The sequence below is a fragment of the Martes martes genome (genome assembly GCF_963455335.1).
Source record: "Martes martes genome assembly, chromosome: 1".
NCBI classification, from domain to species: domain Eukaryota; kingdom Metazoa; phylum Chordata; class Mammalia; order Carnivora; family Mustelidae; genus Martes; species Martes martes.
Genome location: NC_137888.1, coordinates 84,016,997 through 84,088,813, shown reverse-complemented (window position 1 = coordinate 84,088,813; position 71,817 = coordinate 84,016,997). Strand labels below are relative to the sequence as shown.

At 43.9% G+C, this 71,817-nt stretch overlaps 2 protein-coding genes across 2 annotated transcripts in view; one reads left to right on the top strand and one right to left on the bottom strand.

Annotated features, from left to right (window-relative positions):
- Positions 1-28,155: 28,155 nt before the first annotated feature.
- On the top strand, positions 28,156-65,565 carry LOC308342348 (uncharacterized protein; the record flags this gene model as incomplete). The annotated part of the gene is made up of 18 exons (XM_080802727.1): positions 28,156-28,225; positions 31,152-31,581; positions 41,220-41,254; positions 41,375-41,461; positions 43,387-43,428; positions 43,749-43,778; positions 47,003-47,047; positions 47,408-47,455; positions 47,621-47,667; positions 47,768-47,817; positions 48,092-48,309; positions 48,413-48,663; positions 50,701-50,835; positions 53,725-53,863; positions 58,988-59,041; positions 59,529-59,609; positions 62,213-62,482; positions 64,073-65,565. 18 exons carry the CDS (start codon positions 28,156-28,158, stop codon positions 64,090-64,092), a joined length of 2,052 nt encoding a protein of 683 aa, XP_080658853.1. The 3' UTR covers positions 64,093-65,565.
- A 4,917-nt stretch (positions 65,566-70,482) lies between these two features.
- Positions 70,483-71,817, bottom strand: part of IL12A (interleukin 12A) — an 8,221-nt gene continuing 6,886 nt past the window's right edge. The window contains exon 7 of the mRNA XM_080810417.1: positions 70,483-71,817. This exon is cut by the window's right edge and continues 26 nt beyond it. Coding sequence (XP_080666543.1) covers positions 71,688-71,817 — 130 coding nt within the window. The 3' untranslated portion in view covers positions 70,483-71,687.

Below are 71,817 nucleotides of genomic sequence, written 5' to 3'. Positions count from 1 at the left end.
ATGCTTAAGAGGATTCATGCTCCGTGCAAAAATCGTATACAGTGTTAGGAACCGGGGTGTGAAAGGCAAACCTGAACAAGTAGGGTAAGGAAATTGATCTTAGTCAGATTGTTGCTATATAAAGAGCCTTTTAGATGTTAAGATCAGTGTCTCTGCAGAGTGGTTTCCCCTAAGACACTCATAGGGAGGAGTAGGCAAATTATAGGTGGGGTGATCTTATAGTTGGAGTTGTTTCTATCTCAGGGGAAGCCCCAGTCAGTCAGCCAATCAAAAAAATATATTTCTGTGTCTAGTTGGTTTTTGGGGGGAGGGTGGGGGGGGGCAATGGCAGGCTGCGTTAACACAGCCCACTTTGGCATGCAGATTATGCTGCACTGAACACAGTCAAGGCTCAAAAGACTGAGGAAGAAACTTTTTGCTTCCCCACAATTGCTTTGCATTTAGATAGAGAACCTGCTCCAGAAAGACAACTGTCACCATAGATAACTATACTAGGACATGAGCTAGGTATGGGAGACAGGAACAGAGCAAGGCCTGCTTGAGCAAAGTCCTCTATGTCCCGAGGCTTCTGCGTGACCCAGCAGACGCTTGTTTACCAAACATTTACTCTCTTTCATTTTCCTGTGAATAGCATTTCTTTCTTTTGAAGTCCCAGACCCCTGCCCCCTTCTCCTTAGTTCAGAATGACATATACACTCCTTCTGCCTGAGTGTCTTTGGAATTTCCATGTCTGTGTGGATTCCCCATGCATACCGAATTTTCTTCTGTTAATCTGCTTCATGTCAGTTTGATTCTTAGTCCAGCTAGAAGGACCTTGAAGGCAGAGGTAAGTCTTCTTCCCCCATTGGGGAGGGGTCAGTTCATCCAATCATTTTTGAGACGATTGAGCAACAGGCCCAAAATGGAGTCATTGGTATAAGACCGCATCACCAAACCGAAACCTCATACCTAGCCTAACTGCAGTTTCAGCCTTTTCCAGGAATATAATCTTAACCAGACAGTCTGGAATTTCCTGGTCAGCACTAGAGAGGAAATCTGCCTGATAGACCCCTGCCATCCCCCAAAGGAAGGTGACCGTGGCCGAAAGAATCCATTCTTTGCCAGTAACATCCTTGACCCAACCCATTCTGTCTATAAAAATCTCCCAATTTGCACAGCTCCTTGGAGCAATTTTCTATTTCTTAGACGGGATGCTACCCAATTCATGAATCAGTGAATAAAGCCAAACAGATCTTCAAATTTACTCAGTTGAATTTTGTTTTTTAACAAGACAACTGGAATTTGAAGTGTCTGTGTCTGACTTTCACATAGGTAAGCAATGGGGTATTTGCGTGTCTTACCTAAGGGGAAGGGTAGTTTTTTACAGGAGCCCTTTCTAGTAACACAGAAGGGTGGAGGATTTCAGGAAACAAAGGGTTGGGAGGATTAATCCTCCCCATTTTCCAGAAGAACAGGGATCAGGTGAAGTTCAGTGTTGTCAGTGATTATGGATTTATAGATAAATCAAAGGTCTAGCCTTTATGTAAAGAAATGATACATTTTGGGGCGCCTGGGTGGCTCAGTGGGTTAAAGCCTCTGCCTTCAGCCCAGGTCATGGTCTCAGGGTCCTGGGATAGAGCCCTGCATCGGGCTCTCTGCTCAGCAGGGAGCCTGCTTCCCCCTCTCTCTCTGCCTGCCTCTCTGCCTACTTATGATCTCATTCTCTATCAAATAAATAAATAAAATTTTAAAAAATGATACATTATGTCCAGGAAGAAGTTGGAATGTAGATATCCTGACTCCCAATATTGCAACTCACTCTTTTACAGAGGTTAAGAAATTCAAAGCCTCTCTGCATCACCCAAATCTCATTAACAAATGGGGAGAGGCAGGCCCTGATGTAACCTGGAGAGTGCGTACCCCATCAAAAGGGGGGAATGCTCATGGGCTCCCTGTGTGTGGGAATGCGGGGCCCAATGTTGAAAGACGTCGTCGTCTTAATTTCAACAAGGGGTTCTGATTATCTACTTGTTTACATTTCTACAAATACATTTATTTATACAAAGTATCTAGAAATCTGATGGGAAACCAATTTGTTTTTAATTGAAGTGCAGTTGACATACAATCTTATATTAGTTTCAAGTGTACAACATAGTGATTTGACATTTATACACACGAGGAAATGCTCAGCACGGGTAAGCGTTACCATGTGTCACACAAAGTGATCAGAATATTATTGACTGTGTTCCTTCTGCCGCACTTTCCATCCCTGTGACTTGCTTATTTTATAACTGCAAGTTTGTACCTCAGTCCCCTTCACCCATTCACCCATCTTCCCAGCTCCCTGGGAAGGACAAAACCACCCATTTTGTTCTTTGTATTTATGAGTCTGTTTCTGTTTGACGTGTTTGTTTTGTGTGTTGGATTCCACACATGAGTGAAATCATATGGTATTTGTCTCCTTCTGTCTGACTTATTTCACTTAGCGTTATACCCTCTAGGTCCATCCATGTTGCCACAAATGGCAAGGTTTTCAAGAAACATCTCCTAATTTAAGAGTTGAAGCTATTGGGTGCCTGGGTGGCTCAGTGGGTTGAGCCTCTGCCTTCGGCTCAGATCATGATCTCGGGGACCTGGGATGGAGTTCCGCATCGGCTCTCTGCTCAGCAGGGAGCCTGCTTCCTCCTCTCTCTCTGCCTGCCTCTCTGCCTACTTGTAATCTCTGTCAAATAAATAAATAAAATCTTAAAAAAAAAAAAAGAGTTGAAGCTATCATAAATATCAGGAAACATACCAGGAAGATGACAGGCCATCAGTTTGCAGCCTCTCATGTAGAAGTCGCCCAGTTACAAACTTCCCTGATCTTACTCTACTCCTTGCGACCGCCCACAAAAGAGGGCACAGCAGCAGTGACTGCAGGTTCTGCAGAGGGGCGGACTGACGGTTTAGGGTTCCCCAGCTGGTCAGTAGCCTCACTCAAGTGGAAGCCAGCTCTGCATGACTGGGCCTTCTCTTCCTGGGTATGCCACACCCTCCCTTGCAGTCTGGTCCCAAGTCCCCTCTTCTGTTAATTGAAAAATGGGAGGCAGAGGTGGATGCTATGTGGGATAGCCATCATTGTCTCTTCAGTTCTAATACTCAGGGGGCCTTCTCTTATTCTATTTGTAATTCCGCCAAGGAATTCGGCAGGTTTATAAGTTAATCCTAGCTCACTCGTTTCAGAAAATAAATTTTTCGTTATTCACTCCCAAGCTGGATATCTGTTTTTTTCAGAAGCTGCTGTCTTCCCCATGTACAGAATCCGAAATGGCAATCGGAGTCTTAAGAGAGATGAAGGTGAAGAACAGACCAGAAAAGAAATAGTTATTTTATTGGTCAGATGGCCAAGGAGCAGGACAACAATCAGTTATAAATAACAATTGCCTTTAACTCACCGAGTTACCTTTTCTCTTATGATCAAGATAAAACTCAAGATTGACAATGTCCAGGGATGGGATACGTTTTAGTTTCCAGAAAGCCCCCTTCGGCATCACACGAGTAACAGGTTCCCAGCTGCTTATACCATTTCTCTGGTTCTTACAAGTATCAGTTGCAATTAGGGATCCTCAGAAAGTTTCAGAAAAGATGACCCTTTACAAAGTAAATTTCATTAAGTGGGAACTTCTTTTTCTTTTTTTTTTTTTTTAAAGATTTTATCTTTAAGTAATCTCTGCACCCAACAGGGGGCTCGAACTTAACCACCCTGAGAGCAAGGATGCTCCACCGTCCAAGCCAGCTGGGTGCCTTACGTGGGAGCTTCTGGTCTGGTCTTGTAGTCTTGCATTCTCCAGGTCTGTCAAAACTTTAAGAGCTAACTGATGTAACAGGATAATGACACTAGCTCAAAGGATTTCTGTTTCCTCTTTACCTTGCTTTGCAAGGAGAATTTTATTTTTCTGTACTGCGTGAGCAAAGTTTGAGAGATCTGGGAAGATAGCCAAGAAATGTAGTGCTCTGAAAAACAAACTGGGGCAATAAGAAGAATGACATTAACTGACTTCTGTGGAAATAACACGTTTAAATGATGATGGGTAAGTGGGAAGCATTGGACTAGAGCAACGTTTCTCAAAGTGAACTGTAAATAGAAACCTACAAGAGTTTCATGACCAAATAATTTCTGCAAGTTCTGGATTGTGATGTTGAAACACATTCATTTTTGTAGAGTTTCTCAGAACATTTAATGTATTGATGTACATTGTGAACTTTGAGGAGAAGCTATCGTATGTAGTTTTTTCCAAATGTGTTTTACTAAGGAATCATTTTTTAAAGATTTTATTCATTTATTTGAGAAAGAGAGAGAGAACACAAGGGGGAAGGGGACAGGAGAAGGAGAAGCAGGCTCCCCGTGCGGGGCTCCATCCCCGGACTCCAGGATCGTGACCCAAAGGCAGACACTTAACCAACTGAGCCACCCAGGCACCCCTGGAATCACATTTTGTAGACAAATCTACTTTGGCAAGCTCCATACTGGAGTATTTTCTTAATTTCAAAAGGGATTCTGATTTTCTGCTTGCATGTATTTCCATAAATAAGCTTATTTATACAAATAAATACTTGTACAAGTAAGTCTATACACAAGGTGATTTATACAGATGAATTTAAATGTCTCAGTACGTGCTGTACTTACAGTCTGGGGAGGAGAGCTGAAAAGAGAATTGGATAGGAGGTAGAATTTGTGCCAGGCCAGCTGGGTGTTTCTCTGTCATGGGTGGGTACTAGTTTGTGAGGGCCGCTGTCACAAAGTACCACAGCATGGGTGGCTTACACAACAGAAATCAGTTTTTTCCTAGTTCTGGAACCTAGAAGTCCAAGGTCAAGGCATCAGCAGGGTTGGTTCCTTCTTCCTTACCTTGTGGATGGCCTCCTCCTCCCTGTGTCCTCATGTGGTCTTCCCTCTGTGCTTGTTTATGTACCAATCCCCTCCTCTTATAAGAATACCAGTCATATTGGAGGCAGCCCACCCTAACAACTTCCTTTTACCTTACTTACCTCTTTATAGGCCTCACCTCTGAATGTAGTCACACTCTGAGGTACTGAGGGTTAGGACTTAACACATGAGTTTTGAGGGGACACAATTCAGCTCATAACAGTGGACTAGCAACATAAATACCCAGGAGCTGGCTATATATATCACTGAGACCATAACCTTCTTTGGACCCCATCCCAGTCCTTCTTGAGCAGGCTTTTTTTTTTCTTTTAAGATTTTATCTATCTATCTATCTATCTATCTATCTATCATCTATCTATTTGACAGTGAGAGAGGGAACACAAGTGAGGGGAGAGGGAGAAGCAGGCTTCCCGCCAAGCAGGGAGCCTAATGTGGGGCTTGATCCCAGAACACTGGGGTCATGACCTGAGCCGAAGGCAGCCGCTTAATGACTGAGCCACCTAGGCACCCCTTGAGCAGACTTTTGAACCTGAGATGAACCTCAGAGGATGTTCCAGCTGGGAGAAACCAGTCTCACAGTCAGACACAGTCTCTCTGACTATTGTATTTCTCAGGAAACTTAATACATCAGCCTGCTGGTTTGTGAGCTAATCTCTTGAAAGTTTGGTTAAGATGACTTAGTTTCCCTGAAACTGATCACACCTAATTGGATGGATAAAATGTGTTTTTTAAACTAACAAAGCTGGGGGCCAGATATTGCCCCTGCTGTGTCTCTACCAGGAGAGCCAAGAAAAAGGAATGAGCTCTGACTGAGGGTCAAGTATTCAGCAGGGACTGACTACGCATAATAACAGCTCACGTATCCTGAACTGCACTGGGCCTTTCCCATCAGCATCATCTCGTCTGTCGCTTACAACATCATTTTGAGATAAAGGTACTATGATCGTCTCTAGATTAAAGATGAAGAAAATGAATTCTACCTCTGAAACTAATAATACAGTATATGTTAATTAAATTGAACTTAAATAAATTTTTTATAAAAAGTTAAGGAAATAGAATTCTAAAGAAGGTACTTATCAGTCATACAAATAGGAAATAATTTATTGGAAGCTTCCAATGCTCTTACCTACAATCCCACATATAGTTCATTGATCTCAATTTGGGGGGGGGAGCAAAAACTGTTCCTCTATCCCCTTAGGTTCTGGAATGAGGGCCTGTGATTTAAACTGACAAAAGACAGGTTAGCAGGAGAAAAGGCAGACAGATTCTATTAATATGGTTATCTGCATGGGGACTTCACAGGAAGGATGCGAAAACCCAAAGAAGTGGTTAGATTGGGGGCTTATATGTTATTTTAACAAAGAATGATAAAATGTGGAGAAGTGATTAGATAAAGGAAAATGATGTTGGGGCTCTGAAGGATAGTCAAGTGCAGGAAGTTGATGAGGAACTATGTGGTAGACAAGGGTGGTTTAGTATAATTTGCTATGCTGACTTCCAACTCCAGGCGCCCTCTGCAATGATTAAGCTGTTTCTCTTCCTGGTATGGGAGAGAGGAACAGCTTTACAAATGGAAATTTATGTCACTTCTGTGAAGGCGAATTTATGCCCTGCTTTTAGGTAGAGACGGAGAGGGCTCTTCCAATGTCTGCTGTTTCTCAGTTGCCTTTAGCTTAAACCAATAAAAATAATCCTTATGCCAAAGTGACTTTTTTCAGGATGAAGTCTCTGGATCCCCTTCAGTTTCTACAATCTAAATTAGAGACGAGGAAAGAAAATGAAGGCAAGAGTCATCCAGGGTGGTAAGGTTAATAAGGGGAAACTGGACGGTAAGCTGATCTTTCTGACTTCAGAAGCGCCAATAGATGTACTATATAAATAGAATTTTTAAAATAAACGTTTTGTTTCAGAACCGTTTTAGATTTACAAAAACATCACAAAAATAGTGTCGTGTTCTCATACACTCTGCACCCAGGTTCCCCTATTACGAATGTCTTACATTAGTGTGGTACATTTGTTACAAATAGCAAATCAATATTGATACATTATTATTAACCAAAGTCCATACTTCATTCAGATTTCTTTAGTGTTTATCTAATGTCTCCCTCCTGTCCCGTGATCCCAACCAGGAAGCCACATTGCAATTGGCCGGGACTCCTCAGACTCCTGTTGTCTGTGTCAGTGTCTCCGACTTGAGTTTTTGATGGCCTTGACAGTTCTGAGGAGTACGGGTCAAGTACTTTGTAGATACTTGGGATTTGTCTCATCTTTTTCTCATGATTAGACTGGGGTTCCGCCTTTTGGGAAAAGGCCACAGAGGCAGAGGGCCGTTTTCATCACATATCAACAGTACGCCCTATCGACAGGACTTATCACTGTGGATGTACGTCAGGTTTCTCCACTGCACATAAAGTGAATTTTTTAACTGCCTTTTCCACCTGGGTAGTACTTCATTCTCACATTTCTATGCAGCAGCGGTCTCCAGTCCCGTGCTTTTACAATAACTCCATTGTGTTGATGTTCCCTGTAGTTCCTGCTTGTCATTCTGCTATTTAGGTGAGGAATTCGTTTTTGCTTTTGTCCTTTGTGAGTGAGTTTCTGCGCCTGTGTGGGTATGTGCCCCCACGTGTGTGCTCACGCATGAGCCCGTGTGTGCGTGTGCGTGTGTGTGTGCCAGTGTGTGTGAAAGAGAGTAAGTGGCTTGGTGGTTTGTTAGTTCATCTAAGGACTCTAATGCCCAGAATCTAAGAGTTCTGAGAGGGCTGCAGACCAGTCTTGGAGCAGTAACAAGCCGACGGGACTGAGCAAGTGACCACACAGGGCATTGAGGGGAGGTGAGAAGATTAGAAAAAACTCCCCTCAGGCCTCCGTTTTCTCAGTGATGAAATAAGGTGCAAGAGATGGAGTCTCTGGCTTCCAAGGTGACTTCGCTCTCTGAAGTTAGGGATCTGCAGTCGGAGGGCAGGAAAATAAGGTGGGTTCTCTCTTCCTGTATCAACTTTGTTTCTTTAGTAGTTCATTACGAACAAAAGCATTAAAAGAATCCCGATTCCTAGTCCCTGGAGGTATTTCTTTGGCTGGGTCCCTGGTTTAATGAAGATGTAAACATTCTTGTGGGAACAGATCCCAGCTCGTTGCTTCGCCCACACTTGCTTCCACAGAGAAGCTCTGTCCCGTTCATTCTCAGCCTCTGCTGTGTTTTTTACATCTTTCTTGCTCCTTAGTGTCCAGCTGTGGTGAGAGAGACTTAAAAGGTTTATCGTTCATCCTCCAGGAGCATTTTTCCAAATCAAGGTGGGAACACACCCAGTACATAATCAGCCCCCTTTCTGGCCAAAGCTGTCCCCAGTTCTGCATTTATTTTAAGGGAAAAGTCAAAGTCCGAAAACCTTCATTTTTGCTTTGTGAACCTGAGAAAAGTCACAGTTCATTTTTTATGTCCTTGGTCATCTGCCACAAAATAAAACCTTGTGGAATGTATGCTTTTTGTTTTTTAAAGTTTCTTTAATTAAATCCTATATGCTAACTCAGTTACACTAAATAGTGTGCGCTGTTGCAGTATTTCCTTTTTTGACAAAATACCTTAACAATTATAACAGTTAATTTTGTAAGTTAACAACTTACCCATTTTAACAGGCACTGAATATGCTACATTTTGAGTTCTGGTAGAAAAGGAAAAAGGCTATGAAAATGTTATCATACCCCAGTTTGTCTTGCACTCATTTCTCTTCCTGAGTGGAGAATTAAGGTTAAATGGAGAATTAAGGTTATTCTTCTATCAATTTTTCCTTGTTTTTCTGTAGCCCCATTTAAGAAAAAAACCTTTCATTTTGTGTTGTCAGTTCCTTTGGGTTCACTTACATCAGCTTTGGCTGGGTTGATGTTTAAAACATTTCAGAGGGGTAAATAATTTATTTGAAAGCCAGTGGAGAAAGGCACTTAGAAAAATTAAACCAAGTGAGTGAATTTGAAAGAAAAGATGTTACTGGGAACCAAATAGCTTAAAGGCGAGGGAGGATCTCCATTTCAAAAGCAAAAGTAAATGTCATTTAAGTGTTAACCTTCATACATATCCTTTCATGAATCTTGTTTGAATGTATCAACACAGATGAAAGTTACATGCCTGAACAAGTAAATATGTCTTTAGATGTTGGCTTAAAGAAATTCTTCTAAGCTTTGATACTGTCTTGTGACATGTTTATATCATATTACCATTGTGAATAGATTCACTAGTTCTTTAAATCATTAAATACCTTTCATGTTCAATTTGTACAAGGTCTCTGGGATTTTTATAAACCTATCCTGGACTTTTTCTAATTTATTTTTATTCTAAACTTCCCATATCTTACTCTATTATAATCATGTCTAGAACTGATTCTGTTATATTTAATAGATTTTCAACTTTGTAGCAATTTTGGGGGGGAAGGGGGAACCTGTCCTCAAAGTTTTTCAAGAAACGTTCTTGTTGATTTGCCAGAAAAAGTCTGAGGTCCTGATTGAATGATTTGTCCCAGTGCACTCAAAAGGAGGAGCTGAAGTAAAAACCAGGGGCTTGTTGGATTTTTAGTGAGCAACGGACCTTCATGGGATAGCCACCAGGCCCTTGGTAGGCATGGCTGAAACTGGAAAAGACCTCAAGCCTGGCCCTTGCCTTTAGTAGCATATGGTTTGGTATGTTCTGCTTCTCATTTTAATGTCATAACTTTTGCATATATTATTTACTTGAAAATAGTCCCAAAGAAAACAATTGAAAGACAACTGAGTTTACTCTGTTTTATAACCTGAAAGTCTGAAAAGGTAAAAGATGCAGTCAAAATATATTCAGTGAAAGGTTTTGGCTAGAACCTAGCCAAACTTTGGGGTGGGAGAATTGGTCTGTGGATGTCCTTTTTTCTCAGCACCTCCCAAATGTAGTGCCCCCTCTTACAAACCCTCTTCTTCTTCATTCCTCTGACCTACTATGGCCCAATCTATCCTGCATCCTCATACTCTTAAGCTATCAGTAACTGAGGGGTGCCTGGGTGGCTCAGTGGGTTAAACCTCTGCCTTTGGCTCAGGTCGTGGTCTCCTCAACCTGGGATTGAACCCCACATAGGGCTCTCTGCTCAGTGGGGAGCCTGCTTCCCCCTCTCTCTACCTGCCTCTCTGCTTACTTGTGATCTCTCTGTCAAATAAATAAATAAAACCTTAAAAAAAAAAAAGTTAACAGTGATTGATAGGGAACTATTTAATTTGCCCCCCACCCGCAACCCAAGGTGGCAGATTCTAAACATGACAGAGCTCCCCGGGGAGCCTTTTAAAAATGCAGCTTTTTGATGTCACTTTGTATATATATTTTTTTAAACTCTATACTCTTTTTTTTCTTCTTCTTTTTTTAAAGATTTTATTTATTTATTTGGCAGAGACACAGGGAGAGAGGGAACACAAGCAGGGGGAGTGGGAGAGGGAGAAGCAGGCTTTCTGCAGAGTAGGGAGCCAGATAAGGGGCTCAATTCCAGGACCCTGGGATCACAACCTGAGCCAAAGGCAGACGCCTAAGGACTGAGCTACCTGGGCGCCCCCCACCCTATATGTTATGAATAAGATCTCCCTGGGACGGGGCCTGGAAGTCTTTAAGTTTGAAAACCTTCTGAGGTGATTCTGATGCTCAGCCTTGTTTGAGGACCAATTTGAAAGGGGTATTACATTTACATGTCAAAGGGATAGAACTAGAAAGCATCTATCAGCTGTTCGGGAGAAGCAGAGAATGGAGATATTTATGGGACCTGTAGAAGAACACATTTCAATGTTTATGTGATTGTGAATCATATATATATATGATTGCAAATAAACTGTTTTTTAAAGATTTTATTTATTTATTTGAGAGATAGAGAGTGAGCACAAGGAGGGGGAGAGGCAGAAGGAGAGAGAAAGGGAGAAGCAGACTCTGCTGAGCAGAGAGCCTGATGTGGGGCTCCATCCCAGGACCCTGGGATCATGTCCTGAGCTAAAGAAAGATGCTTAACCGACTGAGCCACCCAGGCGCCCCCAAATTAAACTGTTTATACTATTTATCATTATAAACATATCTACATGCTAAAAAAAAAAAGTCAAAACATATATTTGGATATAAATGAAAAGTAACTTCTCCCTGTTTCCTGCAGGAACTTGTCTGTTCTCATTCCTAACTATTGTCTATGGAGACCTGAGAAAATACAGCCGTCTGGCCGCTTCCCCAGAGCTACCGAATCACAATGCTTAGGAATCTGAGCAGCTGTATTTTTAAAATTCTATAGCTGATTCTGATGTGCAGCTAGATTTGAAATCCCGTGGTTCTTGAGCTCTTTTATCACCTATTTATAAGGTCATCAGGTATTTGGTTTGGCTGGGAGTCTTTATTTTTATCCTAAGATCCCTCAGCTTGGGCTCTAAGGAGAATCCACATAATTCTGGTCAAGAACCTACTTGCCCCACAGTGTTTTTGTGTAACACTGGATCTTTTTGGCTGTAGACAAAGCATCATGCAGGAAACATTGTGAAATCATGGTAAGAGTAGCAACATTAACATAAATCAGAGGAAAAGAAAAAAAAATTACCCATAAACCTTCCATCCACTGCAATAAATCAAACTACTTTCATTTTTGCTCATGGATTTTTCTGTCTGTGTAAGCATGGACACATAAACAATGGAAAAGTTAGTGGGCTTTCCAATGTATGTTTGCATCTCTCTGAGGTCAGACCAAAGTCATGGAAGAGTTGTTATGGTTGGTATTTCCAGATGCTCAAGCAATTACCCCAAATTATTTGGCTTGAAATTTTCTAAAGAGATTTTTCTCATCCTCTACCAGAAGCTAAACGGTACAGTGTTTTATTCTCAACGCAGCTACTTAATATCCCCCGAGAATGTATTTTAAAGTTCTTTCAAAGTACGTTTTCCAAAAATTTCAAATCTATCTTTTTTCTTTCTTTTATTAGAAGATGATGTGTGTCTAAAAAATGATAGCATATTAGAGGCTTTGTCTTCCAGTGTACAGCTCTGAGTTTGGATTTTTTTGGCATTTATTTTCAAATCTAAATATTTCTTCAGTTGATTTGCCTGTAAGTCTGAGAGATGGAGGTGACAATAAATATCTTAAAATCCAGAATTTAATTTTTCTTTATTGTTTGAAAGACTTGATCATCCCCATAGTTAAAGTTTGTGCAACGTATTTGTGCTTTTTTATGCTTAGACACATGGCTAAGCAATTTTATCAAACCCACAAGGCTTTTGAGTAATGTGAGCCTCTGTGATTCCCTCAGGTTCTTTTTGACACCATCAATATTTCATTGTTTACCATTTGCTTCATGGTTTGGCATTCTTCCTATCCTCCTCCCAACCCAGTAAAACTGTAGTGAGAGCAGCAGTTGCAGGGAATGAGGCCAGTGAGGCTGGTTGGGGCCTTCTAAAACAGAGGCCCAGGAACAGACGTCTAAACGTAGTTTAAAATGAGTCCTTTGGACTCTGTGGCCCATGAAAGAGAGCTGTGGGAGCTGGAGTTGAAATACGGGACACCACGCAGTTTATGCAAAGAATCGTCTCTGATTTACTTGGAACTTCATTGTTTCTGACATAAAACGGTGACCCTTAGAAAATCGAACTGCATGGAAATCTGTTTAAGGATTTATAAGAATGTTCTCGACACAGACTCTAAAAACAATAAGTGAGTTGAGTTGGAAACTGGTTTTACAAATTTACAGGGTACATTTCTTTGATGGCTACCCCAATAAAAAGTGGGATTTTTATTCTGAAGTTGCCTTGGGCATCCAATAAAATTGTCTTTAATTATCCCTGACTTGGATGGCTTTTGTCCCTGCGTGCTGCACAATAGGTCTTTATTGTGTATTACTGGCTACCTTTCATGCCCGTAATAAGAAAACTCTATTGTCATCCTCTGAATATGGCTCCTCAGAAAGAGCAAATTCAGCTTGTCCTTTGATGCCTAAACTGGTACCTATCTCCCCTAAGGCCCTTTTCTGTCCTGGGGGTCAATGCGGTTGAGTCTTCCATGCATTGTGTACTAATGGCCTGAGCGCAGAGTGGATACATGTTCTGTACTCAGGAATGCTCCCACCCTGGGGCGAGACGGGTGGTAGTCCCATGTAGATGTAATATAGTCTGAATATGCCATCGGGCCTACCGTAGTCTTCTTCAATGGGGTGAGGCCATTCCCAGTGGAACTCGGCTCTACCATGTGATGCCCACTGCTTTATTCCCCCAGAAAGTCATCGTCTTTTCCTGTTCTGCTTAATACCTTGCCATCCACCAAAACAAGGGTAGTGTGTATGTGTGCTCAGGACACTGTGGCATCCTGGGTATATGCCTGCTATTTTTGAATCCTTATGACTGGAGACCTTCATAGGCATTTGATCTTCAAGGTTTACACGGTAATCAGTTGGCCAGAAGCAGTCCATACCCAATTCAATGGCCCAGTAGGAGTATTTTCTGGACATTGCTAACTTAATGATATTATTTGTAGTAGATGTAACCTGGAAAATAAGAGCCAAAAGACACGGGAACATAACTAGAGTTCTGTTTGCTCCTTAATAATTGGTTCAGTTCATTATATTAGGTGACTAAAATGTCACCCAGAGCAATGCTACTCAGGTCTGCAGATTTCTACTTGTCCTTGTCAGACTCCAAAAGTGGAGATGGTCTTGGCAAACATATGGCTTTACCCTTTCAGGCACCTGACAGAACTGTTCTAGGAGATAAGTTTCGTCTGTAGCTTCGAGCCTCACTAAAGGCACCAGTGCAATAATTGGATTTCTCCTGTTGCATAAACCCACTTGTTTATTCCTTTACCCCCAGCTACTATTTCTCCTCTCCATGTGTCATTTGTTTTTACCCAAACTTTTCCACCATTTGAAGGGATGTGAGATTCAGCCACTGTGCTGGTCCAGAGTGTTTCCCCCTCAATCCACTCCTCTACAAGTAGGCTTTGTAGAGCACTGAGCAACACAGCTGCATTCCTGCTCAGTCTGAAGTTTTGCCAGATGGAGTGAAGGCACAATGCAGCCCAGAGGTCCTTCGGAATTCTGGCATGCAGATTTAAAGGTAGAGTTAGAGTTCCTTGGTCAGGAGCATCTCTTCTTCCTCCTGCTTTTTTTTCTGGGTCCAGTCCTGGACCCAGAATGATCACTACCAGTTAGGAAAAAAGAAAGTTGAGGTGATGTGGGAATAATCATATAGTCATACTGACACCCTTCTCATCCCCTGTCCCCCCAAATCCTCCAGAGAAGCAGAGGAGTCTAATGCGTGGGGAGCCCTCCTTGGCTCCCCACATGCTGAGTGTGAACACACAGGCCTTTCACGCCTTTATGTCCCCAGTTTTAGGCAATAAATGTTCAATTGTCCCCGCCAACTCTCTATCAAACCACTACTCCAAGAACGACAAGCAACATGCTATGTCCATCTGTGTGAGATCTCTTTGCCCACTCTTGGGCACTATGGGCTGCAAAGTGCATTCTTGCTCTGAAGAAATGTAACCCAGCAGTCCAAATTGTACAGTATCTTCTGCTCTGGTCCTTTGACAGTGTTGTGAGCGTTTGCATTACCACTGGGTATGCAAGGCCCAGTCCAAATTAAGTGTCTGTTCCATCAGGACCAATTTATAGGCTCCTAGCACTCCTAGAAATGGCCCAATATAGTCCGCTTGCCAGCTGTGCCCAGGAGTCTTCTCCCTGGGAACGTGCCCCACAGCTGCCTGTCGTTTCTGTCTTCCTAGCTGGCAGACAGGACCGTTCTGGCTGGCATTTTGTGCCTCTGGGGATGCAAGAGGAATATGGTGATGATCAGCTCGTCTCTGTGTTGCTGCAGCTCCCCCCCTTGGACCCAGTTGAACAGGTGAATGCACCGAGATAACCACTTGCTGATTCCAATCACCTTCCAATCTGGGAAAGAAATTCTAATAGGGCATTGACATGTCCTATGTAATGCACCCCTTAAATTCCCATAGGGCTATGTCTCATATGGACATCCCCTTAGTAATCCGATTTTTTCATTGTCCATCTGCCTGACTGTATGGCCAAGCCATGGGCCACTGCCCATGAGCCAGACAGACACACTCTGACTTACGGGTTCTCACTGTTGTTCCATCAACGCAAGGGAAATAGATGTAATCCAGCCACTTGTGCTGATTGACTCTCACCTTCTTCAGTTATAGTTTTTCACCAGCTTGTCATTGTCCGCAGCCTTCCAAATAGGATGCTGCTTGTACTGTAAACTGCCGTCCATAAACCACATAGCTTTTTGTTGGTCAGTCAAGAGTCATTTGTATGACACCACCAATGTGTCAGTAGCATCTGGAGGCTCCCAAAGTTGGCCCTGTAGAAACGAGGCCACCCACTCCTGAATACAATGAGAACCTCCTTTCGTTCCTCCAGAAGCATGTTCCTGAGGAGGCCATTTCCATTTTATTAAGAAACTCTTCACTGTACTGATTTCCTTATTGGAATGTTTCTGTGACATCATCCAAGATATTATGCATATTTCAGGTTTCAAGATTATTTTGGGTCCTTCAGTTACAGACTCAGTTTCAATTAATGCCCAGAAATAACAAGCCAATGATTGTCTCTCATATGACATGTACCATACTGCTGCATCTGGAAATTTTCTGTCCCCAAATCCCAGCAGTCACTGTTGGGCAGTATTCATGGGCTATGGCCATAAGCTCTCGTCTGTGGTAAGTGTGAGTTTGCAGATACTTTCAAGATCATCTCTGAGTGTGAATTATGAGAGCCCAATATTGATCGGACTATCACTTTTTGCTACTGTGAAGTCTCCCACTCAAACACGGACTTCTTTCAGGTAGTTTTATGAAGGGAGCGAGTGGTGCTCCCAGGTGCGGAATCCATGCCCTCCACACCCACGCACCGCCACAGGCACTGGGCTCCTTACTCAGTTCCAGGGCTAGGCAATGTCGACTGCTGCCTTTGAGTTGTCTGTAGAATGTCAAAGGTGGCTCTTGCCCATGCTACTCCTAATAATTTTACTGTTTGGATGGGCTCTGGGATCTTTGCTGGATTTGTCAACCAGCCTGTGTTAGTTATGTGTGTCACCATTTCATTTAAGTAGTCTTGGCTCGTTCCTCAGTATCTGACACTGTCATGATATCATCAGTGTAGTATATTATCAAACCAAATTGTGGCAGTAAACTGGTGACTCAAATAACCCTGTGGCAGTGCAGTCACTGTAACCTGGGATCCTTCTATGAAGGCAAATGGTGGTTGGCTCATTTCTGAGACCATGATCAAGAAAAAAGCATTTGCAAGATCTAGCACCAAGTACCGGTATCTTTGGCTTATATTTTTTGCAGTGTTGAAACCATACCAGGGACTGCTAATGTCGTAGGTAATAGTACTTTATTCAGGCCTTGATAATCTGCTGTTTGTCTCTTTGAGTCATTTCTCTTTTTCATGGGCCACAGAGGGCAAACCTACAGAGATGTCATTAAATAAAGTAGAAATCTCTTTTGTCTACCAGGCATCCAATAGTTGGGTCATATTAACAACCTGTGTGGGCACCAGCAAATCTATAGATTATGTCCAATTAATAATAGCCAAAGGGTAACTTAATTGCCTTCACTTTCATAACACAATATATAGGAAGTGTTCCCCAGTCAGACGTAATATCCATCCCCATCATGCATCCAGGTAAAGGAAACACAACTATCTCACACAGTCTGTTCAGACAATCCAATTTTTACCCAAACTTTGGACTGTTGCATCCTCCTATGCTCCCAAGCTAACTGTGGTCCCCTTTAGGACCTCACCAATAGGTTTTGAAATTTCACATTGGGATCCTGCACTAAGGGAGTCCCAGAAAAAGTTGTGTCCAGCCCCTGGCCATTTTGGCCACACATGTGCACATGCCCTTGGGTCCCCAAGCCACGGATCAGGCCAAGACACGCTGGTACTTTTATCAACCTTCATCCTGACTAATTTGCCTAACCGTTGCCACCAGTGATACAATATCATGTTTTTTATGTTGTCTTGGCCTTCCAGCTTTTAAATTTCCTCCAAACCAGGGTAAATAGAGTGGATTTGTTTAGAGCCCTTCAGTGTCAGGGCACCAGCAGGAGCTGCTATCTGTCCACTCAGTCTCCCATAGTGCAGCATGAAGATCAGTGTTTCAGCCTCATCAGGGTCCTCCATGTTCATTCCATTTCCTAATAACCATTTAAAGACTATCCTGCTGGGACTCGTTCCTTGACTATCCTCCTTTTCCCCCATTCTTTAGTGAATGGGCCTAATTTTCTTAGACTACAGGTAAGCTGAGAAAACAATTCTGACATGGTTTCTTGGACTGTTGCTTGCCTTTGCAATGGTATGTCTATATGGGGTATCTATGCACAAGGGGCTCCCTTAGTCACAGCGTTTGCTATGACCTGGCTGGGGTATGTGAAGTGGATGGACATCCGGATCGTCATTAAACCAAGCCAGCGTGGATTACATATGCAGTCTTTGAGCTGGCTCATCTGGGCAGTTCAAGTCAGCATTTCAGGATCGGGACCACCAAGGTACTAACTTATCTTGTAGATTGATTCCATCAGTTCCTTCACACCATGTCCTCTGGTTCAGTAGTCTTGGTTTTGCACCCCCTCTCCACCCCCTGCCCTCTACCGTTCAGACTGCTTTCTTGCTGTCCACAGGTTGTAGAGGTGTTATCTGTTGTTCAAGCATAATTTTCCCTTTGGTAGTGGTCATGAGGCTAGCAGCTGTAGCTCTGAAGAGCCAGATAGCCCGGGGCCAGGATTATTACAGGTTAAAACAACCAAGGGATTGTGTATTAAACTTCTTTCCCATCCTTTTGCATTTTTTTTCTGTACCCAGTAAAGCCTCCCTTTGGGAATTTGGTCTATCACTTCTAAATTCCGTTGGTAACCCTTATATCCAGTAACTGAGGGCCGTGTAGCTGCCGTCTCCCGTCCATCCTGAGAGATGAGACAGCTAATGTGCCGAGAGACAACTAACATGCCTAAGGTCATACAGCAAAGAATGACAGAGCCAGTATTTGAAACTGGCTTATCCCACGCCAAGGCCTTGCCCTTAACCTTTAGCAAAACTCCCTCCTGTGAATAGATTCTAAACCTTAGAAGCTAGAAGCTTCTCCTATTCCATCGGGCATTTCTTACATGATTCTATAGGGATTCCCTCTTTCCAACCATTCCCTTCTTCTCCTCTTTTTGTGACTCAATCTTGCTCAGCTTCAGATACACATTGGGAAACAGGATCTTTGTCTGGGCTCTCTTTGCGCCTTTGCTGTTTCCACCCCAAGGCCTCCGCTGGGCAGGAAGTGGCCGTTCAAATAGATCAGTAATTCTTAAACTTGGCTGCAAGTTGGTATTACTTTGGGAAACTTAAAAAAATACTAATACCCAGGGGCACCTGGGTGACTCAGTCAGTGGAATGTCTGCCTTTGGCTTGGGTCATGATCCCAGGGCGCTGGGATGGATCCCCACCCCGAGCTCCCTGTTTTGCGGGAAGTCTGCTTCTCCCTCTGCCCGCTCCGCCCCGTCCCCCCTCCCCTCCCCTCATGCTCTCAATCTCTCTCTCAAAAAAAAAGAAAAGGAAGGAAAAGAAAATTGCTAATGCCCAGTTCCACCCTTAAAGGTCTGATTTAGTTGGTTGATTTCTGTCTTAGTTTATTCAGGCTGCTAAACAGACTGCTGTAGACAGGGTGGCTTATAAAGAATGGAAGTTTATTTCTTATCATTCTGGAGGCCGGGGAGTCCAAGACCAAGGCACCAGCAGATTCAGTGTGCGGTGAGATCCTGCTTCCGGATTTATAGACGGCTGTGTTTTTGCTCTGTCCTCACATGGTAGGAAGGGTGAAGTAGTTCTCTGGGACCCTCTTTTAGTAAGGGCACTAATCCCATTTAAGAGGGCTCCACCTTCCTGACCTAATCACCTCCCAAAGACCCCACTTCCAAATAACATAACACTGGGGGCGAGGCTTCAACATAGGAATTTGGGGAGCACACGGACATTCATTCTCTAGCAGCGTTTTGTGGGTGGAATGGGTGCTCCCAAAAAGGTGTGTTTTACCCCCAGAACCTGTGAATGTCAACTCATTTGGAAAAAGGTCTTTGCAGAGGTAATTAAGCCGAGGATACTGAGAGGAAATCATCCTGGATTATCCCAGTTGGCCCTAAATCCAAAGACAAGTGCCCTTAGAGAGACACCAGGGAAGAGACAGAAGGAGAAGAGGAGGCTGCGTGAAGATCGAGTGGAGATCGCAACCGTGCGGACACGAGCCCGGGAACATCTCAAGACCCCAGAGATGAAGAAGTCTCCTTCAGAGGAAGCACAGCCGTGCTCAGACCTTGACTTCAAACCTCCAGCCTCTAGAACTGTGAGAGAATAAATTTCTGTTGCATAAGGTACCATGCCTGTGGTAATTTGTTTGCCAGTCCCGGGGAACAAACACAGTTGGGGTATGGCCTGGGGCACTGCATGTTTCCGAGAGTTCCCCCAGGGGTTCTAGTGTGCAGCCAGGCCTGGGAACCACTGGACGAGGGCATTTTGAAAGTGTCTCCCCTGGCAGTTTCCCTCAGCTCAGGGCTTAAATGCTTTCAGGAATATCATGATGTCTTCTTAACTACATTTGTGTTAACTGCGAGTGGAGTAAATACTTGACGCAGTGTGGGAGCAGCCAGGGCATATAAAATCTATAGTGAGGAAATCAAAAGCTTTACGTACAGGTGTTTCGGTATCTGTACCTAATTCCGTATGCCCAGAATTTTTTTCTCAAAGGCTCTTTGGGCTGTATCCACAGCGTTGTTTGCTGCTGCTTTGTTGGGTTTCTGAGTTATCCTGTCCGCTTCTTCTCCTGCCTTCCTGTCCTCCTGCTGCTTGTCTCTGGGCGGTTTACTCAGGGCTCCTCGGCACCCCTGGAAACCTGGCCTGAGGAAGGAGAGAGACCATGCCAGGTGCTCTGTCTGCGGGGCTGAGGAAATGTTGTGTAGAGTGAGGAGGAAATGGCCACTGTGAGGTTTCTGGGATTTTGCCCCTTCTCCACATCCCTGCACGGGGAGATAATGTTTCCGATGTATATACACTTTTCCATATAAACCTTGAGAAAGAAGATGTTGAGGAATGATAGCGATGCTTGTATTCAAGTGCAGACTTTGTTACTCCTTTAGGGGCCTGGGGATCAGTTAATTAATTGAACTGACAGTTTGAGAGCTTCCAGGGGTTGGAATTCAACACAAGTTTAATAGTCTCTGAAGCCTATGATTTCTTCACCATACCCTGCCTCTTCAAAAACATACACAGCTATGCAAAAATATATATATGGATACTGATGTTTGTGTTTCTATTACTGCATTCCACAATATGGATGACCCTTGCAAACATGATGTCAACTGAAAGAAGACACAAAAAACTACATAATGTATGATTCCATTTATATAAAATGTCCAGGGACGCCTGGGTGACTCAGTTGTTTAGGCGTCTGCTTTCAGCTCGGGTCATGATCCCAGAGTCCTGGAATTGAGTCTCACATCTGGCTCTCTGCTCAGAGGGGAGTCTGCTCCCTCTCCCTCTGCAGCTTCCCCTGCTTGTGCTCTCTCTTGCTCACTCTCTCAAATAAATAAATAAAATCTAAAAAAAAAAAAAAAAAAAAAAGTCCAGAAAAGACAAATCTGGAAAGATAGAAAGTAGATTAATGGTTGTCTAGAGTTGGATGTGGTAATGGATATTAACTGTGATTGGGCAAGAGGGATCTTTTTGGGGTGATGGAAATGTTCTAATGGGTGAAAATGTGATGGTTGTACAACCTGGCCGAGTTTACGACAAATCATGGAATTTTATATACTATGAAATAATTGTAAATTATCTTATCGTATATAAATGATACCTCCATAAACTTGCTTAAATATATATATAGGAAATATATATATTTATATATAATCTAATTTAACCCTGTTACTATGAGAGCACATGTTAAATTTTGTAATCTGTAGTGTAGACTTGTGGCAGAGCCTCATTTTCTCTGAAGGGCTGGGCATCATGAACCTGTCTAATCCTGTGAGGTCAAGAGGGTGGCACCTGCTCGAGTAATCCCAAGCCCAGAGAGTTTTTCTCACTAGGTCTTCAGGTGAGTCTATAGCCTTTCTCCTGCCAGAGAGTTTGGAAAAGTGACACTGGTTTTCTCCCCTTTCAGCATCCTATCAGGATATGTACAACAGTTTTATTGTAGTAATAATATAGAAGATTTTTCACAAGAAAGTCATTGAAACCATACTACTTCTGTAGACTCTAAGTAGGGTCTTGGCTTTACTTTCTGTATTAGTCAGGATGCACTGGGTTATGCTGCAGTAACAAAAGTTATCCAAATTGTAGTGGCTTAAAAGAATAATAGTTTATTCCATACTCTGCATGACTTTGAGTGGCGGTGGGGGGCTTTGCTCTGTGTCGTCTTTACTCAGGGACTCAGGTGGACAGTCTCCACCATCTAAGACATTGCCAGTGTCATAGTATGAGGAAGAAAATACGGAGAAATACACATGCTAGTTCTTAAATGTTTCTACCCAGAAGTCACAAACATCTTTTCCACTCATGTTTCATTGGACAGAGCAAGTCACAAGACATCACCCAACTTCAAAAGGGCAGAGAAATGTACACCTCCTTCCTGTTGGGAAGTAAAAGGGAAGGGAAAGTGGGTGAACAGTAATAATGCTTGTTACATCCACTTTCACCAGAAGAGACGTCCCAGTGGTAAGGACTCACAAGCTGCCCTCTGCTGGATGAGGGTGACCATATGTCCCCTTTTGCCTGAGGGGTTTCCTCAGGATGAGGCACTTTTAGTGCTAAAACTGGGAGAGTTTCAAGCCAGTTGAGATGGTTGGTCACACTAGTTGAGTTTTGCCTTGAGTTGCACATCATGGGTATGAAGGATGGAGGGATCTCTTTGCCCATGAATACTGCTTTCAAAAAATCTGAAAGTTATAGTCCAGGCCCTAGAATAATCCAGCAAACCCTTTTGAGTTTTTTTTTTTTTAAGATTATTTATTAATTTTTTGAGAGAGAGGGGGAAGCAAACTCTCCACTGAGCAGAGAGCCCAACATGGGACTCGATCCCAGGACCCTGAGATCACGATCTGAGCCAAAGGCAGATGGTTAACCAACTGAGCTTCCCAGGTACCCCATCCTTTTGGGTCTTTTAATTAAAAATTGAGGTTACTATAGAGACTGCTTTAAAAGTTCTCACTGGTCCCTAGCTCTAACAGGGAATCTGAGTACTTGTCTCCCTGGGCGGGGTCTGGAAACTTCCCTTGTTCATTCAAAAGCCATCAAGTTAGTCTACCCCATCTTGAAAGGCTGATGAAGCTTGAGCCTCAGAGCTGCTCACTGACATGGAGCCCTTAATGTGTTTGCATGGTCTATGTGTTTTTATAAAGTTTCCAAAGTAAGATATGTTTGTATTCCTTTTCTAAAAGAGGGCTTCCCAAATTATATACTCTTTAGGTGCCACAGAAACCTGGACTGATTCCAGATTGCATGAGAACATATCCACTATGCTCCTCATGGAGCATAGTGGAAAAAGGGCATAGATGGAAAAAGGGCATGACTTTCCTCAGGAAAACCTTCCCCATCTTCCTGTGTAGCCTTTCCCCCTATTGTATATTTTCAGAGCACCATGTACTTCCTATTCATAATGTTTGGGCAATTATGTGATTAAAGTCTATCTCCCTTAAGAGATTGCCCACTCCACTAAGGCAGAGCCCATCTCTACTTTCACTTGGCACTGTATCTCCAGTACCTACGAGGGTGCTTGGTAACTCGCCAGAGCTCAGTAAATGTTGCATAAAATAATATCAGAACACAGTGTATACAGCATGCATAAAAATTTATTTTAGTTGAGTTTATTTTGAAGAATTTGTTGTATGCTTACAAATATCTGGAGACAACCTGAAGTTTTGTCAAATGAGGCTAGTGTCAGTGTTCTAGGCTACTATCTAGATATTGTATCTAGATAATGCATGTTAACACACATCTGACACTAGTGTGGTCGCCATTTCTACCTAGGGAAATGAAACCTCAGTTGTCCAAGAATCTGAAATTATCTTATTTTAATATTCCATTTAGCTCCCAGAATTCCTTGAAATAGCGGTAGGAGAATGCTCGGCGATAATATAATACCCAGCAAAATAATCCTTGTTATATGCTGACACTCTAATTCAAGTTTTATCACCATCATACAGTCCTGTTCGTTGTAGCTCCAATCTAGTGCTTCAGTCATACAGTCCTTTTCAGGATTAGCAGTAGTTAACATTTATCAAGCACTCACTTTGTGCTGGGCACTAAACTAGTGACTTTACATGCACTAGCTAAATCCTACCAATATGCTTATGATCCTACTATCCTCATTGTACAAAGAACAGAACTGAGGCTCAGAGAGGACAAGTAACTTGTCTAAAGTCATAGTCACAGAGAAGTTCAAGGAGGAGAAGGCTCCTGGTTGTTCTAATATTCATTTTTCTTCTCTTTCTTAGTAAAAGCTCTCAATTTTAGGCAAATAAGTTAATGTGAATAAAACTATTTCAGTTTAGAGAGGATGGTAATCACATTTATTATCATATATTTGCATAGCCAGGACTTCATAATAGAAAAAAAAAGTAATAATCTTTCCTCCACTACTTTAGCTGAAAACTTATTTCCTTGGGCAGGCTTTGCCAAAGATATTTGACCTTGAGACCTCACCCAGTTAAAAACCCTGTTGAAAGGTCTTTCACTTGATGTAACATCAATAACAAAGAACTGGAGTTAGTGGAATTCATAACAGATGATGAAGGCACCATAGGGTGTGGCCTACTGTTAAAAGAGATAAAAGGAAACTACTGTGTCTTTCTAGAAAAAAAAATAGAAAAGACTCATTATTTAGATACTCAAAATAAACACGGATTTTGAGAACAGAAAACCTGAATTCTGGTCTAATCATTGTCCTGGTCCCTTGGCTAGCTGCCTTTTTACCTCCTAGAATTGGACATGGGAACTTACAGAAGAATTTATAAAGTATGAGGACAAAGAACAAATCATTGAATTGGTGGCCTAAAATTGTAGTTCTTCAAAAATAGTTCAGAAGAAATGCTTAACATTTTCTCAGACCCTTTCTGCAGGTGACTGTAAACATTGAAAGAATTTTAGTTTACTTAGTTCTTCCATCTGGGTTCCTGTGGTATTTTTTATTGCTCATTAGTATTCACACCAGCATTGATACTAATTATTAACTTTTCCTGGCAGTAGTTTTACCGTATCACAAGGAGAGAAAGGGGATTGCTGATTCTGGGACCCACAGAATCATGGTGGTGATTCAGTCCCACCAGGAAGTGTATTTGTCAAACAATACCGGATTGATAAGGAACACCTTTTCCTGGAATAACACATTACACTTTCAACTTACTTTCACAGGCATTAACTCACGTGACTGTGGTTATGGGTGACAGTAGCTTGAAGATTCGTGGTCTCAGCACTCGCAGACGGGTCACTTTGTGCTTCTCTTTTCAGACCTATAAAGTGGACATAACACTACCTTCCTTCTCTATTACACGAGTTGTTCTGTGGCTCCGATGAGAACATGCATAGGAATGCTTTGCAAACTGTAGAGCTCTGTGTAAATAAAAAGGCATCATACTAAAATAAAATGAAAGACGAGGAAACAGATGTTCCTGAATTTGCTAAAGGTAACTCGGTAGGTAATGGCAGAGCTGGGCTCCAGCGTTCCTCCAAAAAGAAATACGTAGGGAGTGGAGATCTGCAGTTTTTTATGGCCAGCCAGCAGCTGCCCTTGCCTATGTTTTGAAGATTCCCTCCCCTTCTGGGGCACACCCCTCCTGTCACTACTTAAACTGAAAGTACCGCTCCGTTTCCTGGCCTCCCCTAAGGTGGGGGGCCCTAGCAAACTTCTGCATCTGCCTTATGCCTTGTCTGGGAAGCTAGAGGGATGAAGAAGGGGCTGGACCCACACGGGCTCCAATGGTTAATGGAGTCTGCTGCCCAGTAGTGTCTGCCCAGGCTCCTGTCCTCACTGAGCCCGTCTGTGGGATGATTGGGGTGTTGTTCTAGACAGCAATACCCCAAATCTGGCTCTCTGGCCCTATAGAGTCTGTGAACTACCCAGTGTCTTTAGATCAGTGCTTCTCATAGCTGTGCAGTGCTTACAGATCACCAGGAGGTTGTATTAAAATGTTGATAGGGACTCAGTAGGTATGGGTGGGCCTGGGATTCTGCATTTCTAACAAGTCTCCAGGTGATGCTGATGCTGCTGGCCTGCGGATCTCACTTTGTGTGGCAAGGACTTTACTAAATTTGTTCTCAGCGCAAGCTAACACCCTGACCTTACTTACGGATTCTGTCATCAGAAATGGGGAGGTAGGATTTATATATAAAATGATACTAAAACATACTAAAAGGAACATTTCTAATTTTTCTGGAATTACAATTATCCTGTTGTCTCCTAAAAAAAAAAAAAACCCAGATGATATTTACTTTTAAAAAATAAAGGTGAGTTAAAATTGTGTTGAGCAATATTTTGTTGTTCTGTACCAGCCCTAGAAATCATCGGAGACACGATGATGTGTCATGAAACTAGATCTGGAAATCACTCTTGGAGTAGTTACACTTCAGGTGCACTATTAGAATGCAGAAGTCAGGGTTTGTAGGAGGGAAGAATGAAAACTTCCTAGCTGAAGTTAATTCCCTTGAATTCCTTCTCACACACTTTCTGTCTCTAAGTAAATGAAGCCAAGAGATAAAGTCTAGCTGGATAAAGGCAGAAACAGAATAGTCCACCCCAAAATATAGTAACATTTGTTGACAACAGGCTAAAGACAAGTGTCCGAGTCAGCTTGGGCTGCCACAACAAAATGTCACAGCCCAAGTGCTTAAACAACAGGCATTTATTTCTCACGATTCTGGAAGCTGGGCAAGTCTGAGGTGCTGGTAGATTTGGTTTTTGGTGAGAGTTCTCTTCCTGGCTTGCAGGTGGCCACTTTTGTGCTATTTCCTCACAAGATGAAAGGGAGCTCTGGTGTCTTCCTCTTTCCATAAAGACGCTTACCTCGTTTTGGAGGGTGGGGTCCCACCATCCTGACCTCATGTAAACCTAAGTACCTCCTAAAGGCTCCACATCCAGTATCACCACATCAGAGTGTAGGGTTTCAACATCTAAATTATTTGGGCAGGGGACATAAACATTCAGTCCATTACAACGAGATAAAGATTCTTCTAGATAAATGATTTAACTTCAACGCTGGCAGTCTGGCAGTTCTGGGCAAAGGGCCGTGCTGTCAGTTGTGGTGTGTTTCACTGGAAGAAAGGTGTACCACTGTGAGCTCTGACTGACAGTGGAGCAGGGGGCAACACTCCTTCTCCATGGGAGCTGGAGGACAGCTTGTTTTGTCATTTGGAAAAAACCGGTGCGCAGGAAGTCCCTGGGTGCCATGAAAAGCATCTTCCACAAAAAACTGGATGCCTCATTCGATAAAACAAACACTGCAAACCTCCAAGGTGGCTCAGAACCCAAGGGAATAGATCAATGGCCTTTAGGAAGAAAACCAAGAGTTGTTTGAATGCATAACTACAGACTTCCACTAGATAATGTCAGTAGCAAAAGAACTTCTTAGGGTTGATATCTTGGCTGCATCTGCTTTTCCAGGCCTGGTACAGAAGACAAGAGTCTGTGACACAGAGAAAACAGATGTGGAGAGAAACCTGAGTAGTCTTTGCCACACGTAAATCAGGAAATGCATGATCTTCTCCTATTCACAACTTCAAGAAACGATTCTCAGTCCTACAGTATCTTTTTTTTTTTTTTTTTAAGTAGGCTCCATACCCAGCATGGAGCCCAATGCAGGGCTTGAACCCACAACCCTGAGATCAAGACCTGAGCTGAGACTGAGTTGGACGTTTAACCAACTGAGCCACCCAGGTGCCCCTGATGTTATAGGATGTAAGGAATTCTCCAAGATGGCTTCAGGAAACCCTCTCTCTTCAAATCTCTCTCCACTAACATTCCATTCTCCAAGAATTAAGATAAATAAACTTAAACTGTTTAAAAACAAGCACAACTCAAATACAAACTTCATATAGTATCTTTAGTATCAAAATGAGATAAAAATTATATGAATCAAATAGTGCTAAATAGATAAATAGCAAAATTTGTCCTTAAAATGGATAGACCTTTGAGATACACTGTAGAGGTAAAATCAAACTGAAAAACAATGCACATATCACATAATTTTTGAGACAAACATATATAAAAATGGTATTTTCTGTAATATATAGGAAGATTTGGGGAAAATGGTCTGGAATGAACACTCCTAACTGAGATGAGTACTTACCCCAGGGAAAGGATTAAACAACCACCACAAAACAAAAAATCCAAGCATGGGCTTTATCAACAGGAGTTCCCAAGAACAAGCCTCATTTGGGCCTCAGAGAGAGAAGACACACCATCTTCATGGGTTTAACCATATGTGTTGGGAAAAATAATAAACAAATATATTTAAATAAAAGGAGAGGAGATGGAAAAGTAATCACTTTATCCCTTGCTGTCCTCTCCCATTCAAATGATGCCTTGGCCTCCACTTCCTCAGGCAAACAGAGGCCCAAACTGAATAAATTGAAGTAAATACAGCAATTTAGTTCTTGGCCAGGGCTTCCTGATCATTTGCAGGACCCAGGGCTATAGTAAAGACTAATCTCCATATACAATATGTCTAAATATTTAAAAATTAGATGAAATACATTCCATTTTCCTGACTTTACAGATATTCCTGTAAAATGATGTGGAAGACCAGGTCGAGTTAGACTTCTCAGAGTCCACCACCAGTGTGAGGCAGCATTAGGAGAGCTGGCTCGGGGTCCATGGGCCACCCTCTTGGTTTTCCATTGCTTGCTTTGTGCACATGGTGAAGGGCTCCGTACACACATGTGGACCACTCAGCTCCCACGTGGACCACCCAAGCGCCATCCATATCCTGTCAAGCAGCTGCCCTTGGTCTCCCCTTACTCTGGCCTGTGCACTCTGAGGGTACGCTCCACCCATAGAAAGTTGGACCTGGGAGAAAGGTCTATGCAGACCCTAGAAGTGGGTTCAGAACCATTTGGACAGGAAATCTGGGGTCTCTGGTCCTGAGTATGGTCTACAAACTGGGAGGGGGGAAAAAGTCTCTAGAATGGCACATTCTATTGGGGCTCATTGGCTCCTCATCCTGTGGGAGGTACAAATGGAGGAGGAGGAGGAGGCCCACAGTAGGGCCCTCCGAAATAAGTTCCCACGGTTGGCCCTGGCCTATGGTCAGTACTGCTCTTTGCCTGGAGGACTCCTGGGCTCAGATCTTGATTAGTTAGGGGATTTCAGGGGTTATTTTGACCACATTATATATAGAACCCAAGTTAGCGAATTAACCTCATTTTCCCACTTTGTACAAAACATGGATAGTAAAAAATATGAGCAGCACAGTTAGCATCAAGACTTGCTCCTCTGTGAGAGATGCCCAGGACTGGAACAGAGACTGATTAAGGAAACCAGACCCACCTCTTTCATCTTACCATATCATTGCACTGGAATAGCAGGCAGAACTGTCAACGCTGTGTAAACTGTTCTCTCTCCCTCTTTTGCAAACCAACTAAGTCTGAATTTACTGAAGCTGAAGCACAAGTGATGTGATTCCACTACACTAACCAAAGCATCTTGTTTCCTGTTTGTATTAGTTATTTACCGCTGCATAACAAATTACCCCCAAATTTAACAGCTTAAAACAACAAACATTTATTATGTCATAGTTTGCGTGGGTCAGGAATCTGGAAGTGACTTGGCACACTGGGGCTGCAATCATGAAAAAGCTCAGCTGGGGTAAAGCATCCACTTCCAAGCTCACTCACATGGTTGTTTATAGGCTTCAGTGCCTCATAGGCTGTTGGATCAAGAGTTTCAGTTCTCTGGGCCTCAGTTGCTTACCACACTATGTGGGCCTCCTGGAAGCCAAAGAAGGAGAATTTTAGGAAGGGGAGAATGGTCAAGTGAGTCAATGGCATATGGAAAAATATCCTTCAGATCTAGCAGCTGCAAGTTAACTGCTGACCTCAGCAAGAGTGGGCAGTGGGTCGGGAACAATGTTACAATTAGTTGAGAAGTGAATGGGAAGGAGGGAAAGGGAGATTAGGCCAGTGGAGTCCAAACCAGGGTTGGCCAACAGGTGCTGGGTTGGGCCACTTGGGGAGCTTATACAAAATATGCCAATGCCTTATAGTTAGTTATAATGTATTATATATTTGAAAGTTGCTAAGAGAGTATATCTGGAAGTTCTTATCATGAGAAAAAAAACCTGTAACTGTGAGGTGCTGGATGTTCACTAGACTTATCATGGTGATTTCACAATATATACAAATATGGAATCATTATGTTGTATACTTGAAATTGATACAGTGTTGTATGTCAATTATATATTAATTAAAAAAATACCAGTTCCCAGACGTCTTCCCTTTTGCGGGGAGGGGCAACGAAGTTGAGGTTGAGAAAAGTTAAATAACTTGCTCAAATTCCCATAGATAGAAGAGGGCAGAGCTGGGGTTAGAGCTCAGGATCATCTGGAAGCCAAAGTTTGTGTGGGTAGGCCACATACTACTCTGGCTCCCCACAAGCCCATGTGAACATGAACCAGCCTTTCACTGACAGCTGGTGGCCTGGTGTGAATTCCATTATATGATCTAGAACCCTAGTTAGCTTGTATGTAAAGAGGGTGTAATATTTACCTTGTGTTGTTATTGCAATGATTAAGTAAATTTATTTTTAATGCCCTCCTGCCAAAGACCACTTGGAATACACCTGTAGTTATACAAGCTGGATTTATTACTCATTGCAGTGAGGGACACCATGAAGATGTCTCAGTGAAAGGATGTTAGAAAATATTATTAAAGAACATGGGCTCTTGTTAACTGACTTGGAGGCAGGCTTAAGAAAGCAGGGATTGTTCTATGAATGTGTGTCTTCATGAATCTTAGCCATAGGGAGAGCAGATTAGAATAAGGCTAAGGCCATGAGAGGCCAAGAAGCAGCAGTCCCTCTTATTTGCCAGGATAGCTGTGTGTTTGGTATTTTGTGGCTTGGACCATGTTCACATTTTGTCTATGTTCAGACATGATTGGTGAGTCTTGTCTTGTTCTTGGTCTTGGTCTTGTTCTTGTCTTGATCCATCTTGGTCCCAGAGAGGCCTTGTCTGATGCTGATGTTCTGTGAAATTGTTGATGTTCAGCGGGAGAACATCAAGGCCCAGTAACAGTGCCAGGGGAGCTCTTAGAATATAAAGTATCAACTATAGTGTTGGACTCATGCATGTTCCACAAGCAGGGATAATGACTTTTATTGTGCTCGCCCACACTGCCAGCTCAGGACCTTGGGTCACAGTGAGGCAGGCAGGGGGCTGAGACTTTTGGAGGAATCTAAAAGATGTCTCTTCAAGCTGCAATGAACCACTCTCTTCCCCAGCTTCAGGCATTACATGAGGCCATTTCCAGGCGGTCGGGGGTAATTTCAGCCTGGGGAGAATTTCAGAAACAGCAAGGAGAAGGCTGGCATCCTGGACTCTGCGTTTTCCTCCTTTCTCCAGTCGCTCTGTAGTGAGCCAGACCTGGGCTAGGTGCTGTGACAGCCACCACTTCATGGAAGACAGACAAGCAACCATGCTGAAAAGCGGGGTCAAAGAGAACAGTGATAGGTGAGAGCCACCAACCGTCTAGGCAGTGGTTCTCACGCTTTCCTGAGCATTGGAATCACATGGGAACTTTAAAAATATTGCTGCCTGGGTCCCACTTTAATTGGTTTGAGATGCTACCTGGGGCATTGCTATTTTAAAAACTCTCTGGGTGATTTAATACATTGCAAAGTTTGGGGACCACTGGTTTAATCCATCCATCTTCATGGTTTTTTTGGGGGGGGTTAAGGCAGCCGTTAATCTGATAAAAGCCGTGGCACCTCATTCCAGGCACTTGTATTTTAGATTCAAAACCTGACAATTTCAGGGGGTTGATAGATCCTAAGAAGCAAATCTGGGAACCTCTTGGCGGGGGTAGGGGGTGGGGGGTGGGGGGTGGGGGTGGGGTGGAGTGTGTGTCTCATGGTCCCCAGCTGAAAATCCCCTGATACTGGAGTAGCCAGCCCCAATCTGGATGACTTGAGCTCTCTGACTCCTCCTGAAAGAATGGCGCTGGTCCTTCTTCACAGAAACCGCGGGTTATGGTCATCAAGCCGAGTTCCCTCAGGGCGAGGGTGCCAACCAGCAGCCAAGGCTGGGCCGGTGTGCGCACGTGTGGGAGTGTGCACGCCGGTGTGCACGCCAGTGTGCGCGCGCGGGGCCGCTGGCAAGCGTGCGTTTCCGTTACCGGAGCCTCGGCAGCCTCAGGCTGCAGCGGCCGCTGCGGATGCGCGCCCGGCACCCCCTCCCAGCCAGTCCCCTCCCCCGGTTGCTCTCGCTCGCCCTCTTCCCTCCCCCCGCAGCGTCGGCCGCCTCCGAGTGTGCAGGGCAGCGCTCACTCCGCGAGCCCCTCCAGCAGCCGCCCCGGCGCGCACTGAGCGCCGAGCCCGGGGCGCGCGTGGAGCCCCCTCCCAGCTGCCGAGCGACGATGAGCCGCGGCGTGGGGGTCGCGAAGAGCAGGTGAGCGCATCTGCGGGGCTGGGGGGTTCAGAAGGAGAAGAGGCGGAGCGGGCTCGGGCGACGGCTGGGCCCAATGTCGACGAGTTGCAGAAAAGGCTTTGCTCCCTTCGGCAACCCCTAGACCCTCCCGGGCTCTGCCCTTGCCCTGCGCGGGCGGGGGCGAGGGCTCCACTCCCGTCCCTACATCCCCGCTCCGGCCGCGAAAACAAAGCACACTTCGGCGGCGGCGCCGGCCTCACGCGGGCCCAGAGCGTGGGGAACCAGTGCGCCCCCCCGTGCGCCACTCCGGCCCTCTAGCCCTGGCCCGGGGTCTCGGCGGGCCGCACCTGGGTAGGGCCCGCGGCGGCGGGGTCGCGCGCAGGTGCCCGCGCGGGAGGGGGCGGCGGCGGCGGCGCGCAGCTCCAGAAGCCCAGCGCTCCCCGCCCAGAGGCGGGGCCTACAGGCTTCGCTGCTGTTCCCTGCGGCGGCGTTTCCTTGGGTGCCTGGGCTCGGCACGGCCGCGGTGGCAGGTGGGCGCGAGGTAGCTCACATCCTCCTGGTGGAGGCGGCTGCGCGCGGCCGGCGGGGGCCGAGGAGGGCAGGTCGCCCTGCGGCGCCCCCTTGCTCCCCGCGGTGGACTCGCGCGCTTCCCGCCTCCGCCGTGACTCTCCGCCCCCGAGGCTCGGTTTCTGCTGTCCTCATCTGCCCCTAGCTCCCGGGCTTCAGCTCTCGGGAGCCCCTGCGCCCTCCGTACTGGAAGAGGACTTGGGAGGTCGCTCCAGGAGGGTGCCCGGCGTTTTGCCAGACACTGTCGGCTTTTAAATTGTTGAGTCGAAGTCGAGGGTAGGATTGGTTCCCTTAACGTCCCCCCACCCCTCCGCTCGCCCATGTGTGGCGGCCCTACCCACCGCAGCCCTTCACCCCCCATGTGGCGCTAACACGTCTCACGCACGGCAGGCTCCAATTAACATTGCTTGAAGGATTTCTGCTATTACTGTAAAGGGAGCCAATGCCTCTGTTTGTCACCAGACCTTTAAAAGTAACTGCTTTTTACATGGGAATGTTTATTAAGAGCTAGTTTGGGGATGCTCTAAGGGTATTGTGGGCGTGTTCTCCAGAGTACTGTAATTTGCAAAAGGAGCTTTTAGCATCGGATGTAGTATTTCAGCAAGTGTGTGATGGGTGCTTTGTGAAATATATCCTTTAGGTAATCCTTTCATTGCCGTTAAGCGCTTGCAGGAAGTCACCCAAAGCAGTGCACAAACGCTCAGCAAGGATTCAGACTGCAGAAAATTTTCTTTTAGGACAGTCACTGCTGCAGAACCAAGTTTCTACAGGAACAACTAGACCAAGGAGCGAGTGCCCATGTTTAAAGTGTCCACGACTTCAGTTTTTCGTGGGTCATTAAACACCAGGCCCAGTTTCTCACAGGGAGGAGGGAGGTTTGTTTTTTCTGCCACTGTCCTTTCTTTAAAACACTGTTGCAATCAGGAAGGCAGCCTAGAAAAGTCTGTGTGTAGATAGGTTTGACTGTTTGGTTTCCTGAGGTTAGGATCACGGGTAAAACCACAGGACAGGAACTGAGTCCACATCGAGTATCAAAAACTCTGCTTACAGAGGGTATTTACCCAACAGCAAGTCCTGGGAATGATTGTTAAAGAGCTCTGAATTAAATCTTCACTAGAAGTAAAGTTTCCCCCGTGCCAGAACAATAAAGAGAGGAAGCGAATTGAAATATAGTATGTGACATTAACACAGTTATTTACACAAACAGAGCTAACTGAATTTTTCTGCTGGCTACCCAGAGCTACCAGCCCCTGTTGGTATTGCTGGAGGATATGGACCTATCCCAACTCTTTCCACCAAAACCTTAGTCCACCATCTCTGATCTTTCTGGCCTCTTCAGGGAGATCATTGCTAATGTGTCATTTTCATGTTTCAGCATGGCAACAAAGTCCATAAAATTCAGTATTAGCCAAGGGTGAGGTGCCAGTCTCTGTAAACTGGAAAGCACCCCACAGATGCTAGCTACTGTTGCTTATAATTTTTAGTAGCTGCACAGCATTCCCTTCTCACAGTTTTGGCCATTTAAACTGTTTCTTACAGATTTTTAAAAATACTGAGGCATAGAGTCTTTATGTCTACCCTGTTCTTTCTGTCGCATATTTGTTCAATGAACACTTTTTTTCCCAGTGCAAATTATATGCCAAACCATGTGTTGGATGCTGGGGATGTGGACTCCTTGGCTGTACACACCCCCTCACTCTCACTCATTGTTTTTTTCAGTTCCCAGACTTGGAAACAAATTACAGCAGAACAGTGCAATAACTGTATTCCTGCAGGTGTATATCCCATGTTGTTGGTTCAGGGAGGGGAGAAGAGAAACAGGGTTGAGTCATGGGAATTCCCCCACCCCACATATCTTCAGCTCAGGAGAGCTCTCTTTGTTCACTCCGGGCGCTCAGGACTTCTTTCTCTTCTCTTTTCCTCCTTCCCTTCTTGTCTACTCACTGCTGGAAATGTCCCAGCTGCCTCCCTTCTCCCTGCCAGCGTGGTTCCAGCCCATTTCTCTCCTGGCCCCACTTCCCTTTGGAGTACATTTTGCAAAGCTCTCACTGACAGGTACAAGGAGGAGGAAGGAAATGAACCCTGAAACTGTTTCCCCGCGTTCCTGCCACCCCACAGCTAGCTGCCTTTTAGACCATATCCCCAATGCAGTTAGCCTCTTCATCTTGCCCTCCCACCAGCCAGGGTCCTTCTCCATTCACAACTGTGGCGTGTAAAGCCAAAGTTCTAGATACTTTCCTTTTCCTTTCCCCAGATGCCAAAAGTCCTTTGTGTGTGTGTGTGTGTTTACACAATCATATAGAAAACACAAGCATTGTAAGTCGCATATCACCAAGTGAACATTATGTAACCACTGCCCAGGTCAAGACATAAAACATGGCACCCTAGATGGCCCTCTCATACTCTGATTACTCACAGTCATGTTTCTCCTTCCCAAAGGAACAAGAGATTAATTTTGCTTGTTTGTAAACTTTCTAAAAATAGCATCATGCAGCATATAATCTTCATGTCTGGCTTGTTTTGTGCAACATTATATTTGTGAGATGGATCCACAGTGTTGTGTGTAAGCAGTTCTTTCATTCTCATTGCTCACAGTACTCCATTATATGATAATGTCACATTTTTGTTCATCCATTTCTTACTCTTAGTGAGCATGATAGTTGTTTGCAGTTGTTGCCTAATACAAATAATATGCAGTGAGTCCTTCAGCCTTTTGGTACTCAAAGACCTACCAGTTCCACCATTATTTTTTCCTACTGGAGTAACTTAAAAAGGGCATGGAGTGGGTGAAGGAGCCGGCCGGTTGAGCCAGCTCTGTGCATTTTCCATCTTTGCCAGCGCTAAGGACCTTTAGAGGAACCTAAGACTGTGCTTTCATTCAGGGACCTGAACATTGAAGAAAAAACCCCATAGGATAGCTTCTTTTGTGAGCCAGCTGATTGGAAGTGGTGATCTTTGGGAAGAAAGAGGAAAAGAAAATAGGTCATGATAGGAAGCCGGCTTGGTTCAGGCAGCATCCTCAAGGGGATGGACAGCTGGTGGCTCCAGGTGCCCACATCTCTCCTGCCCCCACTCCCCCATCTGCCCCTACCTTCCCTTTATTGAGTCTCCGATCTACCTCAGGGCTGGTCCTGGAGGGCTTGGCATGGATGGAAGTCTTTCTGTCTTGGCTTGTGGGGAGGGCACTGTTGGCTTCCAGAGCTTGGTTCTGAAGGAAGACACTTTCCTTGGAGTGTGCTTTAAAGTTACATAGCTCCCTGGGAGGTTTTTGTCACCTAGTACTACAACTACCCCTGCAGGGGGACTGGCTCTTGTGGCCTGGGGGACTGAGGTTTTCTTTGGGGAAATGCTTAGGCCTCTGGACTCAACACAAGCAGTGTCTTAACCTGCAGGTTGTCAGAGGGTCGTATGCTTTCAGGCAGTTCCCGTGGAAGACGTTGAGGACAGCAGATTCTGGGACCCTGTACTATTGACTTCCTTCTCTGCTTTCACGTTTTCAGTCTTCCCAGGATGGAAATGTAGAGACTACTCAGCAGACTGAATAATTGCCACGAGCCTCCTGGGGGTTACCATCAGTTTGGTTACAGTGTTAGGATTTCTCCCCCTCCCTGACCTTCCTCATCCCCTGCTTCTCTCCCCCTGACCACACTTGCTTTCCTCCTGTTCCTGGACCTTGATCCACTCTTTCCTGTCTCAGACAGGAGCTGCCCCCACTACTCCCAGTTCTTCTCTCCTGTCCATTTCTGCTGTCCTTTGTCATTCAGCTTAAATGTCACTTTCCCAGGGAGTCCTCCCCAATTCCTCAATCTTAGAGGAGCTCTCTTGTCATTCTCTCAAAGCACTTCCTGTCTCAGATACAGGAAGTCAGGCTTCGCCATCAGGCTGATGGACTGGGGAAGGCACAGACCCGTTCCTTTGTTTACTGGTATCTGGCACACATGCTCCACACATGTTAGTTGGATAAATTGATGAAGAAACCAGGAGACCTGGGACAAGTTGTGATATTGTGTCTGCTTAGAACTTGCTATGTGATCGTGGGTATATATTCACTTACCCTCTCCTAGATTCCCATCTCCCCTTGTAGAATGATGCATCAGACTGGAAGATCTTGTAGGTTCCTTTCATTTTCAGCTTTTTCTGAGCCTAATAGCTAGAGGATCCTGTTTGTGGGGAAGCAGCACTCTTTGAAAATGCAAGATGGCCTTAGCATCGTGGTTTAATTGGCTGTGTAGTTAGTCATGTGCCTGTGATCTTAGCATAAGAGCTCAGTTCTTCCCAGTTCCTCAGAGCCTGCTTTGGGCTAACACTATACTTATGTTTATTTTTATTTTGCTCTCCCTGCCTCATATACAGAGGTATTTGTTTTCTGATCTGTCTCCCTCCTCCCTTACGGTTCCCCCTGGGGACAAGGTTCATGTGTCTTGTGTTACTTTTATATCCCCTCTGCCCAGTGCAGCACCTGTCGTAGGGTAAATAGGCGTTTGTTAATCTGAGTTGATGGGAAAGAGATCTATGTTATAGAGAATATTATTTGCATTGGGACTATGCCCTGGGAAGTATAGTTATTTCATGACTGTGCATTTTAACTCTAGTTTGTGGCTAACATAAAATCTTTTTCACTTTCTTGAACTGATTTACTTATGGGTTTTACTTTACTTGTTATGGTCTGTTTTCTAGAAGGTTGATAGGGGCTAAAAGAAGTAAAACCTGGGGGTTACCATCAGTTTGGTTACAGATGGTTTAATTCTGGTGAGAAGTTAGTTAGAGGAGGATTTGGGGCTTATTATGGATGTAATTATGCCTAAAAGCTCTGTTTACCTACAGTGGAGAATTACCTTCATAGGCAGTAGGAACCTTAGTAGGAAGAAAGACTGGTGTTTTGTCGTTATTCTGCTTGGCAGAATTTTTAGCTTTTTGTTGTTAAACTGTACTGATAAAAGTTTGGACTCTGCAATCAGATAGACCATGATTCTTGGATGAGTCACCCAAGATCTCTGAGCATTATTTCTTCTTCGTGCGATGGGGATACTTACTAGCCCAGTGTTAGGCACTTAAAAGATGGTCATGATGGTTAAATAAGCTGATCGACATAAGGCTGAGTCCTTGCCTTAATTTCCAGCACACAGCAAACATTTAACAAATACAAGCCATTATCATATTAAGACTTTATTTTTAGTTTAAGGATTGTTAAAAATCTTTAGGTGGAGACTTATTACTTACAGAGCCAGATTGGAGTGAAATCATTCTTATGCCCAATAGCCACCTGTCCAGGCTGCATAGAGTCAAGCTGGCTGCCAAGGGGGGAGATGGGACTTCCTCCGAGAGCTTAGAGTGCTTGTATTCTGATTCTCCTGCATCGCTCCCCGCCCTGGGTGGGTTTGGCCACGTGACCCAACACCTCTGAGCTGCAGTGTTGCCATCTGCATGTGGGGATGGCAGTCTTGGCCACGTCTTCCTGGCAGAGTTCGTGTGAGGAGCTGGTGCTCTTGTGGGTCTGAAAGCACTCTTGGAAGTTTTAAGGTCCTGAACCTATGTGAGGATTTGGTGTTGCTCTCAGGTTTCATTTCATTGCAGCTATGACTTAATTCTGACAACAATTGGTTTTACTCATTTGCACATAGTTTCACAGAATCCACATTTTCCAACAAACAGGTAATAAACATTCTCACTTAATATTAGCCCTTTGAGGTTTTTAAGCCCGTATTTTACGTCCCGTAGCAGATCGGGGATGCAGGGTGTTTTTGTTTCCCCCTAAGGGAAGGGGCTGTACCAGTCTGGGGCCTGGGAGCTGATAGGTAGGAGGCAGCATTATATATCTATATATATTTTTGAAGATTTTATTTATTTGACAGACAGAGATCACAAGTAGGCAGAGAGGCAGGCAGAGAGACAGGGGGAAGCAGGCTCCCTGCTGAGCAGAGAGCCCGATGTGGGGCTTGATCCCAGGACCCTGAGATCATGACCTGAGCCGAAGGCAGAGGCTTAACCCGCTGAGCCCCTCAGGCTCCCCGGCAGCATTTATATTTTATGCTGGTGTTGGAACTGCAGGAAAATTCTACCTAGTAACAATGATGGAGTCCACATCAACATTTAAGGAGCTTCAGGTGCTGAGTAGATGTCCCTGCCCCTTTCCTTCTTCTCTCCAGTCCTTGAATTTCACTGAGAGCATTTGGACTGGCTGCTCTCTTTTGATAGTTGCTGTGGTTTTACTTTAAGACAGTGCCCATGATAGAAGAGAGGGTGGCCACCTAGCATTCATTCAGTTGCAAGGGGCCCTTCCTGAGGCAGGGGTGGGGGATGGGGGTGGGGGAGAGAGCTGCCTTGTTGGGGGAGAGGAGCTGGGTCCTCCTCATCCGGTCTAAGCCCCACCCCCATCACTGTCCCGTGGTTGGTGCCTGGTGTTTCTGTGTCGGGGAGCTGGCCTTCTCCCTCTGGGCCTCACTAATCTCGTCTTGGACACCACTCACTCTCATCTACTTCATGGAGAAAATAAAGGCTTTATGCAGAGGCTTTCTGGGTTTTAGCAAAAGTTGTAGTATCTAAGCAGATGGATACATGTCTGGAAACAGATAAGCAGCTGCAGAAAGGGGAAAATGAAAGTGCTAGTAAGGAGAAAAACACAGTTTTGTTGAGAACACAGAAATGGGTTTTAACCAGGCATATTTTGTGCAATAAGAATGACCAACTTTCAATCCATGTTCTCATAATTATCTTCAAATTAAAAGGCATAGTGACTGCATTATAAGAGGTAGGAGTCTAGAGAAAGAAGGTGTCACATTTGGCTTATTCTTTTAGACATTTCGTTAAAAACTATATTTTAGGAGTGCCTGGGTGGCTCAGTGGGCTAAGCCTCTGCCTTCGGCTCAGGTCATGATCTCAGGGTCCTGGGAACCAATCCCGCATCGCCTCTCTGCTCAGCAGGGAGCCTGCTTCTCCCTCTCTCTCCGCCTGCCTTTCTGCCTACTTGTGGTCTCTCTCTCTGTGTTAAATAAAGAAGTAAAATCTTAAAAAAAAAAAAAAACAAAAAAAAACCCAAAACCATAATTTAGCCTTTCTTAGTTTCTTGAAGCATTTCCCAATTACAACTTCGCCACCATGTGACCCTGGGGAAATTAATTAACCTGTCTGAGCCAGTCTCTGCATTAGTACAATGGCCTTCAGAGGCTTTTTGCAGCTATGGAATGAGAAAATAAAGATTTTAAACATGTATAAGTGCAAATAACATCATTGTTGTTTTCTTCCTCTCTTTTCATTTATTCCTCAAAGATTCTGATTCACTGGGTCCAGAACAACAGTTTTTAGAGGGTACCTCAAATAGCTCTCATGTTCCTCAGACTATACTATGAGAAGTGCTGTTCTTCCATGATGAATAGGGAGTTTTGGCATCAAGGGGAGGACCGGGCTGTCACTTCTCTGCACACACACTTCCGAGGGGTGCCCCAACACCCCCTGCAGAGTGCATGTTCACAGAGCCCCCAGAATTGGGGCACATGATTTGCAAGGCCACAGGCAGTGACCCTAGGTGGGGAGTGGTGATACAGAGAGTGATATGTGTGTGTGTGTGTGTGAGAGAGAGAGAGAGAGAGAGAGAGATCTAGGGTGTGCTTGGGACACTGAAGATCTTTCACTCTGGGTGAGCGCATGGAGGGGAGACAATGGAGCAGTGTGGAGGTCACTGTGCACCCTCCCAAGGAGCTTAGGTTTAGCCGGAAACCAGTGAGAAGCCACAGAAGGGTATAAGCAAAGGTGTGACGAGACCACACTGATAGTCACTGATGAGCCAGGGGAGGGAGACTGCAGGCATGCGTAGTAATTATGAGAAAATGACCATCAGCCAGCCAGGTGAGGGCCCAATGGTAAGGGGAGGGGGGAGAGGGAGCACATTGGAACTGAGGCAGAGAGTGTATGCTGAGGAGGGGACAGATTTGAGAGGTGTGTAGAGGGAGGCTCAGGAGGACTGGCTGCTTGATGAGCAAGAGGGGGCAGGAGCTGGTGAGGGCTGGAGGTCCCAGCTAGGTGCCCCCAGGATGTGATTCTCTGCAGAGACAGGTCAGGAGGAGCAGGTTCTCCCTGAGGACAGATAGTAGTATAGTTAATTTAAAGTATCGCAGTGACCCCGGGCCCTGGGCACCTGGAACTCTGAGAAGAGGACTGGGAAGGAGGTGCAGATTTAGGATCAGAAACCCTGGTGTGAAGGGGCACCCTGAGGTGGTGTGAGATGGGAAGAGGAGGACGAACAGGGGTGACTCCTGATCCCGTAGCTGCTGCTGCCCTGGAGGCTGATAGAGGCGGGGGATGAAGCACACAGAGACGGGGGAGGTCACTGCCACAGGGGAGTTGGGAGGTGGCAGCAGACCAGGTAAGAAGGGACACGGAAGCCACGGAAAAGCCCGCCACCTGCTTCATCTAGTGAGGCCGTGGTCACTGAGGACTAAAGAGGGCCCATTGGGTCTGTTGGCCAGGAGTCAGTGGCAGTGTGGGAGAGCAGAAGCCAGGTAGCTTTGAGTGCAGGGGAGAATGGGGAGCGGGAGAGTGGAGACCGTGTGCATAGGGCATGGAGAGTTCAGGCCGTGGAGGGGACAAGGGAGAGGCCTTCTCGTTACATGCTTGCTGTAGGAGCCCTCACTATTCGGGGTGCCATATGTGAGGGAGGAGGCCAGGAAGGCAGAGCGAGACGACCAGGGAGAGGGAGGATGACTCACGCAACCAGATGGAGGGCTGGATGCCAGCGCGGGATGGGCAGTTAGGACTGTGTGCCTAGGGACGTGACAGAGGAGAGCCAGATGGCTGGGCATGGGATGGCAATCCCGTGAGCCTGGAAGGTGCGGTGCTGGCTCCTGCGGGTGTGATGGGACAAGAAGGGGTCAGGCGCACTCCCAAGAAGCCCCACTGATGAGTTTGGCTTGGCTGTAGGTGGAGTCAGGCCACAGGTGGAGAGTGAGAGGGCCAGGAAAACCTTTGAGGAGGGAGAGAGTTCTTTAATTTGCAGCATTTCTGGAGAAACAATATAATGATCATTTTGAAGATTTTTATAATTATTTTATATAAAATTAGTATCGGTTTTTAAAAGTCTTTTTCTTTTCTTGTTGCAGTGATGACCCTCACAATGCCCCTTCAGAAGGAAAAGGTACGGTATTCCTAAGTCAGTGTGGAGGTATTAAAAAACTTACACTCTATGGAGCATTTGCCGTTTTCGAGAATGATCATTTATTTTACTTATGGACTGCAGCCACTCTGTTGCATTCAGGCATCTCCCAACTGCTGCCTTGCAAGCTGGCCTCCTTACACGAAGGGCAAGGAGAGACTGAAGAAGGAGGCACACCGCCCCAGACTGGTAGGTGGCAGTTTTGGCAAGCGAGGAAACTGACGTAGGAGGCTGGTCTTGGTCTGCTTGGTGCTTTGAAGCTCGGCGAATGTTCGTTCATACCTTGAGTGTGTGTGTTGCAGTGGGTGCTGGGCAGCTAAGGGGATAAGACATGGCCTCGGTCCTCAGAGACCAACCGCGGGACAAGCAGCCACTGTTTGCCAGTTGGTCTGTGTGACAGGAGGGATCGCAGAGGAGGCGTGGCTAAGCCATGGGGGGGGGGGGAGGAAGACCGCAGAAGTGACTTTGGGCTGGGTTTGAATGGATCCCTGGGAACTCCAGAGGTGAGGCTTGGGGGAGGGACTTCCGGGCAGTGGGATGGTACCTGGAAAGGCTTGGAGAAGGAGCGGCAGTCATCCTGGCATTCAAGTTTGGGGACTAGGGGAGTGGTTAAAATAGATTGATTCTAGGCCAGTGGTTCTCAGCCCGGGCTGCACATTGCAGTCATCTGGAGACTTTAAAGGTAAATACTGCTGTTCAGGCCCCACCTCAGACCAGCTAAATCAGAACCTCTAGGGAAGGGCTGAGTCTGGGGCCTGGATGTGTTGAGAAAGCTTTCCAGGTGATTCCAAGGTGCAGCGAGCGTTGAGAACCACTGTTCTGTGCTTCTAGCGCTGCAGGTGGGCTGGCCTCTGCTTTCATGATTGGGCAGTCGTGAGGAGAAAGGTGTAAATACGTGTGAAGTGCTTTACATAAATATATGTAAAGTATACATAGACAAAATGATTAAAAAATTTGAGTAAATACATGTAAACAAGTTAACATATATACGTGCCTGGTACATGAACACTCAGAACAAGCTGCTACTGGCTGCGATTATTATTGTCCTTATCATTATTCTCAGATCTTTTCCTTCCTCCCTGTAACTGCTTATTACATAGGGAGGGAGGGTTTGGGAATAATGCTAATAGCTTTCCGTGTATGTACTTGCTGAATCCAGAGGCTGTGTGGAGGGGGAGGCAGTGTCTGGAAACTGGGAGGCAGAGAGAATGAGCAGTGGGAGTGGGGAAATGAGCCTAGCTGGCAGGTTGGGCCTGGGCAGCTCCTGGGGTCTGCCAGGAGAGGCCCAGGTGTCCCTGAAGGTGGAGGTCGGGATCCGACTGGGGAGTTGGTGCCATGCCTGCTGAGGGCTCAAGGGGGAAGAGAGGCTGGGAATGTGGGGCCTGGGGCATTAGTAATTGGGGAGGGGGGTGGTGGGAGAAGAGAGGAGTTGCAAGGCCACTGGCGGAGAGCCTTAGAGAGGTAGGAGAACCAGGACAGACAGCTCGGGAGGGTCATGTGGGCCGGAGGGAGTGTGGGTGTCTACCTGCAGGAGTTCTTTTCTGGGGGTTAGTGGTCCTTTAGGGACATCGGGGAGAGGATTTCCAGCAAGCTGTGGGAACAGAAGCGTGATTGCAGTGGACTGAGACACGGAGTCGGGGGTGAGGAGGTGGAGGGAGCATTCTTGGGGACCACTTTTTCCAGAAGTAGTTGGATAATAGGGACTACGTTTGTCCTGTGCTTCAGTCAGTGGCACGTACACTCCAGAACTTCTGCACAGTTGTGTCACTGGCCTAGTGTGTGTGACATGTCCAGATGTGCAAATGCAGGAGCCAGACAGGAGCAGGGAGGGCGAGTCACCGCTGGGAAGGGCTCGAGCAACAACCAGAGGAAGTGGTTCCTGCAGCCAGAGGGTAACAGGAGCTCATACTCAGTATGTTCTATCCAGTTCCAAAGAAAAACAAGCCCCCGCTTAGAGAACTGTCCCCTCTTAGAGACTGGTTTTGGACTCAATAGAATTATAAAATTAGGAAGAAATTAGTTGAGTTCGGATCTATTTTATAATAGATATAATTAAAAAATAGTTCTTATTTTTTATTCACTGTGAACTTCCCTTGGCGTATGTTTCTCTTCAGGAGAGGACAGCAGTTCTGAGAGCAGCTCTGAGAGTGAATCTGGTGAGTAACGTACGCTTTTCCTTAATCACGGAATTCTGGTTAAACCTTTGAGCCTTTATTTTTATTTTAAAGTAACGCACACATCCCTTCTATTGTTTGAGGACCTATTACTAGCATGATTTTGTGAAGTCCTGAAGAAATGCCTACATGGTAAATACTTTCCAGTTGGCAAGTGAAGTGGGAGAACAGGATGAGCTGAAGAAGAAAGGCAGGAAATGGTTGCTGTTGGCGAGAGCCAAACATTTTACCTATTCTCCCATTAGCCATGTTTCCTCTTGGTTGTCAAAAGAGTTTGATTTAGACTTCTTTGCTTTTTGTAGATAATGAGGAACCAGAACCAGAACAAACAAGTGAGTATATCCTTCCTCTCGACTTTATTTTTTGCTGTTGAAAGGAAGAAAGGGGAGGATAGCCTCTGGGATTTTTACGTTACCGATCACTTGCTCGTTATCTTTTTCCCCGTGCAAAATTAAGGTGAACATTAGGAAACTTCTCTAAGTGTTTTGGAAATGTGAGCTCACTACTCAGGGCAAAAAAAACATGTGCCTGTGGTGTGCGTCGGTACCAAGACTGTACGGGTGCAGTGCTGCTCTGAGGCCCCTGCCCGAGGAGGGACTGAGGTGCCGGCCGTAAGCGGCCGCAGCTTCCCTCGGTGGGGCTCGCTGCTCACGGATTGAGGCCCACTGACTGTGTGCCACTGCAAATGCACCATTTGTGGTTGGGAGTTTCTGGCGTGCTGTTCTAGCTATCCGTGAACAACTTGAGTACGAAACCACTTGAAGGGGATTCTAAATATAAAATATGGTTTTTGTCTAAAGTTTTGTGAGTGACTAAGCTTGTGTTTTAAGTGATTTTATTTTACTGTAGGATTTTCCCCCCCAGTTCTTAGACTCTGATCTGCCCCTGAACGCTGTAGCAGGGCAGTCAGAGGGCTCCTTTGCAGTACTTAAAATAAATGAAGTCTCTTCGCTCACAAGTCCTTATATAATCTGATTCTCTCTGCAATTTCTCAGTGGAGAACCTGTGATGGTAACCGTAAGTTCTTGCAATCATGTTATACATTGAGGAGAAGCTGTAATAACGTGTGTAGCACCCTCGTGGAGATGTCATACTCTGATGGCCATAAAGAAAAATGTGTGCCAACCCTCTCACCCCCAGTTCTCTGTACATTATGGGTTATTTCATCCTCCAAAATGTAGTCGAAAGTCCAGCCTCCATAGATTGGATTAAAATAGAAATGAAACTAGAAAGCTGGCATTGGATCAGGTTTCCGCTGTTATCCCTGCTAATAACTGGGTAAAGGGCCATAGGGACACAGAGTCTGGAGTCAGGACCCTTAGGGTCTAGAAGCTAGGCCAGGGCCAGGGCCTCACCCAGGCAGGCAACATAGGTGGAAGGCATCTGGAGTCAGTGAGGCTCAAGATAGGCTCAAAATTGGTGTGGTCAGTGTGGTCAGCAGGGCAAACGTGGAGCACGGAGGGGCTGGCCCTTGGCTGGGTTAGACATCTTGGTATTCTCTGGCAGTCCAAGTGTCCTGGCATCTTCTGTGGGCGGGCTGAGGATGCTTGTCCTTGGAGCCCCAGGTCATGGAAGAGTCCTGCCTTCCCCCAAGATTATTCTCTTTGTTAAAAGGTCTGTGATTCTTCACCTCCATTCTCAGGTCAGGTGGAAAGACCAGCTGGGCTTCCTTGGAATGTTCGCTCCTCTGTGCTCTGGCTAACAGTGCAGGCCCACCTGTTCTCTTCCTGAGTGGATATGCTTTCTATTCACAGGCATGAACTCTGGGGTCACCCAACCATGCCTGAAGGGAAGCTGTGGTCGATAAGTTGGGGAGAATTACATCGATTTCTCTGCTTTGGCTGGGAAGACCTGGTCAGAGGCTTGGTGTTTGCCAGCTGGTTAGGATTCTCTGATCTCTTTCACTTTCTCTGCTCCTAAGGCAGAAAACCATGGGCTGTGGATGAAATACAATGCAGACATACAGCCAATCAATAAAGTAGAATTTTATGATCCTTTATAGGACAGTGACTGAGGAAATATGATTGGAGGGTGGTGTGGTGCAGGAGGTGGGTCAGTATTTCAGATCTATAGTGTTCTGAGTCCAGGACTCTGAATACTTTTAATCTCTTCTGCCATGTTATCTGAATTTTTTTTTTTAAAGCCAGAGCTCCTGATAGGCTGACTGATCAGGCAGCTTGTGTGTGCTGGGGTGGAGCGCTGTCCTGGGCGGTGTCTGTACTTTCTGGGCATGGGGGATGGCATAGGACCTTGTATATGTGTTGATGGGTGCCTTACCCATGGAGTGACCCTCCCAGAGGTTGTTCAGACGTTTACAATGTAAAACCAAGCATTTGACACATTAGGTCTTGCCTTAAGTGACAGGAGTTGTCTAGAATTCTCTAATTTTTTAATAAGTCACATCTATCACCATAGCAAAATAATAGTTAATAATAGTTATCTAACACTTACTGAATTAGGGAATGGTCATTTGATTTTCCTTAATTTTGGGGGAGGTGGTATTATTCTAATCCCCATTTGATAGATGTGGAAAGTGAAGCATGGGGAGACTTAGTAATGCCACCAGAGGGCCTGAGCTCATGCAACTAGTGACCAGCGTAGATAATAGAAAAATTCATTGCTGTTCCCTTTCTTTCTTTTTTAAAAAAGATTTTATTTGTTTACTGAGAGAGAGTGAGAGAGAGAGGGAGCGAACAAAAGCAGGGTGAGAGGCAGGAGGAGAAGCAGATGCTCTGCTGAGCAGGGAGCCCGATGTGGGGCTCAATCCCAGGACTCCAGGATCATGACCTGAGCCAAAGGGAGATACTTCATTGACTGAGCCACCCAGGTGCCCCTGCTTTCCCTTTCTTAATACATTTTGTATTATGGAAGTCTCATCATTCAGAAAATGGTGACTGAGCACTTACCAGGCCCTAGGGGTACAGTCCTCATGAAGCTTACATTCTAGTGGGGAGAGAAACAGGAAGCAGAAGACACTAAACCACAGTGTGCCAGGTGGGGAGATGCCCTGAAGGAAATGAATGTGTCAGGCAGGCCCTGTTTCAGGGAGGGGGAGTATGCATTTGTGTCAGAAAAGGGCAGATTTGTGTCAGATAAGGGCATATTTGAGCAGAGACCACAAAGATGTGAGGGGGCAAGCAACATGAATATTTGTGGGAGGAGACAGTATATGCAAAGGCCCTGAGTCAGGAGTGTGCTTTGGGGTGGAGACGTGGCGGGTGGTGACTGGAGGGCAGCAGGTGTGGGGAGGCAGGCAGAAGATGAGGTAATGAAGAGCCAGATCATATAGGGCCTTTTTCCGTGTGGAAGGAATCTACATGCTAAATCAGAGACCCTTACAGTTGTTCCAGTTTAAATAGGCCTGAAATCTGATGTCAGTTCTTTTCTTCCAAGCTAATGTCTAACCCTAACAGCTGGAGGGCTGATGCCAGCCGAGCATTATCTTGGACCGTGGATGAATGTTCAGTGGAGGCTGTGGCTCTCCAGTGGAGACGCTGGCCCTGGGGAGGAATAACTGATGCAGAGATGGCTCATATGCCCCTTCTTGTCTTCACAGATGGGGAGCCAGGAGGGTTTTGCGTGGAGGAAGCTTCTGCTCAGAGTAAGGACCGGGCAACCTGCTCACCTCTGGTTCCTCTGCTGCTCTCCCGTGCTTGTGTGAAAGGGGGACGTTTGGGTCCCGTGTAAGGATGATGGCCGCGTAGAAAGATCACATAAAGTTTTATATGCCGAGATGGGGTACACCAAAACTCGAGTCGCATTCAAGCCCGTTTTCACACCTTAGACCTAGAGTGGGGTTGACAGACATAGTGTCTCATGTGTCATTGGATTGACACGTGGAGGTGTTTAAATACATGTTTAAAGTTCTGTGGGTTGGGAAGCTAAGGTGGGTGCTTGAGTCATGTACGATTCACCCTGTGACCGACTTGTGCCAATGCATGTGTGATGATCTCGTTCACAGCGGAAGAGTGGGAGGAGAAAGAATTGCCCAAAGAGCATTCGCATTCAGGTATAAACTGACATTTTCCAAAATATTCTTCCAAATGTTGTTATTGCTGAGGGGCATGTGCCTTTGAACTTTGCCATCTCATCCTGTCACATATATTATTAAAAAATTTGTATTTGAAAATGCCAACCACATTCATATACATAAAACTTTTTCTCTAACATTTAGAACTTAAAAAAATCCAGCCTCACTGTGAACACTGCAATGTTGAAAATGTAAGTATCTTTTCATTATAGAGTATGATTCTTTAATTTGCTTTAAGAAAGTAACATTACTTGTGTATTACCTGCTTTTATGTGTGTACTTTTTCTCCAGAAACAAAATGAGCAAGTGACTCCCAGGCCGCTTTCCAGGGAACAGTTTTTGTAAGTAGTTGTGAATAGAGAAGACTTAAACATCATCAGTAACTTAACTTCACACATAAAAATGACCCCAGGTAGGGGAAACACAGAACAACATAATTAATTTCACACACTTCATGTACTTCCTTGGACTATTTTCTTCGGTAGTGATGCTTCTTCAGAATGCTATAGAATTTCATTAGTGCTTTTGAATGAAATTAAAAACATAAATAGTTTTAAGAAGTCTTCCCCGACCAAACATAAGGACTAAAAAGGTGTTCTTATCTGTCCAATGCAGACTGAAGTTGGACACAGAGGGAACTTACCAGTGCACGGAAACTGGTCTGATATTTGAGGTTAACAGAAAAGTTGACATCAAGTATTGCGTTTTGTCCTGGAGCAAATATGCAGACCTGGTTGTTAAACCCTGGGTTGTCGGTGGACCCTTGTTTGATGTTAAATGTGACCCAACCTGTCTCACCTCCATTCAGTTTCCACATTCCCTCTGCTTGGGTCGTAAGTACTTGTTTCCTAAACGTCTAATTTTTGTGCGTGTGTGTGTATGTGTGTGCAACCCGTGTCCTGCCTAGAGTGCTGATTTACCTTCATATTTTAACAGACCACAATGCCAATATGACGTTCAAAGTCTTACATGTTAAAAGTTCTGGGGCCTCATTAGAATCTACCATGGATCATTCTACAACCCACGTCAAATGGCGTGTGAGCTCTCTTTCTCCTGTGGGGCCCGTTATTCAAAGTGAAGAGACTGTATACCACCACGGGGCCGTGATTCTCTACAAAGCCATTGACCATAACCCATCCTTGTCTTTTCGGGTGTACATAGCAACCAATAACGAGTCCTTCATCAAGGTAAATTTAACGAGAATGAATAATAAGTGTTGACTACTTTGTGTTCCAACGTGATGCCATGCGTGTGGGTCCCATTCTTGTTAACTAAGTGTCTGCCCTCTGTGGGTCTCATTTGGCGCTCACCTAGAGAGGTCAGAGGGTCAGTGCCTGGGGCGTGCCAAGTCCTCTGATTGCAGGAGGGCGGTCATTCCGATCGAAGCAGAAGGGGGCAGGGGTCTGGGACTTCAACGGGAAGAAACGCAACTCACAGGAAAATGAAAAAGAATAAATGTTTGGTAAACAGGTGTCTCTTGGGCCACTCGGAGCCATGGGACATAGAGGACTTTGCTTAAACCCCTTGCTATGTTCCTCCCTGTCTCCCATACCTAGTTCATGTGCTAGTGTCGTTATCTCTAGTGACAGTTCTCTTCCTGGAGCAGGTCCTCTATCTGAATTCTTTTTTTCTTTTCTTTTCTTTTTTTTTTTTTTTTTTTAAGATTTTACTTATTTATTCGAGAGAGTGAGAGAGAGCACAAGACGGGGTGAGAGGCAGAGGGAGAAGCAGGCTCCCTGCTGAGCGAGAAGCCTGATGCAGGACTTGATCTCAGGACCTGACCTGAGCCGAAGGCAGACACTTAACTGACTGAGCCACGCCGGCGCCCTGTCCAAATTCTTTTAGGCAGTTGTCAGGGAGGTTAAGAGCCTTTCCTGAATCTGCTGGGTTTCGGTTGCCTTTTTAAAAAAATTGTTATAGTTTATATATATATATATAAATTGAAATATATATATGTGTATATATATATATAAATTGAAATATATATATATGTATATATATATATAAATAAATTGAAATAGTTAATTTTTTAAAAAATTCCAGTATAGTTAATATACAGTGTTATCTTAGTTTTAGATGAACAAACAGTGATTCATCAATTCTATACATTACTCAGGGCTAATCGTGATAAGCGATTCACCCATGCCCTCACCCTTGATTGCTTTTTAACTAAAAATAATCTTCATGCCAAAGTGGCCCATCTTGGGGTACCCAGTCCTTGGCCCCCTCCAAGGTCACACTGCCTATCTCCAGGGTTTTTAGGTTATTGTGTTTTGATGGCTTTAAACATAAGTTACATTGATTGTAATTGGCAATATATATTAAAATTTAAGAACTCTATTCAGTAATGGGCTTTTATTTCTTCCTAAGAAGGTGAAATATGCTTCCTATAATCTTATTAGAGTTAATACGTTCAGTTGGGAAACTAGTCTTCAAAATGGAGTCAAAAGAATCCCATGTAAATTCACTTAATTAAAAGGGTGTTCTCTGTCTTCCCGGGAAGCTGGGTGAGGAGCTGATCCTGCCGCTGGCACCGCAGGAGCACGGCACGGTTAGGGCAGGATGGGCTTCCTGTTGATGCTGTAGCTTTACACCTTCTGGGATTGACTTTTTTTTCCTGTGTAGGAAGATTTCCTTGCACTTTGCATTCAGGAAACCCAGATTTCATGTTCAGCTACATCTACAGCTGCTGCACAAGGGAGCCTGGGCCAAAGTCTCCCATTTGCCTCTGTGAGGCATTCGAACTATGTGTATAAAATCAGCCCGTCTGGGACAGTGGTGAGGCCAAGGCTGGAAACACATAGTGCCGGGTAGAAGCAAGCTCTGGGTAAAGGGAAACTGTGTACAATAAGGTAGTTGCTTTCTGTTCGCACGATGGACAGATAATCAGTACAAACATGTAATGCTGGCACCCATTTAATTTTCTCAAATCCTTCAGAAGCAAACTTTTGGTGCTAGCCAGGGTGTGTGTGTGGTTGCTTTTGGCTGTAGTGCTTGGGCGGAAAGAGGTTTGGAAACCTAGAAGCCTGCAGTGCAGGTCCGAGGTGCCTTATTAGCCTCTGCGGTGTTTCTTTTTAGGGCGCCGTGAAGGTGTTTCCATCGCGGTCGTTCTGTAGGGGGACATGAAGAGAATGCTGGGGGGCATGTGCACTGCCTGGGCACTTAATGGTTCTTACAGTTGTTAACTGATGCATTTCACAGCCCAAACCTATTTCTGCCTTTAGGATATTTCCAAGTCAGTAAAGCACTCCTCTAAGAAATTCATGAAAATTGACAAGCCTCCTGTTTGCCAGAAGTTATTGCAGAATGGGAAGAAATACAGACTGATCAGTGAACCAGAAGCTGAAATCACCCCAGAGGTATATATCTTAAAAAAACCACTTGGAGTAGCAGCAGGGATGTTTATTTTGTAGCTAAGGTTATTTTGAAGGTTTTAAAAGAATTCATTTTGTTTTCATTTTTATTTACAGGAAAGCCATTGTTTTTCTAAACTTGCAGCTTACTCCAAAGATGCTGTTGAATTTCAGAATTAATTTGCCACCATTGCAGAAATAGGCTATTTAATCTTTTTTCCTTTAGAAAGGTTTTAAATTTTCTCGAGTTTTTAAAATTAAATTCTTCAAACAGTATTAGCTTCAAAGGAATAAAAACCTTCAGTTTAATTTTAAGTCACAGAGCACTGAAGGTTAATGGGAAAGAGTTGCTAACAAGGTTATCGGCTTTTTCTTATTGGAAGGCATTTGAAAAATAGTTATGGGAGCAAATTGTCACTAGATTTCAACTATTCACTGTATACCCCATGACATTTGTAGGCGATTTCGGTTTCCTGTAAGTGACAGTTATTTTTGAAACTTATTTTCATTGCGTGCTCTGACTGCGTGCTGCAGCTTAGCTAACTAAGTCTTTGTGGAAATTCTTTTTGTACACCCCTTTGTTTGTTACTTAGTCTGTGAAAAATTGAAAATGTATTTTGATCCCATTACATTAAAATATGAAAGAAGAGGGAGCTGATGGGGGTGGCCCGTGTTGCATTATCATATTAGCAGGGGCCTCGGGCCCTGTAGAAGCGGTCAGGTTGAGCAGACAGCCTTCCATACCTTCCTTTCCAGCTGCAAAGGGTTTCTTCCCACCTGGTGTTTTTTGAGTTTCAAACATTGAGGCTGAAGAGAGTGACCTCCACTAACGTGCAGAGCAGGCTAGCGAGCTGTCCACAGGGTCCCACACCCAGGTGGCAGACAAGCCTGGCCCTGAGCCCACTCTGCCCTTGGCCCCTAATGGCACAGTCTTTGCACCGGAACCTGAGAGGCTGATTCCTAGCCCTTGTGAGCTGATCAAGCCCTGGCAGGTGCTCCCTCAAGGTGATCATGAGAAGCCAGCTGCAGTCTTGTCTGGGGGGTGGAATTAAATTCGAAGGGTTTGCTTAGAATGGTGTGATTCTTGGCCTTTGCTGAAAAATAGAATTTGCAGGGGAGCTTTGAAAAAAGTCTGTGGCCTGGGTCCTACCCCGGAGATGCTGACTTAATTGCTCTGGGAGTGGCCTCGGCATTGGGCTTGTTAAAGCTCCCAGGGTGACTGTACTGTGCTGCCAACGTTGAGAGCCACTAGGAGAGGGAATAATACACACCGAATGGTCCATCTGACTGGGAAGGGACTGAGGTGGTCCTTAGAGGTGTCGCTTACACAAGATGGTGGTGGTGGGAGGGCTTTAAATAGTCTAGTTCTGTCACCAGTTGTGTGCTCTCTCTTTACCAAATATCTGGGCTAATGGGGCTAGTCTCCCAGGATTGCCCTAATGATCATACAAGTTAATGGTTTTGGGGTACTCTGAGAGTTGTGAAACTCTGTTAAGTCTAAGGTGTTCTTACTGATTTTAGACCATTAGTGATTTGTTTAACTGACATTTATCAAAAGTACCTATTACAAGTTAGTCTGAGATAAGAGCTAAGAGTTAAAAAATGAGTAAGTTGTGATCTTTTCCTTCAAAAGATGCTAGGATATAGAGAGACATACTATAGTCATGTAAAGAATAATTTTAATGTGTAATGTATGACCATAGAGATGGGTGCAGTGGGTTTCTGGGAAAAGTTCCTATGTGGTGACATTTGTTCTGGGTTGGAAGGGAGAGGGATTCACCGGGAGAGACAACCTTCCTGGAAGAAGGAACAGGACGTGCCTAAGCGAGGTGATGGGGAGATGCAGCCGGGCTCCAGGCACCAGACAAATGGGAATGGGAAATGGGAATGCAGAAGGCTTTGGGAGAGAAAGCCTTTGGCTTTGTAGGCCTTGGTGACCCATGGTGAGGATAATGCTAGTGGTTTATAACAGAAAGGGAGGGGACAGGGTAAGACTGTTGGTTTTTAAAGGTGATGCCCAGTGTAGTTCAATGATTTTTCTTTTCTTTTTTTTTTTTTTAATATTTTATTTATTTATTTGACAGACAGGGATCACAAGTAGGCAGAGAGGCAGGCAGAGAGAGAGAGGAGGAAGCAGGCCTCCCGATAAGCAGAGAGCCCGATGCGGGGCTCGATCCCAGGACCCTGGGATCAGGACCTGAGCCGAAGGCAGAGGCTTTAACCCACTGAGCCACCCAGGTGCCCCATCTTTTCTTTTTTTTTTTTAAGTACATTTCTCCCTGCAGACTTGCTAGCCAGTCTGGAGAGGAGAGAAGTTCCAAGGTGTGGGGCAGTCTATGTAGTGGTTAAGTGTAGTGGTTGTGTATAGGTATGAATTCAGTTCTCCCACTTCCTAGATGTGGATTTGACCAAGTTCATTAGCGTCTCTGAGATCCTTTATCCATAAAAGCAATGAAAGGGTTTGTGGGGGCAAGGTGGTGTTCAGTGAGGAATGCGGACGAAATAAGCAGTGTGGTTTTGTAAATGTCTTGAATCGTTTCCAGGTTGTGGAATGATTGAAGTGAAATCAGTGAGGGAGTTTAGAAGGACTTAGGAAAGGGTGATTAGTTTGGGGACATGAAATACTGAACCCACGAAAGGGCTGAAAAGTTATGCCTTAAAAAAATAGGGCCAAAGTACTGGAAGCCTCAATGAGGGAGAAACGCAGGTCTGAGTAAAGAAGGACTGGAAAAAGCAAGAGAATCAGAGGATCTGTGATTACGGGATGAGATCAGAATCTCAGTGAGCATTCAAGTCAGCACTGACCCCTTTACCATTCCTTACTTGACATTTTATGTTGCCAACTAATGCAGCTTTTATTAAAAAAAAAAATTCACTTTTTTTTTCTTTTTAAAGGAAATTGAATTTGTTGATGGTTCACTTTTAAAATTGAAAAGTTACATTGAAGTGTATTTGGAGCAACCAGTGGAGTTTAAATTACTTTTAGTCGAAATGGATTCTGAGGAGATTGTATGGAAAGCAAAACTGAGAGAATGTAAGTGTTTTGAATCTTGAATGAAAACTCAGGTTTGGGGGGCAGTTGGGGTAGGAAAACAAGTAGAATGATTGTTCCATTACCATAACATCTAAAGATCTGATTAAGAGATGAAGAGCCCAGCGAGGCTCTGGTTCTCAGGCACCCACAGCCAGACCCCTTGGTCAGTGGGTAGTTCAGTGAGGTGTGGACGCTTCAGGCAGCAGGTGGGCTTAGCCAATAGAGGGTTTGGGTTTTATTTTTTTTTCCTCTCTTACCGTTCTGAGGTTTGGATCTCAGACTTTTCTTTTTTTTCAATTTAATTTAATTTTATTTTTTCAGTGTTCCAAGATTCATTGTTTATGCACCACACCCAGGGCTCCATGCAATACGAGCCCTCCTTAATACCCACCACCAGGCTCACCCATCTCCCTCCCCCGCTCCCCTCTAAAACCCTCCCTTTATTTCTCAGAGTCCACAGTCTCTCATGGTTCATCTCCCCCTCCAATTTTCCCCAATTCACTTCTCCTCTCCATCTCCCAGTGTCCTCCATGTTATTCCTTATGCTCCACAAGTAAGTGAAACCATATTGACTCTCTCTGCTTGACTTATTTCACTCAGCGTAATCTCCTCCAGTCCCATCCATGTTGATACAAAAGTTGGATATTCATCATTTCTGGTGGAGGAATAATACTCCATTGTATATGTGGACCATATCTTCTTTATCCATTCATCTGTTGAAGGGCATCTTGGCTCCTTCCACAGTTTGGCGACTGTGGCCATTGCTGCTATGAACGCTGGGGTACAGATGGCCCTTCTTTTCACTACATTTGTATCTTTTTGGTAAATATCCAATAGTGCAATTGCAGGGTCATAAGGTAGCTCTATTTTTAATTTCTTAAGGAATCTCCACACTGTTTTCCAAAGTGGCTACACCAACTTGCATTCCCACCAGCAGTGTAAGAGGGTTCCCATTTCCCCACATCCTCTCCAACACTTGTTGTTTACTGTCTTGTTGATTTTGGCCGTTGTAACTGATCTAAGGTGGTATCTCAACGTGGTTTTGATTTGAATCTCCCTGATGGCTAGTGATGATGAACATTTCTTCATGTGTCTGTTAGCCATTTGTATGTCTTCTTTGGAGAAGTGTCTGTTCATGTCTTCTGCCCATTTTTTGACATGATTATCTGTTTTGTATGTGTTGAGTTTGAGAAGTTCTTTATAGATCCTGGATATCAACCTTTTGTCTGTACTGTCATTTGCAAATATCTTCTCCCATTCCGTGGGTTGCTTCTTTGTTTTGTTGACTATTTCCTTTGCTGTGCAGAAGCTTTTGATCTTGATGAAGTCCCAAAAGTTCATTTTCGGTTCTGTTTCCTTTGTCTTTGGAGACATGTTTTGAAAGAAGATGCTGTGGCCGATATCGAAGAGGTTACTGCCTATGTTCTCCTCTAGGATTTTGATAGATTCTTGCCTCATGTTGAGGTCTTTCATCCATTTCAAGTTTATCTTTGTGTATGGTGTAAGAGAATGGTTGAGTTTCATTCTTCTATACATAGCTGTCCAATTTTCCCAGCACCATTTATTGAAGAGACTGTCTTTTTTTTTTTTTTTTTTAAAGATTTTATTTATTTATTTGACAGACAGATCACAAGCAGACAGAGAGGCAGGCAGAGAGAGAAGGGAGGAAGCAGGCTCCCCGCTGAGCAGAGAGCCCGATGCGGGGCTCGATCCCAGGACGCCGGGATCACGACCTGAGCCGAAGGCAGCGGCTTTAACCCACTGAGCCACCCAGGCGCCCCGAGACTGTCTTTTTTCCACTGGATATTTTTTCCTGCTTTGTCAAAGATTATTTGATCATAGAGTTTCGGGTCCATATCTGGGCTGGCTCTCTACTCTGTTCCACTGGCCTATGTCTTTTTTTGTGCCAGTACCATGCTGTCTTGGTGATCACAGCTTTGTAGTAAAGCTTGAAATCAGGCAATGTGATACTCTCAGTTTTGTTTTTCTTTTTCAACATTTCCTTAGCAATTCGGGGTCTCTTCTAGTTCCATACAAATTTTAGGATTGTTTGTTCCAGCTCTTTGAAAAATGCCGGTGGAATTTTGATCAGGATGGCACTGAAAGTATAGATTGCTCTAGGCAGTATAGACATTTTAACAATGTTTGTTCTTCTGATCCACGAGCATGGAATGCTCTTCCATCCTTTTGTGTCTTCTTCAATTTCTTTCATGAGTGTTCTGTAATAAAGACCCCACCAAAAAGGAGAATTTCAGACCAGGATGCCCACTCTCACCACTGTTGTTCAAGTACTACAAGTTCAACATAGTACTACAAGTTCGAGCAACAGCAACCAGACAACAAAAAGAAATAAAAGGTATTCAGGGGATGCCTGGGTGGCTCAGTCAGTTAAAGTGGCTGCCTTCAGCTCAGGTCATGATCTCAGGGTCCTGGGATTGAGTCCCATATTGGGCTTCTTGCTCCACAGGGATCCTGCTTCTCCCTCTGCCTCTACTTGCCACTCTGCCTGCCTGTACTCTCTCTATCTCTCTGACAAATAAATAAAATCTTTAAAAAAAAAAAGAAATAAAAGGTATTCAGATTGGCAAAGTAGAAGTCAAACTCTTTCTCTTCGCAGATGACATGATACTTTATATGGAAAACCCAAAAGACTCCACCCCCAAACTACTAGAACTCACACAGCAATTCAGCAATGTGGCAGGATACAAAATCAATGTACAGAAATCAGTTGCTTTCTTAAACACCAACAACGAAAATATAAAAAGGGAAATTAGAAAATCAATTCGATTTACCATAGCACCAAGAACCATAAGATACCTGGGAATAAACCTAACCAAAGAGGTAAAGGATCTGTTCTCAAGGATCTCAGACATTTTAATGTGAATTAGGGGCATCCTGACAAAGTCTGTCCCATGACCTCGATGTTCATCTGCATTTTGGCTGATCTGCCTCATTTGCGTCCTCCTGCCTATCTGATCAGTGAACTGTCACTCCTACTTTGTGATTATGGCTCTGCGGTGAGAACGCTTTCCCTCGTTTAAGATTTCGGTGCTGGGAAGTCCTCCAGTGACCACCTTTTCAAAATCCTCTCCTGCCCTGGGAGGAGTTGGAGAGGGCTGCCGCTGATGTGGACTGCCTCTGGAAGAGTGGAGATGGAGGGGGACACCCCATAGCTGCCCTTGGCTGCCTCCTCAGACAGGTCTGACCTTGACCTCCAGTTCTCTTTGAAGAAGGTTATTAAGACAACAGACATGTGTCTAGTGAGCACATTTTGGAGCTAAAAGGGAAGCAGAAGAGTGAATTGGGAGTGAGGTCCTCTGTGTTCTAGTTCCAGCCCTAGAATTGACCAGCTCTCTGTGGGAGTGTGGACGAGTCTCTGAACCTGCCTGTGGCTGTTGTAGCCTCCTCTGCAAATGGCACAGGGTTCCCTCCTGCCAGTGCCATATGTTTGTAGTAGAAATTATTTTTGCATCATTTGCATTTTGAATTATAATACCTTAACTCTTTCCCGGTATCATACGCAATCCAGTATCATTTCAAAAAACAGCATAAGTGGTAAGTGCCATTAGCAGGATATCAGAGTTTTTTTGTTTTTTTTTTTTTAAGATTTTATTTATTTATTTGACAGAGAGAGGTCACAAGTAGGCAGAGAGGCAGGCAGAGAGAGATGAGGAAGCAGACTTCCTGTTGAGCAGAGAGCCCGAAGTGGGGCTCGATCCCAGGACCCTGGGATCATGACCTGAGCCGAAGGCAGAGGCTTTAACCCACTGAGCCACCCGGGCGCCCCAGGATATCAGAGTTTTAACCCACTCTTCTATTCATTTCATCCTCCAGAATTTTTATTTGTTATACAAATGTAATAACAACAAGGATCTGTTAAGTATTCTGTAAGCCTCTTCAACATCTGAACAACATTTGAGTCCATTTTCAGCTAGTTTCTTTTGTACCCATTGGGTCATGGGTAGACAGATGAATTAGGTTGCTGCTAGTGATGCCATGGTGTGAGTGCTGTGTGCTGGGCATACCTGTATGTCTTCCTGCCGTGCAGACTGCTGCCTGTTAGATCTGCGTTTCCTGTCCTGTCTTTATACTCTAGCAGAGAAATGGGATCGAAGCCTTTTGGAATGCTCAGTCCTTGTTTAAGCATGAGCCTTTTTGGTAGATGGGATTGATTCTTATTCTCAGTGTTATACTCTTAAGTTAGCTAGTTTGAAACAGGCCCTTTTATCTGAGCCAAAGTTATTTACCCATAATCTTCGTTGGGGCTGGGTCTTGTGGATTGTGTTGTTGTTTGGTTTTTCGTTATTTGTTCAAATAAATGAACCTGAAAGATGTTACTTTTTGGTCACAGCTAATGGTACTTTAATAGAGGTATTCAATATGTAGCATTCTGAGTAACATGTTTTCTGGGCTAAGAACCAGTCTCTTGGTCATTTGACAGACCTCTTTATAAGACCCCTTATGCTTGGTTTTTAAAAACATTTAATAATACTCTGCATGGTAAGGTGTTTCTGGTCTCCACTGTTTTGTGGAGGAGAAAGGGCTAACCTAATGGTTGGTTGAGATTGCTCTAGGGACCTACAGAAGGCCTGGCTGAGGCGTAGACACCTCGCAGAGCAGCCACAGCATCTCAAAGGGGGGAGGTGGTGTAGAGTCACAATGATGTGTTCAGACAGAACTCCCCAAGTACAGTGTTCCAGAGTGCAGAACAATAATATATGAGATTGTTTTAGGTGGAGTACATGTAAGTACATTTGAAATAAACAATGTTTATCTTTATGACTTCCTTATCGATACAGCAAGTGATACCAGTGTTCTGTTTACAGTAGTTAGAGATGTAAATAAATAGCTTTTCACCTGGCATGTGGGTTTGGTAAGAATCCGAATAATTATATGCAGGTGACTTGAGTTTGGGAAACATTTGCCTTGTAGGACCTGCTGGAAGGAGTGCTTAGTATTTATCTCAAAGATATGTGCTCGTTGGCATACATACCAAGTTATAACCCCAAACTCATATTTGAACTTCAGAGAGATTGCCAAGACTCTAGAGCTTCATATACTTTGATAAATTGATTTAAATAAAATTTTGCCTGTTGCCCATTGCTGCTTATTATCCTTTAACAGGTGACTGGGTTCAGCATGATCAGAATCAGAACATTTCGAAAAGAAGCACAAATGGTAAGTGCTAGTTAACTGGACATTGAGTGAGTTTTAACCTATTCTTTTATTTACTTATTTATTTTTAAAAATTTTATTTATTTATTTGACAGGGGGAGACACAGAGAGGGAACACAAGCAGGGAGAATGGGAGAGGGAGAATCAGGCTTCCCGCCGAGCAGGGAGCCTGATGCAAGGCTCGATCCCAGGACCCTGGGATCATGACCTGAGCCAAAGGCAGATGCTTAATGACTGAGCCACCCAGGCGCCCTTTAACCTAATCTTTTATTCCTTCTGTCCACTAGAATTTTTATTTTGCTGGGTGTATGTGATATTGCTACAGTCTGCTAAATATTGTTATTTTCTTAATCATCAAAACAACCTTTGAATTCATTTTCAGTTTGTTTCCACCTGAATGATGATTTCTTTAAAAATCCAGGTTAAAGGTAGGTAGAAAATAAGAAATACAAGGGAAAGCCAATTTGGTGATTTTTTTTTTTTTTTAAAGGTAACAGGCGGCGAAAAATGACTAGCAGCTTACCTGATGAGGACATCTATGACAAGAGAATGAAGCAGGTTGACTCTTCAGGTGTGTAAAAAAGTCATCACTGGTTGTGAATTATTTTCCCTGATTTTCCCCATTGATACTCATCCAAGCCCGTGTTGTTGGGTCAGCTTTCTGGGGCCACATCCCAGTTGTGCCTGCCCTCCCAGATACCTTCTCCGTGTCCCAGCTCCTCAGGCCTGGGGAAGGGTCCTGCTTGGTCTGCCCCATCCTTTTTTCCAGTTTGAGTCCCCACTCCACCCCTTCACCCAGTCTAAATAGAATGGGGCACCAGGGGGAGCTCCATTACAGTCTGTAAGGGTGCAGGCCACGGACTGTCCAACTTTACTTTTCCTGTAGCAGTGAGCATGGAGCCTTTTATGTAGAAGATAATGAACGCCGACTGAATGCATGAAACACTGAATGGCCATGTGTGCGTTCCTTGGCTTCATGGTTACTAGCTCTATCTGGGGTAAAGAGCCTCCAGCTCAATTATTGGAGGCAAGTCTCAATTTCTTAAAATTAAATGGCAAAGACCAAGACTTGATAGTTGTGAAAATACGATAGAGATTAAAGATGTTTAACAACAGTACTCCAAGGAGCCAGAAGATGGAGTATGTAGCTCAAAATTCAAGTTGAGCCAGAATTTACAAACTTAAGTTTAAAAACAGACTCAAATTATGTGACGCTCAAGGTCTCAAGGCTTCAGGAGCCTCCAGTAACTCCCTAAATTAACTGCTTCATCAGAATACCTTTCTTTTATTGTAAGGTGTGAATCTCTGAAAGCAGTTAAACTCTCTGTAAAGTAAAGCAAGATACTCTCTACTTTCTAAAACAGGAGACTGTGTGGATGACATGTGGATAATTTTTACTGTGTATCACTATAGAAATGTTTATTGTTGTTTTGTTAAGTAAACATCAAAACAAGTGAGGCTCTAGAATTATTTTAAAAACCTAACTAAATTGGAATATTTTTTCCTAGTTTTATTGAGATATGATTGACAAATAAAATTGTTTATACTTAAAGCGTACAATGTGATGATTTGATATACATATACATTGTAAAATATTTACCAGTCAAGTTAATTAGTACATCCATCACCTCACTTTTTTTTTTTTTTTTTGGTGGCGACAATACATAAGATCTACTCTCTGCAAATTACAAGTATATGATACAGAATTAACTCTAGTCACCATGTTATCCATTAGATCCTCAGACCGTATTCATCTTATAGTTGGGACCCATTTTATATTAAACTGATATATTGGAAAAGTTTTTCTTGTTATGTGCATTTAACTTTTGGCTATTTAAAATTATCTCCAATAGCAAGTAGGTAGAAATAGAATTGAAATGATTAAATGGTACCTGGAAAGAGTAAGGATTTCCAGCCTTCTTGGAGTTGACAGTGTGGTATCAAAATAACTTGGTAAGGATTTGCTTTGGTTTAGGAACTTACACAACGTTCTTTGAGATACTGAGTCACCCCCATCCTGGTGGTTTTACTCACTCTGTCAGTGTGATTGATGCTTTTTAAATATGGTCAGCACTCAGTCTCAATAGAATCACCTGGAGATCTTGTTAAAGTTTAGGTTCAGAATCAGAAACAGTAGATTTGGGGGTGGTCCTGAGAACTTGCATTTTTCCCGGATTCCCGGTGCAGCGTTCTTTCATTGCAGCAGCAGTTGGGAGAGCTAGGAGCGATGCACCACGTCTCCAAAAGCCACTAGAGGGCGCAGGCCGTGGCTTAGACCCCATTCTTCAATCTAGAAGGTTAAGGATCTGTGAGGTGGGGAAAGGTCTCAGTGCAAAGTTTACATTCCTGTTAGTAGATTGTCAGCGGCAGATGAGCCGAGGTATTGTGGCTCTAGAGGAAGGGCAGAAAGTACGCTACCTCTCACTCCCTTCTAATTTCACCTCTAGTATTTGTAATCCCTTTACTGATCCTTCCCTGAATCTAGGCGACCAGTGAACTTTGCTGCACTATTGCACAACCAACTAAAACACAGGAAAAGAGAAAATCTAGCTTAGTGATAAGGCTCATAATTTTCATGGGGCCTGTGGTTTAACAGTGGCAAACGTGTCCCTCCAAGCTTATGATGCTGTTTCTTAGAGATCAACAGATGTTACAGATACCATCTCATGACTCTTCTGCGGGGTGTGCTTTTCCCCCAAATGCCAGGAAATGGCATAATGGAGATTGCAATTCAGATGTCTTGCTGCCTGCTTTAGTGGCCCTTCGGGTAGCATCTATGTGAGGCACTAACATTCAGATAAAGACACAGAGCTGGGCAAGGGTGTAACTGTATATTTTTCTTTTGGAGCTGTGTAAATGATTTTTGGTGTCTGATTTTTTTTTTTATTCCAACCCACTTTGTGCTGCTTTGTAAACAGTCTCTTTCTCTGAGTAACTGAATTACCATTGTGAACATTATACCCTGGTTTAATGTTACTGCACAGAATAATTCCCTTTGGTCCTTATAATCGTTTAGAAAACAGGGCGTTTTGGACACTTAAATATATTTTAAAGGCAGCTAATATTACAAATCATTGCGTCCTTTTTTATAGAAGGAGAATACCTTTTCACTATTAATTGCTATAAATGATTGACGTGTTGAGAGGAACGGTGGACTTCCTTGTTTGCTTTTAGATGGAGCAAAGACCAGAACCCTGTTAACAGACGCACAGTTGATCACCCTTGCTGCGAGGCTGGGGAGGGAGTGGATAAAAATTGCCATTGCCAACCTGGAGTTGGAAATTAGTGATATTGATGATATCCGGGAGAAGGAAGAAGATGTTACCATGTGTAACTTCAGGATGCTGAAGAAGTGGCAAGAAAAGGAGCAGGGTAATGCCACAGCCGAGAATTTATCCAAGTGCCTGAAGGACGTTTCTGTTGAAGTCCAAGATGTGCTGAAAGGTGAGCGGAAAATTATCTTAGTTGTTTACTTAGAATCAAGCTGTGTCTTTGCAAATAGCAAGTTTCTACCATAGAATGTGTTTCTTGTTTATTTGTAAGCTTGGGTTCAGAGAAATGTGTAAAGGTCGAGTATGCCTGTGGACTTCCATGAGTGGAGATCTAAGTAAAGATGATTTGTGGGTGGGCTCAGTGGAATGGTTCAAATCCCATCCCAAGTGCTGGCTGGCTTGGGACTAGCACATTGTCAACCTAACTTTAAGCCTCTCTGTTTCCCTCTGGCAAATGGATGCAAAAAGCTCTATGTCCTGGGTTTCTTGTGAGAATGAAAAAAGATAATGCATGGAGAGCTCCAGGCAGGTAGTAAGGCTGGCTAAGGCGGCGGTGTGGTGGGTGGGGAGTGGGTGGGATAAGGGTCATTCGTTAGGGTACTGGAGACATTCAGCCTCCTAGGCCTTGTGGTGCAGAAGCAGTGCTGGGCAAGGCCACTGGGTGGCACCAGTGAAACTCCAGTGGCAGAGGAAAGAGGAAAAGCCGAGAGTCCAGAGTAAGGCTAAACTTTCTAGACTTAATCCAGAAAACAACACAGTTCCTTCCTTTGTCTTTAATCACTTCTTTTTGTGTGTGTGGCTTGATTTGGCATGTTGGTCAAACCGGCTCAGTCCTTTGTTACCTATTGTTACCGAAGTTGAGGAATGCAGTGTTACTTCTCCACAGCCTCAGTAAGTCAGAGAGAGGGCTTTGTTGGAATTGTTTGGACTTTTTATTCCAAAAAGGATGTGAAGAATGTGTAAATGCCCCACGAGTTTATGTGAATGGTAAAATCATCCTGTGATCTGTCAGGATGCTTTGAGATACCATGAGCATATTTCCTCTGTAGATTTTGGATGCGGCAGCCGCAAGCAGATAGAATATCAAGTTTTGGTGCCAATTTTTTTAATTCATATTCCTGGATATGTTGAAATTTTGTAAATTACTGAGGCCCATGTGTGGAAATCTGCTTATTTGCATATAGATGTTTCTGCCTGTTGCCGACAATGGCCTCTGTGTTGTCATAACCAAATAATCACAGCCTCTTCCATCAAAGTAATAAGCCTTGAAAAGTCTCTCTCACAGGCTCTTTATAATGGGTTGTTATTCTGTTTTTTGTCTCTGCTCCTGATCTCACTAGATACCTGACTTATTGGTACATTAGAACCATAAAGGGGTTTGTGAAATTTTTTTAGCACTGAAAGAGATCATAAAAGCCAGCTGATCAGCCCAATTCCCTCATTACATAGGACAACAAAACTCTTCTGAGTTAAAAACAATGAAGCAAAAAAAAAAAATCTACCAAAAAAAATTTACCAATATTTTGTGCCTTTGTGTGTGGCCAGAATATCCAGTTAGTTGGTGGGGTTTTGCATTTTTTATCAGGATGTTTTAGTATCTTGTAACCACAGTCTTGAATTTGCAATGGCTTATCTTCAGCTCAGGAAAATGCAGCTATTGCAGAAGATCATTTTTGAAATGCCAAGTGATTTTCTATAAAAGCATGCTCCCTTTCCTGCCCAATAGTGAAACCCTGAATCTGTTTGATTCTCTCTGTTTTAGGTTTCTTCCAGGAAAGGTGAAGTTTGGAAGATGAGCTGAAAAAGAAAGCCTCAGGAACTTTTATCTGCAAAAGACCACTTCAGCTGATAACTGGGTATGGACTTGATGAGACCTTGAACTGCACAGTCTGAAGGCAGCTCCTTTCACACAGGCGGAAACTCGGCAGCTTGCATTATTCAGGGGCACAGAAAATGTAAAATATTTAGACAACTTAAGGAAGAAAAAACCTCTATAACATCGAGATTCATTTATTTATTTCTCTTTTTTTTTTGCACCTCCTGCTCACACCATCCTGCCCTGCTTCCCCAACCAACATCTGTCCTTACAAAGGTGCTTAAAATGACTCCACTCAGTCAGGTGAGAAATGTGGTAATTTTCCTTTCGGAGTCTGCGAACTATGAAAGTCATATCAAGTATCTGAAACCTTTTTAGCAATTAAGTGGTAGTGTGCTTAAACTCATACCAATTTAGTTGAGCTTTTTTTCATCGTGACATTAATAATGAAGAGAGATTTCCTGTTCTTTTAGCCCCCACTGTGATAGGCCTCTTGCCCCCCAGGTACAATGTATCTTCTTTATGTGGGATGATTTCCATAGCTCACTTTACCAACCTATCTGGCTAGTGGTCTGTTAAATTGGTAAACCAGTCATGTTACCTGGACCTGGAGTGATGAGAAGAAATGTAATCCTGTCCCCGTCACACATTGGGGTGCACGCTCAGAGGCGATCTTATCTCAGGTGGTGAAGATGGATGGATGGTGAGAGAGTCCCTGGAAGTTTCATCAACCTTCCAAAATCACAAGGCCAAGCACTACATTTCTTGACTTTCACCCTGGGATCATTTACTTTCTGGGGGGAAAAATGCCACTCAGAAATCGCTGTAGGACCAAGGACCAAGGGAAAACTGTCATGTCTTCTTGAAGAAGATTTGCCCCAGGGAATAATGAGCCACATTGGTTCTTGTTAATTGGTGAAATGGTTTTTTGGGGTCTGTATAGCCATTGTCACTCTCCCAGAATCATGCATGTGGTTGATTAACATTTTGGATATGTTTTGTTAACTTATTTGAAGAAACTATAAATTACCATTAGTCTACTGTAAGCATTAGCTAGAGAATAAAATAAATCTCAATGAATTAATCAGAGAAATACACTTTAACTATTGTTTTGCCTGTGAAGAACAGATTCACTTTATAGGGGAGAACATATTTTTAATTGTCAGGGATCCTGTGGAATTAAATCAGTGTCGCTTTATGAGTTTTTTTTTTAATTGTCCTATATTTTAGGAAACACAAGGAATTTTAACATTCAGGAGTATAAATACTTTAATAAAGAACTTGAATTTTTAAATGTTTATTATTTTTTATAAGTTGTTTTCCGAAGAAAAGCATAATTTCAGAGGTGCTTTGTATGTATCTGGTTTCCCAACAATTTTCAACCTTTTTCATACTATGGATGAAAGGAAGAAAAATAAATTTGTACAGTACTAATGTGTCTCCTTTGTATTATTGTTTACTTACAAAGCATCATATTTCTCCATTGCTATTATCTTGGCTGTTTGGGCATTAGCTGGTTTTGTCGCTGGCTCTCCAGTTCTTGGACTGGGGTCCAGCATAAACCATGATAAGCTGGTTCACCTGGGAGTTTGCAGAAATGCAGAAGAACCTGCCCGTCCCCTTGTCCCCCAACTGTGCTCACTTCAGGAATGACAATGACACTCCTGCCCCCTCGTTATTGGAAGGTATGTTTTTACTTAAAACCAGGTGAGTTCGTATTAGTTCCTCACCTGTACATCTTCCTAACGGGACTTTTCTGCACATTTGGGACGCATTTTGTAATTTTATTGGATTGCTTTAGGGGGAAATTCTCCTCCCGTTCTTTGACATGTGGAAGCACATTTTCACTCTCATTTTCTGCAGAGGCCATTGTATTTGCTGATTTTTCAAGGGGTTCTCATGAGGATGGTGGTTTTCAGTTGTTGGCCTTGCCCGTTGCCTGTTGTTGGAAGTTCTTGGGGCTAAAGCAGCACAGGGTCTGCTGAAGGGTGTGATCCCAACTGGGTAACTGCTGGGAGTTTATCTTTTCTAGCCCACACCCTGTGGTTTGAGTATTTCTGGTAACGGCTCTGGAGCTGAGGTCCTGGGTTGAATTCTGAGCATGGAGTTCTGAGGTTTTTCCTGTTTCTTAAAGAGGACATGCAGCTCTGCCCTGAAGCCCACTAGTGGAATTTAGATCCAGTGTGTTTCTCTTATGATGTGGATTCCTGGTGAGTTAGTCAGCCATGTTTATTCTGTGGAAGTCCATTCGTGCTATTTGCTGTAAACTCTGGCTTGAGTTTCATTTTTATTTATTAATTTTTATTACTTATTTTTTTAAAGATTCCATCCATTTATTCAGCAGAGAGAGACAGTGAGAAAGGGAATATAAGCAGGGAGAGAAGGAGAGGGAGAAGCAGGCTTCCCGCAGAGCAGGGAGCCCGACGCTGTGCTGGATTGCAGGACCCTAGGGGCCAAGACCCGAGCTGAAGGCCGACACTTAACAGACTGCGTCACCCAGGCACCCCTTAAGTTTCATTTTTAGAAGAGGGTATGCTGTATGCATTTACAGTGTTGCTTTATTTTCAAGCAAGTTGGGAAGTCTAGGAGATGGTTTTGTTACTTATAAAAACTCAACCGCTGGAGAAACTTGGACTAGGTCAGTGAGTTTTTTACTTTTCCTTAGCTGTAAAAGCCATTTGTGAAATCTTGTCTGGAACCTGCATGGGTAAAGCAGTCAGAAGAGGAGCTTCTCGGGTAGGGGACTACTGGGGGCTATCGGGGGGTTGTTGAGGAACTCGGCTGGATCTCTGAACCACTCCTGTCAGGAGCAGTGTGGGAACCGGCCGGTGAAGTGATCCCCTGGGCCTCTTGGAACTACTGTCGAGAGAGACCGGTGCAAGGGGAAGTGGATGACACTTTGGTTCACCAGTGTGAGGGGTTGGCTTCTGAAGGACAGTGACCACATAATGCCAAGCTGTAGACATGTGGGTTATATATATCCACAGGCTTATGCATTTTGGATTTTTCCCAGTATAAGCATGCAAAAATTGTTTTGAAGTAAGCACACATGTGCATTTTTTACAATTTTAAACTTTTTTTTGGTAATTGGGAATACTTTGATTTTTTAAAGACTAAAGACTTTCTTTATTCCAAGATTAGAAAAAGAAATGAGAAACATATGGGAGCCCATGAAGATTTGCCATTCTCTTGCTTTCTACCACCTTTCAGTGCCAGGGCCTGAGAATACACAGACGTGGGTAACATGGCATTTCCTATACTTGAAGTTTTCCTAGTGTCTCGAGGGGGAGACACGTATAGATAACCATGATGGTGTTTGTATGGTGATGATGAAAATGTTCCTTGACTTACTGGGCCCCTACTACCGAAGGTGAAAGGCTGCTATGGCTGCACAGGCCCAAGCCACGAGCCACGCCGCCCCGGGGTCGAATCACGGTGCGTCACCTCCTCGTCATGCAAGCATCCGTGGTTTCTTACCTGAGTCTCCTCATCTATAAAAAGGGGAAGGTTGCTCCTCGTACGACTATTGAGAGGGTTATATGCATTTGTGGTAAACACTTGGAAACACACCTAGCATTTAGTTAGCACCCAGTAAGCATTAGTTAATGTTGCTTCTAAAAAAGTTCATATGAATATATTCTCTGATGTTAAATTGATGTCATAATCACATTTATGTTTTTAAAGCTATTTTATTTATTATTTTAGAGAGAGAGCAAGCGAGGGAAGGGTCAGAGGGAGAGAGAGAATCCCAAGCAGACTCCACACTGAACATAGAGCCCAGTGTGGGGTTCCATCCCATGAGCCTGAGAGCATAACCTGAGCCAGAATTAAGAATCAGACATGTAACAGACTGACCCACCCAGGTACCCCTTCATATATATATATATATATATATATAAAATACATATAATATATTATATATATTATATATGTTATATTATTATATATTATATATTATATTATATATATTATATATTATGTTATAATATTATATATATTATATATTATATATATATATATATTTAAGTAAGCTCTATGTCCAACATGAGCTTGAACTCACGATCCTGAGATCAAGACTCATGTGCTCTATGACTGATCCAGCCAGGTGCTTCTCACATTCCTATTTTTAATATCATAAAAAATACATAAATACAACGGAAATTTTTGACCTATTCTCACCAAATACATTTCAACCAAAAAATTGATACAATTCAATTTTTGAAAATGTGGCTTTTTAAAAAAATTAAATAAAAGTTTAAATTTCTATTTATTTCAGTCAGCTGAGACTATTACAATAAAATACCATGGACTGGGTGGCTTAAACAACATGGTTCTGAAGGCTGGGAAGTCTGAGGTTAGGGTACCCAAGGATTTGATTTCTTGTGAGGGCTCTCATAGTGGTTTGTAGACAGCCACCTGTCACTGTGTCCCCACAGGGAGCCGGGGGGGGTTTCTCCCACTCTCTTCTTACAAGGGCACTAATCCTATCATCAGAACACGCTTATGACCTAACTTACCTCCCAACGCCTCACTTCTAAGTACCATCGCTTTTGAGGTCAGGACTTCAACATAGGCATTTTAAGGGTCACAAACCTTCAGTCCGTGGCAATACTGGAAAGCACTCTGCCCTAAACTAGGAAGCCAGATCCCGCTGGTAGAACCAAGTGTTTGGTCTTCAAACAAGGACAGCACCTGAATGGTTCAGGGTGATACCGCCAAGGGGACTAACTAGTTTCTGTCCGTGCTGGACCCAGACAAAGCTGGTTTTTCTTCTCTTTCTGTCCCCATGTTTTCTTTCCTCATTGGGTTGTCTCAGGTGCTTTTGCATTTCTTGAGTTGTCCAATCCCTGCCTTTGGATGTCTGGCCAGACCATTATCCAGAACTGTTTCCTTTATCCTAAAGCTCTGCGCCCTCTGGGGGGCAGCTATCAGCTGTGAATTTTCATCTTAATTCTCTGATTAAGTCATTCTCAGGTGTGAGAAACACTTTCACTGTTTATTTCCTTTTCAAAATAATTTGTTAATCAAGTGAATCTCTAAAAGGCTAAGACTGGGGAATATTTTTAGGGGGAAGGTATCTCAATCCTACCATGTTCTTTTGCTCGCTATCCTTTATTCTGGGAAGGCAGGGACTTGCACCAGACCCCTGGGGAGCACCTGACGTGCTGAGTGCTGGACAGGGACAGGGCCTTGCGGAATCTAAACAATCTTAACACTTTTTAAAAATTAATGTTGAGCATTGACTCAATGCCAGCCCCATACTGTGTCTGAATGATCACAGCAGCACTGAAATAGGGCCTACAGTTTTCCGAATTTCCCAGGTAAGAAAATAGTAGCGAAGGAGGGTTTTACCAATTTGGCCCAGTCACCAAGCCCAAAGACTACTAATAATTTTTTAAAATTGCTCACATTTATGGTGTATGTACTACATGTCAGGAACAGTGCTAGTGCTCGACATGAACTGTTCCATGTAACCCTTGCTCTGACCCTCTGAGGAAGGTTCTAGCATTGTCTTCCCTTCTTAGAAGAGGAAACAAGGAGAGGTTAAAACAACTTGGTCATGTTATACAACTTGTAGACTGTAGGCCCAGGATTAAAAGGAAAAAGAGAAGAACTAACCACGTAATAAAGAATAAAAGAGGTTTTTCGGGCCAGTCATGCGTCTGAAGCATAGGTCATGGTAATTTTTAGAACCAAAGTAACACCTGTGTTCCTCTGTACAAGCTCTGTCCATAGACAGATGATCTGCTTGCCTCTCCTTGTTTCTAGGCACAGACAGCAGGCCAGTCATCATTCCTAGTGAAGGATGGCAGCAACTCTATGGCCCCAGGCCCATCATGCCATTGAACTCTTCTTTCCATTATCAAAGCCACTGAAACCCAAACCCAACACTTAAGGCAAGAAACTCCTATCTGTGACTCGCTTGCAGGTCATTCAAGTTTGTGGAGGAATCTCTCAAGAGAAGGGGAGTATGTGTTGGTATCTAGTTTCTGATGACCTCTATCTGTATATCCAGTGGGGTGAGAATTTGAACAAACGAGTCATTCTGCCACACAGATGAGGGAGCCTGGGGTAGCTGTACACATCCCCTCTGAGTCCTCAGGGATATGAGCTGGACTGTGATGGGGTAGAGTCACATGAGGTAGGGGGCAGGACCCCCTTAAATAGCTCCTTTCTTATGGCCTTTTCAGATGAAGGAGGAAGGTGATTATCAGAGCACTAAATTACATGGTATTTTGCCAGGTGAATCTTTTAAAATTCACATGGTTTAGATAATTAAAAAGATGGAACTTAATATTGGGTCATTAGGAGCACATCTCTTTTTTTTTTTTTTTTAAGATTTTATTTATTTATTTGAGAGAGAATGAGTGAGAGAGAGCTTGAGAGAGGAGAAGGTCAGAGGGAGAAGCAGACTCCCCAAGGAACTGGGAGCCCGATGCAGGACTCGATCCTGGAAGTCCGGGATCATGACCTGACCCGAAGGCAGTCGCTCAATCAACTGAGCCACCCAGGCACCCAGGAGCACATCTCTTAAGTCAAAGAGTGGCAATTATCCATGTGGTTCAGGCAGAAGTTCTAGACCATTTGAAGAAAATGGAGAATTTTTCTCATTGTAATTGGGAAACAGCTTCCCACTGAGGGCCCAAAGGGTCACAAAAATTAGAATAATTTAACTAGAAGGCCTCTAAATAATGTTTTTCCCAGTTGAAGGATATTATGTATTTGTCTAATGCACACAGTATGTTATGGGGCTAAGGTTAACGGGGAAAAAACATTTTTATGTGTTTTACTTTTAGATGTAGATGTTGAACAAAACATACTCTCAAAAACCATAACTCACTTGATGGCCTTAGTATTAAAGCATATCTAGTCTTCTAAGTCTCCTTTTAAAATAAGAGATTAGAGGAAGTAGAACTTGGGTAAGAATATTGTGACATTCTTTCCAAGGAAATTTTGTTCACATTGGAGTTTTCAGTTTTCCCACAATGTGTATTTTAATGCTTAAAGTATTCCATTCATATTAGAAAAAATGAGACTTATTTTATACAATCATTTTATTTTTAGAACATAAGGTATTTCTCAAATCCATTTGATAATAAATACTTTAATAAATATGACATAAATAAAAATAAGTTAATTCACATGCCTTCGTGAACACAAAATTATATAAATAAGTATTTTAAAATAAATTATGCTTGAGTGTTTGTTTCTACAAACACTCTGGTACAGAAATAGCTTATAAATTCTTGCTCTTCTAGTAAAGGGAAATGTTGAGTGAGGATGTTTCCCTCTTTAGCAATTTGCTCATGAAAACTTAAAAACAACTTATCCATAGAAAATGTGAAGTCTACTTGATCAAGGGCTACCTGTGGATGGAACAGTCACATTGTTCAGATTTTGCGGGGCAACTAATGTAAACAAGCATGAGAATTATCGTACTAGCTTAAGCAGGACCAGGTCAAGGCACCCCCTCCTGGGTCTCAACCCACATCCTGTGAAAAATGTTTTTGATTCACATTATTTTAAGAATGACTTTAAGGTCTGGTGGGACCTCAGCTTTTTAGGAAGAGTTCAGATAGCTCATCATTCTATCGATGGTCACGGCACGAATTCTGAAAGCATGAAGAAGTATGCAGAGCTTGATTTTAGTTTTATAAAAATCTGGTTCTTCAAGGGAAGATGTCTGTGGC